The 51,214-nt window shown below is 40.5% G+C and overlaps 3 protein-coding genes across 3 annotated transcripts; all 3 read right to left on the reverse strand.

The window, feature by feature from the left end:
• Nucleotides 1–8,375: 8,375 nt before the first annotated feature.
• On the reverse strand, nucleotides 8,376–25,149 carry LOC134864078 (MICAL-like protein 2). Its single transcript, XM_063882846.1, has 16 exons — nucleotides 24,813–25,149; nucleotides 23,099–23,147; nucleotides 20,765–20,906; nucleotides 19,749–19,945; nucleotides 19,474–19,601; nucleotides 17,936–19,210; nucleotides 16,959–17,155; nucleotides 16,495–16,552; nucleotides 15,913–16,040; nucleotides 15,595–15,659; nucleotides 14,485–14,608; nucleotides 14,089–14,191; nucleotides 12,377–12,450; nucleotides 12,184–12,298; nucleotides 11,369–11,414; nucleotides 8,376–10,106 (listed from the first exon to the last, which is right to left on the reverse strand). The coding sequence occupies exons 1-15, from the start codon at nucleotides 24,953–24,955 to the stop codon at nucleotides 11,381–11,383; spliced, it is 2,832 nt and encodes a 943-aa protein (XP_063738916.1). The 5' UTR covers nucleotides 24,956–25,149; the 3' UTR covers nucleotides 8,376–10,106; nucleotides 11,369–11,380.
• A 5,237-nt stretch (nucleotides 25,150–30,386) lies between these two features.
• gaa2 (alpha glucosidase 2) lies at nucleotides 30,387–42,405 on the reverse strand. The gene is given in 22 exon segments (XM_063882842.1): nucleotides 30,387–31,920; nucleotides 32,790–32,936; nucleotides 33,233–33,397; nucleotides 33,563–33,661; nucleotides 33,770–33,911; nucleotides 34,061–34,209; nucleotides 34,312–34,388; nucleotides 34,391–34,462; nucleotides 35,186–35,319; nucleotides 35,413–35,530; nucleotides 35,617–35,701; nucleotides 35,790–35,903; nucleotides 36,197–36,307; nucleotides 36,394–36,525; nucleotides 36,618–36,736; nucleotides 36,861–36,980; nucleotides 37,498–37,594; nucleotides 38,130–38,295; nucleotides 39,860–40,005; nucleotides 40,209–40,784; nucleotides 41,499–41,622; nucleotides 42,251–42,405. Coding segments are annotated over 21 exon segments (2,928 nt in total). The 5' UTR covers nucleotides 41,592–41,622; nucleotides 42,251–42,405; the 3' UTR covers nucleotides 30,387–31,854.
• Nucleotides 42,406–43,185: 780 nt separating this feature from the next.
• On the reverse strand, nucleotides 43,186–50,712 carry LOC134864093 (zinc finger protein 271-like). Its single transcript, XM_063882865.1, has 6 exons — nucleotides 50,498–50,712; nucleotides 49,152–49,283; nucleotides 47,707–48,659; nucleotides 47,151–47,334; nucleotides 46,691–46,819; nucleotides 43,186–44,907 (listed from the first exon to the last, which is right to left on the reverse strand). The coding sequence occupies exons 2-6, from the start codon at nucleotides 49,267–49,269 to the stop codon at nucleotides 44,198–44,200; spliced, it is 2,094 nt and encodes a 697-aa protein (XP_063738935.1). The 5' UTR covers nucleotides 49,270–49,283; nucleotides 50,498–50,712; the 3' UTR covers nucleotides 43,186–44,197.
• Nucleotides 50,713–51,214: the final 502 nt, after the last annotated feature.

A 51,214-nucleotide genomic window follows, 5' to 3' on the forward strand; every position in this document is an offset into this window, starting at 1 on the left:
GAATGCTTCCATTTAAGTGGAGCTATGGAGACCCAACACACCACCGATGCAGACCTTCCGACACCCTCCCAGCACATCACACACACTTGCAGAGAAGACTTCTCCCAGGTGGATCCTTAACCAACACCGTCTCGTTTCAAGGCTAGGCCTACGTCCCCACCAGCTTCCTCAAGATGCCGTATACCTCATGTCGGAATGGCGGAATGTTTAAGACAAAAGTAAAGTGCCGCTACTCCGACAATTAGACGTCAATGTCGGAGTAGAGGTATGTCGGAATAGCAGCATGTAATCGTTGGAGGGTGAGAGTTGTAAAATATCAGGATAAATGCCAGATTAAAATATATACATTAGATGATGAAACACAAGAACAATAGATCATGTTAAAAGATAAAACGCTGAGAGTTGCAGAAAATTACTTTCCAGATGTTGTTAACATAACAGCTGAGCTAACCATTAACTAATATTTGTATTTACTGAAAAACACTTGCACACCGATTACCCAAAGATCAAAAATACAAATACCTTAACTTCAAAATACAACTAGAGGTGAGTATTCAAATAGTTTGTGTTTAACTTTAAAGAAATAGAGAAGTTTTGGAATAAAGAAGACATTACAATTAGGACTTAGACTTTTCTCATCCTAAATGATCATCTTAATAGCAAATGCATGCTATTCTCATACACTCAGACATTCGTAGGACAATAACACTTTCCTAAACCATCACACAAACGGTTGTAGGAGTATACCAGTAACTACTTGCATCAGATGCACGTAGTCAAGTAAAAAGTACAATCTTCTGCTTAGAGTAGTACCGTAGAAGAAGTAGAAAGTAGTTCTGGTACCTCAAAAAATGTCCTGTTTCACACTGTCCAAGACCTCACACACACCCACACACACTGAATTATAGAAAGGAAACAGTGACGCAAAGCACAGTCATCATAACCTAAAATAGATGGACACACACACACACACACACACACACACACACACACACACACACACACACACACACACACACACACACACACACACACACACACACACACACACACACACACACACACACACACACACACACACACACACACACACACACACAGTTGTCTAAACGTTGTTTGACAGGGAAGGAGATTCATGATTTTTAATATGCAGAGCAGCTGCAAAGTGGAAAACCAGACACACTCGCACACACCTACATCGGTTTCATAGCGTCACACACATTCACACTCACTCCATTTGAAGTATGAAGATGTTTTTCTGTTCGTATGGTGACAGACAGCAGCTCACACACACACACACACACACACACACACACACGCACACACAACAGATCACTCCCAGCAGGGAGCATTGAGTCCTCACATCATTAACACCTCCTGCTGCGTACCGCTGGGCCTCCACTGTCTGGGGACGCAAAGCCAAGAGAGGAGACGAACACTTAGGACACAGACGAAAAGGTGCTAGAGAGAGTGTGTATTTATGTCTCAGTGTGTGTGTGTTATCTATCTCCCAAGTGTCTCAGCTCATCTGCTAATTAGTCAGGAGCAATTAGGTACGCTTAAACTAACCACGCACAGAGGAAACAGGTAAACAAATAATCACAAACACAGCGAATAACAGTCAATATATTGCAAAAAGAGTCCTCGAATACAAAATAGGAATACTCGTCTGCGTAAGAGGTGGGGAAAAGACAGACAGAGGAGAAAAGGAGCAATAAGGAGAGCAGCAAAAAGGAGGAGAAATAGATAATCATAAGTCCCAATGGACAGATTGAAGCAGAGTGGATTCTGTCACATGCTATCTCTCATTTATATGCTAATTTTCACTATTAACAGACAGAAAAAGAGAGGGAAGAGAGTCTAATAAATACCTACTGATTGCTGTTCGTTCATTAGTTAGTTTCTGTTTTTAAATACACGCTTTAATGAGCAACCGGCCAGCTGTAATCAAAGGGAAACTCGTCTCGAGTGCGAGAAACAACAACGTGGAAAGTGGATGTTTGAAATGAAATGAGAAAAATATATATAAACTAAAGCCAGAAAGAAAGATGTTATCAATGTAATTCAATTTGGATTAACGCTGCAAATCATCTCCTTCCCCCCCTCCCCTCTTCACTTTTGTTCCTTTATGTTACTGATAGCCACTCGAGTGCTTCTCTCATTTTCTGCTTTAAGCTTTTTCTTCTGCTGATCCCAATTCAGCTCAATTAACTCTAAATATGAGCTCACACACACTCAGTGTCGGTGTCTTTCTGACCTTCAAACATACAAGAGGTAAGAGATCATATTAAGGGGCCACGATGAACCAACACAGAGACAGGGAAGGCAGTTATTCATGATGTATAATAGGTATAGTCATTCTAACTGTTCATGATGAAAACTAGCTACATATTTTGTTTCACTTTCGGATCTAACCTTTTGAGTTTTGGGTCTTCATTATCAAGAGTCAACTCTCATTAGCTAGCCGCACACACAAAGACATGTTATATAAGAAGAGGGCAAACCTTTCGATCGTAGGACATATACGAGAAAGAAGTCGAGTGTCAAACTAAGCTAATCAATACTACATGATACTCATTGTTTCTAGTCCAGTAAACACCATATGTCATTAAATATGCAAAACAAAAGGAACGTTTCAAGTTAATTACAGACATTATAGTATTTTTGTGTGTATATTACAATAACTAATTCTGCATCTGCTACTCTTTAATTTAATGAAATGATATACCTTATAATACTTTGTATACAGTGCATGGCCGAGCCTAAGTGTCAACTAACATTGTTTTGTTGACAACTAATGTTTACTAGGCTGTGCAATGGAGGCAGTGGCTCAGTCTGTAGGGACCTCGGCTTAGAACCTAAGGGTCGCTGGTTCACGTCCCGAGCGGAACAAAAAAATACGGAGTGTGGACTGGTACTGGAGAGGTGTCAGTTCACCTCCTGGGCCCTGCCGAGGTGCCCTCGACTAAGGCACCAACCCCCACTACTCCCTGGCGCCGGCGAGACTGGCAGCCTTCGCTCTGGCACCTCTCCAGATGCGTGTGTATAAATTGAGTGAAAACTGAATTTCCCCCTAGGTTAATAAAGGTCCATCTAAATTTAAATTTCCATACAATGTTATTTATTAGCATTATACTTGAGCCAGTTCAAGTTTATATATATAAAAACATGCACGATGGTTCAGCAACCACGTTGATGCGTTAACAAATCACAGAGAAACTCAGGTTACAACACTCATTGATACTCAGATTGTGTGTTTACAGTATTTATGACCTTTAACTCACCACAGGAATGAAGTGCTGTGTGTTTTCAGCCTCAGTTTTTACTTCCTGTTTGAATAGAGGAGCCTTAATGAGCCACACCTGCTGCCCTAATCAGGCTCTCTTAAGGTGGACTGGCTTTTAAGGTGGACCAGATAACCCTAGTACAGATTCTTCACCAGAGTTCTTGTGTTTTGTATGTGCTCTTCTTACTGGTTTGGAGGGCCATGGTTAATTTGGATATATGTGATTCTTCTTCTGTACATAAAGTCGATATCAAGCGACATTTGAATCTGAATCTAACAGCAGGGGAGGGTTTTTCTCCTTATGCTGCAAGGTCACCGTCTATACATGAGTTTTTGAGCATTAAATCCTTGATAAATAACTAGGGTGTGTTTTTCTAAACAGCTTGTTTAATGTGTAATTAGTTGTGGATATTTAGTGTTGCAAAGATTACAGAGGACCCTTTCAATGTGTTTTAACACAACATCTGTAAGAACAAAACAGACATGCATCATTATATTCAGCATGTGATACATTTGCATATGGACACACATTGCATAACACAAAGACAACATGTAAAAAAGGACATTTAATTGTACTTTTCTGTAAGGAAGTGCTTGCTTGTTCTTAAGGGTTAGGGTTAGGGTTACATTAATAACCTTTCCTTCATGTGACAGCACAGAAACTGCTTAATAAATAATTGCTTCATAAGCGAAGGGTCTTGTTTAGACTTAAGCAGTTTTGAATGGAGTTCAAACACCAGAACGTGTGTTTAGAAAAGTAATTTCAGGGCTTTTAATCACTCTTTTGGAAACATTTCTCTCCTCTGTTTCAAAGCAAATCATTGACAGTTTAAAGAAAGTTACGGCTTGAAACCGTGAGGGGAAATATTCCCACTGATGGATGGTGTTTGTGATTCATTGAGCCCATATCCTCTCTGTCTGTTGCATTACTCATTCAGACAAACAGAAGTATCCATCCATGGAGACTGAACACACACACACACACACAAACACACACACACACACACACACACACACACACACACACAAACACACACACACACACACACACACACACATACACACACACACACACACACACACACACACACACACACACACTGATGATTACCCTTCTGTCCTGTCACAGACACTTAGAGAAACACAAAGACGGAGACCTGAACCAAAATCCTGAGATGATTTTGCCGCCTGTCACCACCATGGTTTGTGTGTGTGTGTGTGTGTGTGTGTGTGTGTGTGTGTGTGTGTGTGTGTGTGTGTGTGTGTGTGTGTGTGTGTGTGTGTGTGTGTGTGTGTGTGTGTGTGTGTTTGCAGAGACCACATGCAAAGGGTTTCCACGGGCGACATCCAGAGGTTTTTGATGGCTTTTCCAGCGCTGTCATCACAAAGACACACTTATACTCAAACAGCACTTTCTTTTTCTCCGGTCGGGACTCAGTGATGGAGGTTTTGGACACACAAAATAACGTCAAACATCACTTCAATCTAAACCGTTTTGTTCCGCCTTGTGTACACATGCACGCAGCGATGCATCACAGCAACACCAGAAATCACTTGGCTATGGATTCAACTCACAGTTACCCCTCTTTCATGCAAAAATCTGTCCTTCCTCTGAAATCCATCATCACTTTTCCACCGTATTCCCGCTGTTTTTCCGAAGCAGAACATATTGCGCTGCACAGAATCTTATCCAAGCCCAAACTAAATATCTGCTCATGAGTTTTTTAATAAAGCAGCGAACAAAATAAGGTTATAGCACTTTAAACTTTGTCAAGGGGTCTATTTTATGACCTCTCACTGGTTTATTAGAGTCTCGTGATATCCATCTAAACTCCAAAGGCAAGGAAGTCACAGCCCGGCATAATTACACAAAACATTGAACATTTTAGGGCACATCCTTTCAGTCGAAATGAAATACAGAAACAGATCATTTACTCAAGTCCCACATTTCAGGTTCACATCTGTATTATAAATGTAGTCTCAGTAGTATCGTAGTGAGCCCGGTCTGGCCGGCTCTGTTGTGATTGGTCAACCACTTAGAGATATCCCGCCCCCTTAGCCTATCACCTACAATGTGTTGGAGTAGCCAATAGAAGATCAAGTGTTACATAGTGATGTCACTATGTCACGGAAGTAAACAAAGGAGTCCAATGGAGGCGTTTCAGGGGGGAGTGTGTGGGAGGGAAACTTCCTCTGGAGGGAACAAAGGGATTTTTGCCTTTGAAGACCATTTACATGCACACAAATCTATAATATCACTACAGGAAAGGGACAACCCCAGGGCGTCTTTGAGTATTTTACCCAATGACACTTAAACAAGTTGAATGCAGGGGGATGGGATCGAACCACTCACCCTCTGGTTTGTACACACCAATTTGTCCTTGTTGGTATTACAGCCTCCCCCTTAAGGATATTTCTTATGTTACAAATTTGTCAAAAAGTGTTTTGGTTTATTCCACTTTGATTGTTTCTCCATGTCTGCTGGATGTGTACAGTAATTAAACACACACATTTTACAAAGTGATAATGGGTTTTTAGCATGTTGGTTGCACTAACCCCCCAACACATGTAATGAATGCAGGTTTAATGTCATACCAGGTAGAAGAGAAGTTAGTCAGTTTGGGTCAGGGGTGTCCAAACTACGGCCTGGGGGCCAAATGCGGCCTGCAGGCCATTTAGAATCGGCCCTCTGCAAGTTCTAAAAGTATAATGCAATACGGCCCACAAATTAAACTTCTGCTTGTCTTATTGTACTTCTCAAATATATGTTCAAATATATTAATGAACCCAATTTTCAAATAAATTCAGTCATTTGAAATGTAAAACATTTTCTAACAAATCTTAGTTGATAAAAAAAAAATCAATAACTTATTTCTATAACCAGCTTGAAATTGAACCTTCATATTTACTCTTATTATCAGCAATCTGAGGCTTCTGTTTTAAGGAATGAGCTGCCAACAAAGTTAATGTAACCCTAAAGAGAGACGGGATGTAGGCTGTTCTTTTCTGAACGCGTTTTCAAGTATCACGCATTATTCTCCTACATTTAATTTGTTTTGCTAACTTATAACTTAACTTATGAGGCAGTATTCACCTCTATAAGGGGCCCAGCTCTCCGTATATTTTACTGTATGTGGCCCTCGGTGAAAAAAGTTTGGACACCCCTGGTTTAGGTAACTAATAAAAAAGGAAGAAGAAACTTTAGTTGTTTACTTGAAGATACCATAAAATCTGTGTGTGAAATGGAAGAAGACAAACAGTTTGCAGTGTGTCAAATCCAAAACACAGCTTCCTTTTAACTCTTAAATGAGTGAGGAAAGGGACTTAAAGGCGTTTAAAACAACAATACCATCAGGTTGAGTGTGTGTACGTTGAGTACTTTAACATGGATTTAACAGATAGGATTCACATTATGTCAGAACAGAGCGGAGCCTCACTTTAAACTGTTGAAAAACTCTGTGTGAATAATGTGTGAGGGCCCACTGTGTTATGTAAATGAACCACCTCAAAGGTATATTTACCTAGCACTGAAACCCCCGGTCTCACACATTATAAACGTTCCTCATTGAGTCGACATTTTTTACCCCAAAAGATAAACATGTTCAGAAGTTAAAACGGAGACGTGATTGATTCAGACACACAGCAGTGCGGGGAGGGAACATTTTATCATGGTTTAAGGAGGGAATCAACAAACACTTTCACACATAACAACAGGAACAGATGTTGCCTTTAGAGGCAGGGAAGATTACACTTGTATTTCCACGCTAAAAAATAGTCCCAAAAAAAAGCAAAAAGTCAATTTCCCTGCTCTTTTCTTGGCTTTGTAATTTTCCTTTTTTCGCTTCTGTGAACAGATCTTTCAGAGGGAAATTGCTCTTGTGTTTGCATGTGTGTGTTTGACCTCGTCACTCGGAGCCCTGTGGTTGTGTCGCAGTAGATCAACAGATGTTTCTATAGTTTTCCTCACACATTTTCTGCATCTGTACTCACTCCTGACCTGTAGCTTTCACAGATATAAGAGGATTCAAGAAGGTTGGACTGCTATGTTTTATGTAAAAAAAGTGGTTATATTAAAAAACACACTTTGAATCCTCCAAAGAACAATCGATTTAAAATGTGCTTTGGTCCAAAGTAAAGAAAATGAACTGAAATAATGGAATTTCTGAGTTGAAATCTCAAAAATAAAACAAGACAGGTTGTTTCCTCCGCCATCAAAACTGTTTACAATTCTTGTGGTGATTTTAGGGACTCGCAGCTGCAGCAGGGGGTTATTTTAAAATCCCTTTTTTAAATAGGGTCCAGAAACCCGCTACTAAATCCCTGATGAGAGAGAATAAGGTGGAGAAACAAACACACTAACAAGACAGCTATTTTTATCAGCAACCACTCTTTCTGAGGTTCAGCTGACCATATCCTTGCTATTAATGCATACTTTTTGTTGTCCATGTGCAGATTTACATGTCATTAATCTGTTATAATAAAGCCTATATGTGACAACATGTGTATTATGTTATAGTTCATTTAACTGGAGACATTTCAGAAAAGGCCTGCATGTGAGGATTGCATCACCTTTCTACAGTAGGGAAATTAGACGTAAAACCCAATGCTGAACACTTTTACTCCCTTAGAATATACATTGAAAAGATTATAATTCTACATATTATATTCTGTGTCAGGTCTGGATCTTGTATGTGTATTTTCAGGTGTACAGACCAAAGATGTAAAGGGATTCCTGCTCTGTGTGAGCTCTATGGGAAGTGTCATGCTGCCTCCTAGTGGTTTTACACCAAAACTGCATCATCAATCACGCCAAATATGAACAAATCATCACAGGACCTCAATAAATCCACCCAAATATGAGCCCTAATTCAGAATACAATACATTTAAGTGGGGAATAATAAGGGAAAATACAATACCACTGCTCCTGCGGCTGCAGTCAGGTTTATTTATTACCATTCACCATTGACGTTACGTGTTTTTTCTAGTACATATAATAGTGTTTTCATTGAGAGACCCCTAGTTGCAAACAGTTCCATATTGTGTATGTGATGAAAAATTCAAAAACATGATCAATTAATTTTCTTAAGGTTTTTAGTAAGTTTATTTCAGTAATTTGTTCAGTTAGTCAAGGCACGTTTCTCCATTTAATAATCAATCTGGCATTAGTACCAACTTTATACAATATATACAGAGATAACGGGGAATAAACGGGATGAGAACATTAAAATATTTACAATCCTAATGTTGTGTTGGAGCAGTTTGGTCACGGCACAGAAATCTGAAGTTTGATTCAGCGCGTCCCACGTTATAGTTTATGACACGAAGTCCAATGTGGACCAGTTTTAAACAGATCCAGTCAACTCATGCTTTTAGATTGAAAACCTGTGAGTCACATGACACAAACCATATTCATCATTTTTCTTGAGTCAGATCGTGAAAATACAAACTAGATATTCAAGTACAGCTAAACTGGAGTAGATAAGACAATAGAATATAAGGAGTGACGTCCAGAGACTTTGTTACAACTATGTTGAGGCATCAGATGTGCATTTACTAAAATATAGAGAATAACTTCCTCGTAATCAGAGATTTCTGTTTCATTCTTGAAGCATAATTGACGCAAAACAAAACTGTGAGTTTGTATGGCCATTAAAACACAGTTTTGCCTACTTGAAACCCTTTATTATAGCTTGCATTTATCTACAGGCTGTGACAAGTTCAACTAAAGAATGATTACTCCTCCTCTGACACTTAATTATGTATATATATAAGAAAAATTCAGAGATTAGAGGAAATTCATGTTGAAAAATGTAGTGTCTGCTTATTGCTTTTACTCCTGAACCACATGTCCTCAAGATGCTATTATATAAAGAGTATTTCATATGAAAAATATGTGTCCTTATCAAAGTGCTTGGCTTTGAGTACACTTGTTGTTGACCAAGATAGAAAAATGAAGTCCTGTTTGACAGAAGAACGACAGAGAGCGGGACCCTTAGCTCAAATGTTAAAAGTTCAACATGTAATTGACTTTAAAGAGGTCAGAAAGTGACCCTGACGTTGTCCGAGTGCTTTGTTTGTTAACTCGTATTAGCATCCGTGTTACTGTACACACTGTACAAGCAACATTTCAATAAGTGGCATGTGTGAGACGATATAAGGAAGAAATGTGTGTGTGTGTGTGTGTGTGTGTGTGTGTGTGTGTGTGTGTGTGTGTGTGTGTGTGTGTGTGTGTGTGTGTGTGTGTATCTGTGTGTGAGAGAGAGAGCATTAAGTAGACAGATTAAGACGAGAAGGGGATTAAAATTAACAACTGGAGCGTTGAACCCAATCACATCACGGCTGGTGAGTCATTAACCCCTCAACATTATGTGCAGTGTGTGTGTGTGTGTGTGTGTGTGTGTGTGTGTGTGTGTGCGTGTGTGTGTGCGTGCGTGTGTGTGTGTGTCACTGACAGGCAGGAGCAATGTCAGATCTTGAGTGATGCAGTCGACAGAGGGAAGGGCATTTTTCTAAAAGCGCTTAAGATGACAGGTCACACACACACTCAAACGAGCACACACACACACACACACACACACACACACACACACACACACACACACACACACACACAAACAAACGAGCACATACAGACACACACACTATCAGTGTTATCCTATGAATCACACGCTGAGTACGCTGACATTAAGACTACAACAAGAGCAGCAGAATAAACACAAACATCAGAGAGAGCAGCGGAGCGTCATCCCTCCTTCTTATTCCCCCAACTGAACAGTTTGGACATCGGAGACTTCTTCTTTGGTTTGTCTTTCTTGACGCCTGAGAGATAAAAGAAAGGGTTGGAGGAAGGAAACAGAGGAAGAAACAGAGGAGGAGAGGACAGAGATGAGGGGAAGGTAGTAAAAAGATGACAGAAATAAACAGAACAGGTGAGATTGGTCAAATTAAATCTGTTATTTTTTAACATGAAGACGAGTAAAGTTCAGAGAAACAAGGAGAAATCTGAGCCTGTAAATGTGAATTACACACTAAAACAGCTTAGATGTGCTTTTCAATCTCTCCTGGTAAGAGCTGTATTTATACATTATTTTATGTTTAAGAATCATAACTACATTTGAGCTTTAAGCTAGAGCTAATCCTTGTGCCTAGTTTATTTGGTAACTAAGTTAAGTTACCTGTAAGTTTATTTCAAAATGTTAATATTAATGTTTATTTATTTCAATTCAAACCCAAACATTGACCGCAATGCAAAAAAGGGGTTAAAAAAATCACAATTTCCAACATTTAGTGTTTGGCATTTATTCACAATTCACAACTTTAACAATAATAGTTCTGTAATTTATTCACTAAATAATACTTTAAGGCACTACTATGAGGTTAAAACTAGATAAAGAGTTAGAGAGAGGAAGGTTTTGGGCCTTCTAATGTTTATTAATGTTATTTGATGGTTAAAAAATGTGTATTTATCAGTGAATAGCGTTTACCTTTCAGTGATACAACATGTGTGTACACGCTCACGTGACTGAGTGGGAATGAACCATGAAACTTGTGTGTTAACTTTCAGAATAAATTAAAATGAAATGGCGATTCTTTTAGCCCACGGTCGGCGTTGTTTTACTCGCTGCACACGCAACGACCTCTCGCTGAAGTTCAATAAATCTCCTCAATTTTCCGCCCTGCTTTCACGGTCATGAATTGCAAATGAAGCCGGCGTTAACTTTCTCCTGTCAGAGGGTCAAATTAACCGGCTGCTTTATCCATTTGTGTAATAGGAAGCGCCGCTGACAGAGAGAGGGGGAGCGTTTTTGTTTGATGCTTTTTCCATTAGCATTCATTAGACCAAATGAGATGAAAACATCATCCGGTGACAGCCTTAAACACACACACACACACACACACACACACACACACACACACACACACACACACACACACACAGTCACTCACACACTTCCATAAAACACAATGAGAATTTGATCTACTTCAATTAGAAGCGATGGAAATCCTCAATTGGATAATTTATAAGCAAACTAAGCCGCGGTGACATGGAGGTTGTGATAACTAATGAACAGAGCACTCACTGAAAGTCATCATCATCTTGTTGAGCTCTCATCCTCCTCTTCCTCCCTGAGAACACACACATAACACAAACACAGATTAGCAGCAGTTCAAACCCGTTTAAATATATAGGATTCATTTGTTCATATAATGTAAATAGTAGTTAAACAAGGACATGAAAGAAGCTAACTGATTGTTTGTTACCAATCTACTTTGTTTTCTATCAAATTTAGATAATTTAGTCTTTAAAATTAAAATAAGCCCAACGATAAACTCTTTACTTTGTTCAAATAAAACCCAGAAAATGTGCTATCTAAAGCCATGTAAAAAAGCATAACAATATCAACTTCTGATATTTAAGAAGTTCTAAACGGTACATTTTTGCCTCAAAGAATTGTAATTTGTACATGATTCAATAAATAATACTTTTTGGCATTACTATGACATTAAAAGGGCTGAGTTTTACATTCACATCAGCCAAAAAGTGTATGAAATACCCACAATCTGGTACATTGAAGTCATGATTTTGTCAGAAAAAGATTCTCAGTTAGAGCTAATTGTCTACAATGAAGGACTGTATATAAAAAGGGCTACCCAAACAAAACAAAAAGGTGTAGATGTCATTTAGCGAGTAATTAGTCAATTAAAACCAAAACGATTGAGATCCTCCAACAGTCGGCAAACCTAGAACAATTATCCTTTGTACAACCCAGACCCTAAAACCCTGAATTTCATACATATAAACAACAGCAGCAAAGTATTTTCATGAGGATTTTGTAAATGTTTAGGTTACTAGGCACCACTAACACCAGTCACCTCTACTGTAGTCTCTACCCACCTGAGCCTGTCCTCGTCCAGACCCTCGATGATGGCGTTTCTGTCGTTGACGATCTCCATCAGTTTGGCCATCAGCTGCTCTTCTCTCTTCTTCTCCCAGGAAGTTTTCAGATGTTCTGCTCAAACACAAACACATTTAAATCTCTGATGTTTGATCTGTTTCATGTTTTAAATGCGTCTCCCTTAATGCTCACCTGGTTTCTCCATCAGTCTCCGCAGCTCCTGCTCCACACTGGGCTGCTCCTCCTCCAGGTCCTGGGTTTTTCCGCTACACATAAAAACAACATAAACACATCAATTAAATTGTTCATTGTATTTCTTTCTACACTGCCTGCCCAAGAAAAACTCTAACATTCGTTGGACCGCCTTTAGCTTTGATTACGGCACGCATTCGCTGTGGCATCGTTTCCACAAGCTTCTGCAACGTCACAACATTTATTTCTGCATTCATTTTTCGCCAAGATTTTTGTATTAATGACGGGAGATTCGGACCACTGCGCAACGTCTTCTCCAGCACATCCCAAAGATTCTCAATCGGGTTCAGGTCTGGACTCTGTGGGGGCCAATCCATGTGTGGAAATGATGTCTCATGCTCCCTGAACCACTCTTTCACCATTTGAGCCCGATGGATCCTGGCATTGTCATCTTGGAACATGCCCGTGCCATCAGGGAAGAAAAACTCCATTGATGGAATAACCTGGTCATTCAGTATATTCAGGTAGTCAGCTGACCTCATCCTTTGGGCACATTGCTGAACCTAGACCAGACCAACTGCAGCAACCCCAGATCATAGCCCTGCCCCCACAGGCTTGTGACCTTTTTTTTGGCTGGGCAGTGTATATTACAGTATGGAACATAACAATATGTATTTGAAGTCAGGTTTCTGGCCATGTGGCACAGGTGTTAGTCTAATATTTCCTCTCTTTTTAGCTCTATTTTGAGTCCCTAACGTCTCCTACCAAGTAAAATATTTGTCTCTTTAGCTCTTAAATGTATCATTGCATATTGGTCAACATTTCATTCCATCTATTTAGTGAAATACACCAGAACACTCAGGTGTGAGGGAGTGAGTCTGTCACCTTAATTCCCCCCTATCACATTAAAAAAGGTGGTCATTTTAACCACTCCCACAATACAAAATACTCACTAAAGAAACTTTAAATGACAATAGATCAAAAGGGCATGTACTCAGTGTCCCAATTGTTACCTATTTTAAGTTACTTTCTAAATATCCCCATGTTTTTTGGCACTCAATTAAGTTCATTTAATTAGCAACCAGTTTAAAAATAGTGTTAAGATCACAAAACATATCAAAGCTTTAGAATAGGGGCTCAAATACTAAACCATATTTACAATACATACTAATAACACGTCTAGAATTGGAAAGTGTTCAGGTATTATACAGGAACAATACAAGTTAAAAAAACACCTAACACCTAACAAAATTACCTAAAATCTGAAGTTATTTCATCCTAAATACGTAACGGTGCGAAAAGAATTGTTTCACAAATCAAAACATCGGTCTAAAATAGGTAAGAGTTAAAAAACACAAACATATTTAAAAGGCGTCGTCTGCATTTCAAAGCAAATTTTGCTTTAAAATGCCTCGGTAGAAGTAACGGTTCGGTTTTAATTTGTGAAAGTAATAACTGCAGAGTGTGTGTGGGATGCAGCATCCTGCTTCCCGACGTCCTGCTGTGGGAGGACACTGGGAATTCAAACTGTCAACCTTCTGGACACGAGTCTGCTTCACTAATCGCTCAATAGTGGCCTTTTCTGTGTGTGTGTGTGTGTGTGTGTGTGTGTGTGTGTGTGTGTGTGTGTGTGTGTGTGTGTGTGTGTGTGTGTGTGTGTGTGTGTGTGTGTGTGTGTGTGTGTGTGTGTGTGTGTGTGTGTGTGTACTCACATGTAGACCAGTTCTGACTCCCGGCGCATGGCCACCTGCTTGTTCCTGATCAAGGTGAACCACTCGATCATGAGCTCGTCACTGACGGCGTCATCTTCCCCCTCTGACAAACACACACACACACACACACACACACACACACACACACACACACACACACACACACACACACACACACACACACACACACACACACACACACACACACACACACACACACACACACACACACACACACACACAACAGTTAACCCCTTATACACTCTTTCCTCTGAAGCTGCTTTTGATCTTTATACTTGACTAAAGAGAACGTTTGTGTGCGTGTGTGTGTGTGTGTGTGTGTGTGTGTGTGTGTGTGTGTGTGTGTGTGTGTGTGTGTGTGTGTGTGTGTCTCACCTGCTTCGCTGCTGCGGAGCCTCATCTCCAGCTCCACTCCTCTCCCCTCCCACTCATTCAGATTATCCTCGATGTCCTGCAGCTCCTTTATGATGTCCTCTTTCTGAATGTAGTCGGGTTTCTTCTACAGAGGCAACACACACAAATGGAATGGAGGATGTGAACCAAACATAGATAAAAACCCCGAACGTAACCCAGCCTTTTTCAAATGATATCCTGAAGTATCAGTGCGGAGAAAGAAGGCAGTAAAAGATAATCAGATTAGCACAAAATTAAACCAATAATTAATTCAAAGGTGGAGTAAAAAGTTGACTTTCCTCCAATCAGTAGGTTATACAAATGATACTTCATTTATTTTACTCCTTTATTGACATTTTACAAGCTAGTTTATAATATGTAGGCTAACGTAAATTCAGATTCAAGCTAGCTTTTAATTAAACGTACTTGTTTTATGCCGTACTGTACTACATCTGTTGCTAACTCCTCAGCTTTAAATGATCTTTAGCAAGTTAACTTTATTAGCATTAGCTTGCCGGTATAAATGCTATAGCCACTGTTAGCAAAGTTTATACAATAAGCTAGAACAGTGCTATGCAATACAGTATGGACAGTTAACAGTCACTGGCTTCAGTTAAAACTGGGGATTGTATTCAAAAGCACATGCTATAAGCTAATTTATAGAGTACCACTCTACACCTTATAAAGGATTTGCGAATAGTTTGTAATTCATTCATTAATAAGGTTTTGAACACTTTATAAATCATTCATAAGCTTTTATAAGAGAAGAGATAAACAAAACATCAAGATGGATGGAGAGAGAATCAACTCAGTCAACAACAGATACCAAGGATGTTGGCTGATGAAGAAGATGAAGGAAGCTATGTAGCCAATATAACGCTTAGTCATCTTGCCAAATAGTGAGCCTGTGTCGATGTATGAAAACTATGTTAGAACTGATTATAAATGGTTATTAATGATTAATAAAGGGTTATATAATAACTTAATTATAAACCCTTTAAGAATCCTTTATAAGGGTAGTCTTATTGTAAAGTGGTACCACTTATAGCTAAAAAGCTAACTTAAACTTGCTTTTCATCTAAGGTTCAGTACCTTGGTAATTGTTGACTCTGGCTTGGTGCCATTAGCAGTCGGGCCTTTCTGTCCATTCAGGAATCCTATAAATAAAGAGACGAAATGCAAAAACAAGTTAAAAACAAAGACCGAAAGCGGAAGGAAACTTTTAGAGGTCTGATTAATTTTTCTGGTCTTTTAGGAAGACGATTTGTGGAAGATACATATCATGTCCACGTAGTCCAATTAAAGAATGGGGGAAAAATATCAATGTGTGCAGGCCAGGGTTTTTCTTTATCGTTCTTTACAAAATCCAAAATCATATTAAACACAGTAAAGTACAGGTGACCATGTTACCCTTTGCTGCAGGTGGAGTGACAGAAATGCTCGGGCTGGACAGATGAGAGGAGGGAGGCGGATCTGAACTCTGAGGTTTTCCGGATCCATTAGCCCAGGTTTTAGAGGACTGTGAAGGAGCAGCAGGTCTGTGTGTGGAAGAAAAACTGAATTTAATGAATTTATTTGCAACAAGTCATCCCCTTTCTGTGTTGCTGCAGTTTGGATTCATAGGAGTGGGAGGAAAGTTCATCCGGGGGAAAGAAGCTGAGCACTGAGCATATGTCGCACCACAGAGGACTCTAGTCACAAGCATGTGGCGGAAGAGGAGAGGCCGAAAGCTTTGACTACAAAAGATGGCCGAGACATTTGGAGGAGCAGCAGGTACAGGCTTCCTGCAGGAGGGGAAGGTCGGGGAGGATGGATGAGAGACAGGATCAAAGGATGGATGGATGGACAGGACATCGGGGGAGGAAAGAGATGTTGATGTGTTGTGAGCCCACACACGTACAGAGCAGGAACTGAGCCAGCGAGGGGAAGGATTACCAAGGAGCATACAATATGGTGGCAGCACAGAACAAACGTTAGTCGAATAAATCTTACTTTGAGACGGGTTTGAGCTTCGACCTCCAGTCTGCAGGCGACCCAGTGTTTTCTGATGCTAATGAAAAAAAAGAAATAACAATCTTTAGTTTTTTTAATTTCCTGGTTCATTTCCTTCAGAGTCACATTATGCAATGTCCGTTCCAATAGTTTATTGTTTGTTATGGATGGATTTTCCACCAAAAGCACTTCGAATCCAGGGTAAAGGCAAAGTAAAAGGTCCACATTAACTTAAAGCAAATTGTGAGTAGTCTTAAAATAGTGTTTCAAAGACAACAAGGCGCTCCTTTACACACATATGCAAACATGCAAGCAGTGGACAGTAATCAGAGTGAGTGAGTGAGTGAGTGAGTGAGTGAGTGAGTGAGTGAGTGAGTGAGTGAGTGAGTGAGTGAGTGAGTGAGTGAGTGAGTGAGTGAGTGAGTGAGTGAGTGAGTGAGTGAGTGAGTGTGTGTGTGTGTTACCAGCAGTGTTGGGTGAAGCACTGCGGGGGTTTGCAGCTGGTCTCTCAGGGGTTCTGGTTCTGACTGCACTGCTGGCGGCCGGGCTCGGGGGGACTAAGGGAATCTGCATGTCAGCGAGGATCGACGGGTCGGCCTTTAGCCTCCGTCTCCCTCTGGCAGGCTCCGGGTCCTTCTTAGGGGTCTCTACCTGAGGAGACCTGAGGAGAGGGGAAGAGGAATTGTAGGAAATGATTTCTGTCACCAGTAGAGGTCAGGCTAAAGCAAGATAATATAAAGGTTTAGGGCTGCTGGATTTTTACAAATTAATCTAATAACATTTATTTTGGCAATATATTGAGATGACAATTATTCATCACAATTACTCACAGACTTTGGAAACATCATCAGTTATTGAACTTAAACATTTCTAACAATACATTTTAGATTTTTAAATACAATTCAAATGAAAACATATTTCTATTTATTTATTTTTAAAACCAACAATATAATAATAATAATAATAATAATAATAATAATAATAATAATAATAATAACATAAATGTAAGATATACTGTGGATTTTCTTAAAGGTGAAATATAATTTAACTGAAAAACGAATTAAAAACTAATAATAAAAAATATATATTTATACATTAATATATACATAAACATTTTTAAAAGTATGAGTAGAATAAATAGATATAGAAAAAACATCCTGCTGATACTTCTAAACATAAATACAATATCCAGTATATTAAATAATTATATATAAAGTAACACATCAAATATGTCAGGGACAAAAATAGGGCAAGTCAATGCTAAATTAAGTGTGGTACAATAATCTTGCATCTTGATTATCTTGTACTGCATTATCCTTGGAAGCCATGTCATAATTGAAAATAAGTGTGTGTGTGTGTGTGTGTGTGTGTGTGTGTGTGTGTGTGTGTGTGTGTGTGTGTGTGTGTGTGTGTGTGTGTGTGTGTGTGTTGACATTCTTACTTGTCAGTTTTCTTCAGCGATACACTGGTCCACGCTGGCTTGCTGTTGTTGTTGTTGTTCTCCTCAGCCAGTTTTTTGGAGATGATGGCAGCTGCTGATGCTTTCGTCTTAGCATCTCCTTCTCCACCTGCTGCTTTAGATTTCTCCTCTCCTGTGCCCCAGCTCACATTCGCCTGCTTTTTATCCAAATCTCCAACGTTCACAACCACGGTGACGGCCTGCTCTGCTGGGTTCTTCTTCACCGTATCGCTCGGATCCGGCCCTTTATTGATGACGATGCTGGTGGTTATCGTCTTTTTCTCTTCCTCTTTAGCGGGGTTATCTGATTTGAAGAAGTTGAGCTTGGACTGCAATGTCTTTGCCGCCGTGGTGGATTTCCGAGGAGCAGCGACGGGCCTGGTGTCATTTGACGTGGTCGTTGTGGTAGTAGACTTTGTAGTTGTGTTGATAGACGGTGTGGTTGTGATGACAGTTGGTGTCGTTGTGATGATGGAGGGGGTCGTTTTGTTGCTAGACGGTGTCGTTGTGAATATAGACGATGTCGTTTTGTTGCTAGACGGTGTCGTTGTGAATATAGACGATGTCGTTTTGTTGCTAGACGGTGTCGTTGTGAATATAGACGATGTCGTTTTGTTGCTAGACGGTGTTGTTGTTGTCATTTTGTTGCTAAGCGGTGTTGTTGTGCTAGTAGATGTTGATGTTTTATTGCTAGACGGTGTCGTTGTGAATATAGCTGATGTCGTTTTGTTGCTAGATGGTGTCTTTGTGTCTTGATTCGTGGGCGTTGTGGTGAAGATGGACACATTTGTTGTCCGTGTAGCCGTGGGCTTGGAGACAACAGCGGTCGGAGTCTGTTTAGCAGCAGAGGAGAGACTGGAAGCAGGCCGGGATGGAGACGAAGAAGAGAAAGTGGTGGAGAAGCTGGGAGAGGGGCTGGGTTTCTCTGCCAGCCATGATGGTCCCAGTCTGGAGGCTGCATTAGTCAGAGGAGTTGGTTTAGTTGTATGAGTTCTGTAAGTTGGAGGAGTTGGAGGAGTTGGAGGAGTTGAAGGCGTTGGATGTGCTCTGTATGATGGAGGAGTTGAAGGCGTTGTGTGTGCTCTGTATGATGGAGGAGTTGAAGGCGTTGTGTGTGCTCTGTATGATGGAGGAGTTGAAGGAGTTTGAGAAGCTGGTTTAGTTTGGGTGGGTTCTAGTAAAGACGAGAATCTGGAAACAGGAGTGGTTGTGGGTAATCCTCTGAAAGGTGCCGTGGGGTTTGTAGGCGACATGGCCCTGTAACACAGGAAAACATGGCATGTCATTTCTGGTCAATCAGAGTCATTGTTGGTACCATTTGGGGCTGAGTGGTTTACTCAATTTGTATGCCTTTTTTTACATGATGAATTACTTGTTTTCAAGAAACATAAACATCTCTGTCAAAAATAAGATTCAAGTGATGCTTTTGCATGATTATTTGTTGAGAAGCTCAGTTTTACAGATTGACTGAACCATATATAGTAAGTCTTACACATTATTTAATTTCCACCGGTCCTTACTTTGCACAGTGCCTGTGATAGAGCTTCCCCTCCACCAGATGTCGCTGCACCAGGTGAACATGCTTGTCGCAGGAAGCACACTTGTTACTTAAGGTGCCCATCTGATGAGGTTTCTCAACCACAACATCCTGGAAGAAGGAGAGAGAGGTTTCATGAGGAGGTGTTGTAACTTATCTGAGGCCATGTGTCGGTTTGAGGGTCATCTTACAATTTCTTACACTTTCTGGACTCTCTTAAATAATGTTTTAGTGAAGTATTCATGCAGCAGATGTTACCTTTGTGGTATTTCTGGTTTGTCTCGGGGAGGAAGAGGGCCTTGTGATGTTTGCAGAGGGTGGAGGACTGTTCTCTCTGGCCGGTTTGGACGATCCAAACACCTTCGCCACCACCGGCTGGTTCTTCTTCCCAGACGGTGCGTCTGAGGGGGCGTCAGCTGAGCGCTTTGTACCTCCTATACCTCCCATACCTCCGACTGCAGAGAAACACAGATTAACAGATTGAGTTTTTAACTGGAATTTCCTTGAAAGCCCAAATAGATAGTCATTTTGAAATTGTTGGAATGCTCAGAGCTTCTTGTTATTTATATTATCTTGTTTGTAGATTTGTTTTTGTTCACTCTTCTTGTCACTTTTTTATTGTTCTTCTTGGGTCAAGTGAAAGTGAAATGTTATCTCATACATGAATCACTCTCATTTGTGTTACCATCTACTTTTACATGTGGTATATATGTAAAAACATGTAAAAAATATTGTTTAAAAACAACAACAAAAACAGACACAAGGTTTATCCAAAAATCTTAATTGGCCTCCTCGTTTACCCCACTTACGTCTCTTCCTTATATCTCAGTTTCGCCCTCGTAGGAGTCATCTGCTTTAAAGTTGGATATCGTCAAATGTCAGTTTTACATTATGATATTAACTTAGGGGCACAGCCTTAATACCTGACCCTGGTTTAGACTAAAGGTAATTCCTTTAGGCCCTGTACAAATTAGTTTTCATATCTTTAATGAAATTTAATAAATGATCTCCTTTTTATGGATGTAGAAATAACATTTCTGCCCTCATGTTTCCTCGCTGCCCTATCATCTGGAAGCCTCCCCTCTCCTTCATTCCTCTGCAAGCATTTAAAGAATTTGGACAACCCTTTATCATAGTGTATCATGATGCATTTTCAAGTTAAGTGAAGGAGTAAAGAGGACAGAGGCGTCGAGAAGGAACATAGGGATGAGCCTCTAGAGACAGATATGAGACAGTAAGACAGGAACAAAGCAGAGAGGGACACTGATACTCACTCGGGGAGCGTCCATGGAAGTAGTTGTAGTACTGTGACACATATGTGAGGATACTGAGCCGGTCAGGAACTTTGAGGGCCACCATGTCCTCTGCATCCAACAGCGCTGGAATTCCCAACTCCTCCTCCGCGACCTTGAACGCCTGCAAATATCATCGACTTTATCCAACAAGACAGAGGAAGCTCAGGGTGGATTTTAAGCATCTAGAGCGAGCGGCCAAAATGGAAATGGACTAATAAATCACATAAGGAGCAGATATCCCCATGAGAGCTCCTGTATTGTAACACACTTAGATCAGATATTCAAAGCATGATTGTATCGAGAGTGCATATTTGGGAGAGTCTAAACTTCTCATTTCCTCTTTTTCTTTTATTTTTCAGCTTTATTTGATCAGTCTTCTTTAAGAATCAGGATATCTTATTACTGGAAAAATGTTTACAAAAATCAGTGTGTTTCTACCTATCTTAGTGCCTGTTTTTAGATTTTAGATATGCACCCTATGGATTTGATTAAGGAAAGATAAAACTTATATCTTAGTATGAATCCTGAAGTCAATTCTTGTTTCCAACGATTGCTCAAAATAGCAACTACATAAGAATTAAAAATGTGTTTTAGGTTTTATTTCTTTTAGATTACATCTAGTGTTAACTGAGAAAGTGAGTCAGGAATTCCCAAACTAGACCCACACTCACTGATTCCATGGAGGCAGAAATAAACAACAAACAGAGGCATGCCGACGTGCAGCAGAGGTACGACTTCATCAGTAATCAGACAATTTTCAAAGCCTGTTTCCTTCGCTAAGGTCTAAGGGCTCATTGTTGATTTTATCTAATCAGTTATATCAGCTTGTTTGAGCTTGTTTCAATCCTGATTCCTGACAACTCATTATGGCTTTATTCCATATCACTTTGAATAGCAGCCGCAGAGTTCAGGGTCCAGTAATAAATCATATGGAGGGAGAAACTGAAAGTAAAGAATGCAATGAAGCCGCCAACGTCAGAGAGGAAAGACTGAAACACTCTGTATTTGGCCACGGCTTCTCCTCTCAGCTATGTCTGAACGCTGGCCTTTCTGAAAATTCCCTGTTACCTCACATTAAATGGTGGTGATGCAATATCAGCGTTTACAAGCACGTAGAAGCAAATGTTGCAAGTAACAACTAGAGAGCACATTGCAACGGGATCACACCAGCCAAATCAAGCCAGGGGTGTAAAGTGTGTCTGGGGGGGCAATGGCTCCTTCCCTACTTCCAACTTTTGGGACTCGACATACATTTTTTCTGAATGCATCTTGCAGGATTGTGATGCTACTGGGATGTCACAATATGTCTGCATACGTACAGACAGACTCACAAGCTCAAAGCAATACCAGCTGGTAATTCTTTTTGTAAGAAATAGATTTTATAACAGCCTTTAAAAGTGATTTATTCCATCGTTGAGTCTATAAACCTGTATAAGATTCATTCAGCAATTGTGTGCATGCATTTTTTTCCCCCACATAAAACATTTTCAATGCCGGAGTATTAAAAATCCGGCACCGTTACGAGTTTGCAGTATCTTCATTGCTTTTGTGGGAACATTGCAGTATATCTATGCATGTTACATCCGCATGATGATGTGAAATTGTTGGAAGGACTGTGTATCGTGGCGCTTAAGATAAACACCACAAGGAACTACTCGTAAACAAACAGTTTCATATCGCCACAAGTGGATGAAAACTCAACGGGGAACCTTAAAGTCAGAATGAAAACATCTATTATACATTTCTGGCTGTTTATTTGACATATTTTGTCTATCTGTATCTGCAAAATTCTCCTTAATACATTAAACAGTTTGTTTTAGAATCGGAGGATGAAACCCTCTTTATTAGTCACATGCATGCACACAGCAGAGCACACACAGTGAAATTGGTCCTGTGCATTTAACCCATCCTAGTACTAGGAGCAGTGGGCAGCTATCGTGCAGCGCCCGGGGAGCAATGACGAGGGGGGGATTGGAGGTGTCCGGTGCCTTGCTCAAGGGCACCACAGCAGGGTCTAGGAGGTGAACTGGGACCTCTCCAAGTAGCAGTCCACTTTCCATATTTTTTAAAGTCTGTTCAGGAACTTGAACCGGCGACCCTACGATTCCCAGTCCAAGCCCCTACTGACTGAGCCACTGCTGGCTTTATAGAGCCTGATGCATATTTAAGCATAATTTTAAAGAAAACAGTTAATAAAAAAGAATGTAATAGGGCCCCTTTAAAATTCAAACACGTGTACCCTTTCCACCTGCTGTGCTTCCCCTTACAGGACATTGAAAGGTTACAATTCTGAACATAAACATTAGAACTTACCAGTTTGTTGTTCTCATAAACATCCTCCTTCTTCAGTGAATCAAAGTTTCTGCAACAGAGGAACACAAACATGTTAGAAAACACACATGATTCCCTTCCTCATTTATTTGTTTACCATGAGTCTAGACCTAAACCTGTGTAATTTAGTCATGCACACCCCTCACATCAACATGTATAAAACACTGACAGTGTGACTGATGACTTCATTACACGGCTGCTGGTGACACATGATCTCGTGTCAGTTTGTCCATGCAGCTGATCTAAATTCAGTAAACCAAAGCAAAGCCTTTAACCAATGTTACAGTTTTAGTCCATGTAAACATGAAGTGTATTTTGCTCGTCTGGCTGGGAGGAAAACGTGGAGTGGAACAACTGTGTGTCTTCTTAAAATGAAATGACTCTGTGACTGTCCTAATGGCTTCTCTGGAACAAAACCAGGCCATTATTTACTAGAGTTAATGGGTCAAATCTTTGGAATACTAACATGGACATCTCTGGAAACATCTTTACAGCTGTCAAGTATAAATATTAACCAAAATATTCCCCCTGGGTGAAAAATACCTTTGAGGTATCAGAAAGTCCAGGGGAAACCCAGGGGAAAATGTCCTTTCAAACACTGAATGCATAAGCCTCAAAATGAAAGCACATTTAGTATAACACACAGATAGAGACACTAGCCAACTTATAATTTCAGTTTTGAGGGCACAAACAAAACTGAAACTATCAGTAGAAGGAAAATTAAACTCAATTTCATAAACATTTAAAACATGTGTGAAGCCAAATATGCCCAACATACACCACTTCCTGCTTCTATTGTATAATGAATATCGTTGGATTTCACAGTTGACTTGAAGACATGAAGTGCTCTGGAAACATTTGACCCTTTATTCTCACATTTTTTAACACAGAATAACAAAATAATAAAGTTCTTAAAGAGTCAACAGAGTATTAATTATGATTTAAACGATCAACCCTGAACTCGATGACACATTATGAACAGCAGAGGTGTGTGCTACTTTGATTTACACAGCAAGAACAAACACATACAACAGGTCTGAAGCAATATTCCCGTCAACTATTAAAAGTGTTTCAGGCCTAATAGTTAAGTATTCAAGATATGTTATTAAAGCCAATAAGTATTTATGCTATTTGTGCTTGATTGATTGCCTAGCATTGTCAAACTAGTAATTTAATATCTTGAATTTCAGTGTGACGACACAGATCAGACCACAACAATTAAGATCTTTCACAATAAGATATTCCAGTGGATAAATGTCAGCGTTCAGTATTCAGAAGAGACAGCCTGTACAGATTCAACTCTTTTGTCCTTGTTGTTATTTGAGTCTGATTGCATTCTTTATTATGAATACTGAGGAACAGGATGGACTAGGGTGAATTAGATGTCGATCGCATTACTCTGAGGGTAAAATGAAATGTAGTCCTGATTCTAAAACATGCAGACTTCACTCCCACTATGGTTAGTGTCCCTCCTGATCTCCACAGTCCTCCTCTGTCCTGCTCCTGTGTTTCCTGCAGACTCATAAAGTTGGTTCCCTTTCATTAAAGAACTGCACAAACCTACAATAAAGCTGGAAAGTAAAACTAATGTCTCTCTTCTTCTCTAAACAGTTTAAGTTGTCAGGATTCAAACAGCTCCAACCTGCTTGTTAAGGTCTGTTTTACAAAACTTCACTCAGTACTCTTTGTTACTCACATGAGATCGGGTCTGTGTTTGTGTATGAGCGCACAGAAAGCCATGCCGTCCCTGAAGGAGGTGGTCATGTTGGTGATGGTCACATCCCGGTATCCGTCGCACCGGACCCGGCACCACTGCTGCAGCGCCTTCACAGCCGACATCCCGGGGTTCAGAGGCGGACTGATCCGTGTTTGAGTGCAGCAGAGCGGCTGTAGATCTTCCGGAGCTGCCCCCTCCTTCCTCCCTCCTTCAACAACACACTACTGAAAGTTTCCACGCCAGCTTGGACACGCTGGATCCAGGAAATGACAGACAGAGAGCCAGGACTCTGTGTGTGTGTGTGTGTGTGTGTGTGTGTGTGTGTGTGTGTGTGTGTGTGTGTGTGTGTGTGTGTGTGTGTGTGTGTGTGTGTGTGTGTGTGTGTGTGTGTGTGTGTGTGTGTGTGTGTGTGTGTGTGTGTGTGTGTGTGTGTGGGAATCACCCTTTTTCGTCTGAGGAGAAACTGGATGTGACACCTGCGAAAGGTCGACAGTGACGCGGCATATGGGTGGAGTTCAGTCCGCTTTGTGTGGGTTCTTTTAACCCTCTATTCGCGCGCGCGCGTGCGTGTGTGTGTGTGTGTGTGTGTGTGTGTGTTCAAACTAATCCTAGAGCCGTAGATAAGACTGTAAATGTTTTTAAATGTTACAAAATATTACTTTTTTGTTCATTTCATCTTTACACACAATGTTATAAATGCAGATTCTTTTGGAAACTTTGGATACCACAGCCTTTAAAAGAAAGAAAGAATTAAAACCCACCACCCACATGTAATTTGAGTGCAATTAAGTCATGTAAGCTCCTCCTAACCCAGCCAGAAGCAACCCTCAGGTGTATGTCCTCATGCTAATGCTAAATAATCTCCAAGACAATAGGTTACCATAACATACTGACACTGGAACATGCCATGTATTTAATGATTATAACAAGGAGCTATTTTGGTAAACGTAAGATGAATGTAGGTGAAACCAGTCAACCAGGTGTGGTTGTTTCTTGAGTAAGTCGGCCTGTCCTGTCCTGTCTGCAGGCGTGTTACTGTCACCTGACACCTGCACACGCTTTGTTCAGAAACAGCAGATGATAGCAGCGTTTTGTTTTTGCTGAGTCAGTTTCAGGTATACTTTCTCTGCATTGCTTCAAAACTTTGTTTGTTTGTTTAATTCTCTGATTGTTAGAAGAATGATCTGCAGATTTGATATCAATAAGGGAAGGTTTAAAGGTCATGGGTAAGGAAAAAGTCAGCTACAGGTGATGGTAGCACCATCATGTGTCATCACAACACAAACACACCTGTGGTATACAGTTTCTCTACATTTGAAGCAAATGTGATCCATATTTCAACATCTATTTCTTAGGTTTAGTGATATCATGCATCATTTGACTTTATGTGACTGCCAAATGGCCAATTTTGCAGTTCCCCTCAAAGCGGCCATATTATGCTCATTTTCAGTTTCATATTTATATTTAACGCCTCTCCTGTGACATGTCTCCATGCTTTAATGTTCAGAAAGCTCTTTATGTTTCTCATACTGGCTGTACTGCAGCACCTCTTCTCACCCTCTGTCTGAAACCAGAGCCCAGTCTGCTCTGTTTGGTTAGCTGGCCGGCTCTGTTGGGATTCTTCAACCGCTTAGAGATGTCTCGCACCTTAGCCCTATCACTTACAATGTGTTGGAGTGCTAGCCAAAAGAAGCACAAGTGTTACATAGTGATGTCACTGAAGTAAACAAAGGAGTCCAATGGAAGCGTTTCAGGCAGTGGGGGGGAGTGTGTGAGAGAGAATCTCCCCCTTGAGGGAACTGTGGGATTTTAGCCTTTGCAGACCATTTAAACGCACACAAACCTATATAACAAACTAGAAGAATAAGAAGACGAACATTTACAGGAAAGGGAAAACACCAAACACATAATATAGCCTCTTCAAAACACATAGGGCTGTGTTTTTGCGTCTTTGAGCGTTTTTGGTTCCCTCTCTGTTCTTGTATACCCTGCCTGCTGAAGAAGTGATCAGTCTCAAATGAATAAGCAAACTTAACAGTGAGTATCACATCTTAGTCCACGTAATAATGAATCATCATCTTCATCTCTATGTCAGGGGTTAAAGATTTTGATTCTATATTCTAAATCAAACCAAATGATCACCTTGCACACACTCAGCGATGAGTTAAAGCTTCTGTCGGTTGAGCGGAGATTACTGCACTTTCAGACCAATGAGCAAACATTGATAAGAGTTTCAGTTTGCAAATCAGACACACACACACACACACACACACACACACACACACACACACACACACACACACACACTGCTTCAGTTGAACAAAAGAGAAGAGATCGAAAATAGAAATTAACAGAGTCAATACTTGACCGGTTGTTGAACTTGTGCTTTCATGGAGCAGCAGTCCTCACCACGCCTTTAAAGAAGGTGGAGGTGTGGTGGCCAAAGATCTTGACACTGACTGAACACATTTGAAAAATACTTATTGACTGTTGTCCTATGTGCATTATTTGGACTACAGTAATGTGTCCATGTCCATACAGAATGTATCCGATCAATGCCTAAAATCTAACTGTAATCACAAACCTAACAAATGTATATACCTGTAAATAAATAGGTTGTTTTGAAGAATATAAGCAGCACACACCCTTTAAAGAGGCCCTTTTGGGGTTTCCCCTCTCCTGTAGTGTGTTGTATAGGTTTTGGTGCATGTAAATGGTCTGCAAAGGCTAACCAATCAGAGCAGACTGGGCTCTGGTGTCAGACAGAGGGTGAAAACAGAATGAGCAGTATGAGAAAAATAAAGAGCTTTCTGAACATTAAAGCATGGAGACATGTCCCAGTAGAGAGACAAAATACATTTTATGGACCTGGAATGACAATCTGTCCTCTTTGAAGAGCTGTAGTTTGTGTTGTTGGACTGTTTTTGAGACTAACCCCAGTTTAAAAAAAGCCCCAAGACAAAAAAGAAAGTAACACTCAGACAATGGAGCTGCTTTTTTATGACCCCTAAGACTCTGTTGCACAACCAGCATCTGTTAAAAATAAGTACAATCAGATTTCATGCCAGAACAATATGTAACAGAAATGTATTACACAGCATTTTGTGACGCTTTTAACAGGAAATGAGTTGCATAAATACAGGAGAACATTAGCAATCCCGGAAACTGAATGTGCCAACAATGTGAGTTTCTTAAAAAATGTCTAACCTGGACTCTTAATAACTATTTCCTTTTAAATGTGTTCCATTCCTCCCACACAGGCATTAGGAGCATGTTCAGTGTAATGCACAGAATCCCCTCAAAGTCCCATGAAGTCCTGTCCCTCTTTCCCTCTCTGCATGCCGACCATACAAACACCCCCCACACACAAATACTTAATCCTCCCAAATCCAGACAGGAAATGCCCCCGTCAGTAGAGCAGAATGCTTTTGACAGACCCCCGCTGCTCTTTCTCTCCCTGCTCTCTCTCCTCCCTCCCCCTCCGCTGGATGATATAGTGCCCTCCATCTGGAAACAGTTAGTCTGTGAACGTTTGCACAGAGCCAAAAAAAACATCACGTCTATCGCAGGTCTATCAGTGAGGGGATAAGGACAAGCGTCCAATTTCTGGAGCCGGTGTGTGCGTGTGTGTGTGTCTCTCTGTGTGTGTGGGGACAATCAAATGCTTGTTTGGTGTCATGACTCATGAGAAATTGCTCTTTCTCTCAGAGTTCACAGCTTGTTTTCTGGTTAGTTTCTATGGAGAGCAGAGCATACGAGACACTTGGGTTGCGAACATGTATTGGTCACAAAAAGCTTCACACAGTCAGCTACACAGAAGCTATGTGGACTAAATGTTTCATTGCTTTCCCAAAGAAATGCATTTAGTTATCATATGTTCAACAATCTCATCCTCACCCATACTCTTCCTCCTGCAAAACACTTTATGTTTACAGCGTCTTTTTATAAAACGCTAAATAATTTGTTTCAAACTGTTGAAAGAACTGCTGTTTTTTGCCATCACCCTATTGAAATATATTTCCAAAATAAAATAAACACCAGTACTGTTCACACAGCCAACCAAAGACGTGGATTAAATTGTGCATATTATTTATTGCTTTTAAACAAAAAATAAATGACAGTATTTTCCCAAAATACATGACCTCTTTCCCCTGTTCAAACACAAATAAATCACAACGATGGCACAAAATAATAATAATCATTTCGAACTCTGGTTGCATGTGGCCACATCTTATTCCATATCTCCTTGTTTAACTTATTTGAGTATATGCAATGATTAAAGTCAGTGTGCTATGAGTGACAAGGAATGCTTTTCTTGGTAAAATGTGTTTCCATTTGTTCGCTGCAGGGAAAAATGTGGGACACATACTTTTAAGCCAAACTGAAGTGTTTTTTAATGATTGTTTAAGTGATTTTGGAGGTCAGATAAGCTGTTTGGTTAAGATGGTAATGTGGGTGTATGAAAGGTTTTACCCAATCAGTTTTAGAAATTTAGAAAAAAATGCAAGACAGTATTTTGCTTTTAAGAGACAAGCTAATTTAGCTCAGATGACGTGTGTCTTAATGAGTGACATCCTGAGACTCCTCTCTAAAGTAAATAACTGCAGGGTTTAACATGCAGACTGAAAACACACAGAGGCTGCAGGGACATGGAGGGAGGATTCAAGACAGAAACAGTGATTTAAAAAACAACCAGAGGAAAAAACAGATACACTTCAAACAAGCAATAAAATACCCTTACCTTACTTGCACGTTTTATTTCTTATACATATCCTGCTTTGTTTTGTCTTTCAGAACACTTTTTAAGATGCTTAGCATTAAAATTATAATTATAAAGACACTTTAATGTTGGATATGTGCCGAGTGAACCCAGACAAGGCTTTCAACCTTTTAAGTAACTGTTGTAAATTAGATCAGGTAAATATTAACCTGCAGCTCTTTGTGCAAAGGTTGTAATTCCCTCTAATTATGGGTATTGGGTATGGGTATGGGTATGGGCGGTGGTGGCGAAGTCCATAGGGGCTTGGCCTGGGAACTGGAAGGTCACCAGTTCAAGTCCCCGAAAGACCAAGTGCCACCGTGGTGTCCCTGAGCAAGACACTGGTTACCTACACTGCTCCCCGGGCGCCGTACATAATGGCAGCCCACTGCTCCTAACACTAGGATGGGTCAAATGCAGAGACCGCATTTCGTTGTCCTAGTACTTGTACTCTGTGCAATGACAATAAAGTTGAATCTTTTTTTAAATTTTTTTTAAATGTTATTAAAAGATACGTCGGTCGAGTGATATATAATTGAACATTACAGTAAAGCAGTTTGTAGTTTAACCTCTTACTCCAGGTAACTTAGAACTTTGGACGTGTTGTTTATTAAGTACGCTGCTTTGTTACGGGAGGGATTTTGTTCTTCAAAGGTTTTTTAAAGAAGATTTAATAAGCACTTAAAACTGATTCAAATTGACTGTAAAATTCCCTCTTTGTGAGAAAGTGTGTCCTCTAGTGGCTACAGCACCTCAGGATACATTTTGTATTTAAAAACCAGACTACAAATGAGTTAGCTTTGCCTTTACTCTTTATTATGACAGCATAATGGGGCCAAGATCATTACATTTCTCTTTATTCACACCTGTTGTTGACAAAAAAACATGTCGTAAAATAGAAAACAAAGATCCATCAGAGCTCTCGTAGTTTTTATTTTGTTCAAAAATCAAGCAGCTACATAAAAGCCAACACAACAATTAATGAAAGATACTGCTTTTTTTTTTAGGCACAATTACAGTTACCTTTACACAACGGAGTGAAATAAACTTTGCATCGTATTTTACATGCTTACAAATATTTCTTTTGTTTTTTAAAAGCACACATGCATTGACGATCTGCTCTGAAAAGGTGCAAGCTCTTCACAGCTATGTTCTGTGACTATAAATTCAAATCAGATTTTCACAGCTTTACGGTCAAAATCAAGCTAAAAACATTGTAAAAACTGAAGTGTATCAGAGAAAGCTCACAGTAACATGACTGCAGCACATGATTGGCTGCTGTAGAATACTGAAGCTATGCATCAAAGTACTCCTCGTGCACGGCAGTAGTACTATCAGTCGTCAGCGTTTTCAAACAGGCCGGAAAAAACCCCAGAGACGCTCACAAACAGGAATCATAAGGCACCTATCTCTACCTTTACAACACTGCACAATCAATCCAGTGCAACACGAAGCTGTAAAGACGCACTCAAGCAATCATGAACTATTTGCAGACTCACATTAGTAGAAAGGTACATCCTCCTTTCTTTCACTTATTGCACATAATCCTTCTGCGGATGAGAATTAAAAGAGGAAATAAATAAACAAGCTTTCTGTTTGAATGAGACGATGGTTCAGCGATGATGCAATACATTACATATTTAAAGCATTGAGTGCACGTCAATGGCTGCAAGTTTCAAAAGCATTTGTGTGTTGTTGTTTTTTTAAACGTAGCACTATCAATATGCCACCAGCTTGACCTGACTCACTCCAGAGTACCTATTCATCTTCTTTCACACACAGGCAGCTTGTTTCGTCTCTGTACTCCTGCACATAAGTTATGACACGGAACAATGCCTATGAGGTTAAAGTGCTGACTCTCAGCTGTAATTTCAGGGTGTTCTCAACTAATTCGGGTTAATTTTATTGAATCGTGGCCCATTGTCTGTGCACGAGTCCTCTGCGTTTACCAAAAAATACATGTGAAAATTAAGACTTTACTTGTTATTGTTCCCTTCTTGTACTGCACCTTTATTATCGTATTTTAAACAAGTTTTATTTGACTTCTTTTTCTCGTTGATCTCTTTTGGTGTTTTTAAATTAACTTAATAATCTGTTTCTTTTGCACTAGCTGAAATGTGCTATTCAAAATATCCCTTCCGTGCCTTTAACCTCCAATGTCCAGGAGTACAGAGCTAAACATCACTTCCACAACACATAAAGACTGCACAGTGTACCAGCTGGAGACTTTTAACAGTAACCAAAACCATAAAAACATCTGACTCAATACATCCAGCTGATGGTGAAGTTCTGACTGAGGTTGAGACCCAGATCTGCAACTGTTAACACCTGCAAGAGAAAACACAACACGTCAGCATGAAGAGCTTCTCCTTTCTGATACAACAAAGCCTTCTGCATGAAAACAGATGACCCCACTGCTACACAACGCATTGCTGATGTGCAATCGGCACTTTGTATTAAAACTTCGGTTGAAAATAAGAGTTTTTAATTGATAAAAACAGTATTTTTACCAAGCAAAACACAGGAGTTTCTGGTCCAACGCTGCCATGATCGCTCAGTTTTATGTTCTTGTGTTTGGATTCGCCAAAGTCACACAATACCCCAAACAAACTAACCAGTCAATGCAGCGTTTGACTGGAAACCCCCTTTTCCGTTAGCTAGAATTATAGTTTTTTGTCAAAAGGAGTCTGGTGACTTTGAAGAGAACATGGATAGATATAACGGCTTCCGTAAAGGAAGTTTGACGGCAGGGTAAAGCGATGAAAATATAACCTCGACTCAAGATGTTTTTAAGCCTCATTCCACCAAGTATTAAAACTCCTTACATTAAAACCATCACTTAAAGTAAAGTAGGACTTCAAATGGTTTGGCTTATTTAAAGCTAATGTATTTTTGCTGTTCTGAATTTGTGTCCCCGTGGTTCATTGCACTTATTGAATGTTGATAGAAGTCTTTTAGCTAATACGCTTGACAATAAGCACCTCATAAAACAGAAAAATCAGAACTGTCCGAATAAGCTCATCAGACTAAAGCTCAATAAGCTCATCAGACTAAAGCTCAATAAGCTCAACAGACTAAAGCTCACAGACTAAAGCACAACAGACTAAAGCTCAACAGACTAAGCACAACAGACTAAAGCACAACAGACTAAAGCACAACAGACTAAGCATCGATGGTTCAGACTCTGCGTTCCTCACCTGGTTGTCTCTGTAGGTGAACGTTGCCTCTTGGGAGTTCACCATCACTCGGCTCGGTTTCTGCTTCACGCCGTAGAAGGAGGCCGTCTCCACGGTGATGTATGTGGCCTCCACGTTGCTATGCAGAACCTGTGACGTCATCACGTTCTACAAGATAAGCAAATGACTGGATTTTAGTTTAGTCACAAACCATACCAGTCCACATTCAGACACACTTTATATTTTAATCATATATGAACATTCCCTGCTGTGATGAACATGTTCTGTAAGGTGGTTTTCCCACATGAACATACACTCCATTGTGGAAAAGTTCAGTGTAGTGAAGGTCAGGCTTTTAAATTGTATTTGATTTCATATCAACCCACTAAGAATTGTTTTTACTGAGCTCAATGAAGCATGCTAGCGTCCTTATTATTTATTTCTCTCCAGTCGAGTGTGAGCACCTGAGCGACGCTGAAGAGGATGTAGGAGTACAGGTTGTTCTCGTAGGTGTCGATGCTCTCTCCGTCGTCCCAGAACAGATCCCCGCTGGCTGCTCCGTCCTCAGAGAGCGCCGACACCAGGTGGAGAGGCTGACCGCTGCTCACCCACAGCGTCAGGTTGGGCGCCTGATCACACATGATGAAAGATAAAGGAATAAGAAATGACTGACCTCCAAAAGGGTTTATGGACCATGTGCCAACTTTTACAGTGTAAAGGGACCTTTAAGTGAGGAAATGTATTATCATTCAGAAAAGGAACTCTGTGTAATTTGAAGCACAAATCTTCTTCACCTGCGTTGGTATGATTGAGCCCTCACGCAGATGCAGGTTGATCTTATCTAGAGGTGCGTGGAGTCGAAGGTCTTCCCCCTTACTGTGCAGAGAGTCGCCCTAAGGAGGATCACACGTGGACAGATGATGTTTACAATCGTGTTGTTCCTGACTCATGCTACACTGTGTCTCTGTGTGTGTGTGTGTGTGTGTGTGTGTGTGTCTTACCGTGTAGTAGTCATACCACAGACCCTCTGGGAAGTATCCGTCCACATAGTCCACTTCAGGATCCAGCACCGGTGTCACCAGCAAACTCTTCCCCCACAGGAACTGTTTGTCGATCCCGTAGGTTTTCACATCTTTTGGGAACCTTTGGAGTGCACACAGGAAACACACAGTAAGAACCTCCCAATCCAGCCAGAATAACAAATTAAATACTTTAAAACGTTCATTTGAAGACCACGATGTTGAGAAGAAAAAGATCATCTTTCTTTCTAAAAGGCAATTTCTGAAACGTACTCAAACATTAGCGGCCGTGCGACAGTGTGTCCGTGCACATGCGCGTGATGGAAGAGTGTGTAGAGGACGGGGAAGAGCGAGTATCGCAGCAGCAGAGCCTGCTTCATCGCTGTCCGAGCCAGAGGGCTGAACACGGTCGGGTCCTGAGGCTGAAGATAAACAAAGAAACCTGTTAAAGGAGATTGAAGGACTGAAGGACAGAGTAGCTCTTGAGCGGTTTTACCCATTGTGCTTTGTGGTGAAGCTCTTACCTGCATGTCGATGGCGTTGTGGTTGCGTGTGAAGGGATAGAAAGCTCCCAGCTGCGTCCAGCGCACACACAGCTCTCCTGCGGCTCCTCGCTGAAGCCACAGATATCTGCTCCCACCAACGGGATGCCCAGGAGGTTAAAGGTCAACATACCTGAAGGAGAAAAACACAGAGAGGTGGAAACTTCAAACGGGCACTATCATGACAGAGAAACATTTAGGCATGATTAAATGGACAATTTTGAACACAGTCCTAGGAAATCTTAAAGTAATACACAGGTTAGGTGTTACTCTTCCCCCTCATGGTCCTGTAGCTCACAGAATAAGAGTAGAGTAGCAATTAAATGTGTAATAAAATCCTATTAAAAGGAATATATTTATGGCTCACTAATTTGCATTTGATGCACAACATAGCAACGATTAGGCTATCACTGTAAACTGCTGTTCGTTATTTTTGGTAACTTTTGCTAATTGTTTGATCACACACCCGCTGAGCAACATTTTCGTTAATTTGGAAGCATGTTTTTGTCCTCTAAATCAGTTTAAATCCTCCCAAATTCTGAAAAAAGTCAGAAAATATGTTTACCGTCACAACAAACAGCCTTTTTCAGATAAGAAATAGGGATTCAAGTTCTTGTTTCTGAGGATAAAGCAGCCCTTTTGGTTATTTCAATGAAACAAACCTAATATTTCCTAGATGAAGGTTGGACAAACAAAATGTTAATGCAGAATATACAATTACTTTGCTCATCAGCTCTTGCCTGCAGATTGAAAATACAATATATATCTTTTCGACACCAAACTCCTACTATTTGTAGAGGTGTTCATATAAACTTGATTTATTTAGCTGTAGAAATGTGCGACTCATGTGTCTAACCTGCTATAGAAGTGTACAGGTCTTTCCACTGGCTCCTGTTGTCTCCCAGCCAGTGACCGGAGTACATCCCCTGAGAGGGGTAGGTGGAGCGAGAGATCACAAACGGTCGCTTCGCCACGATCCGCTTCATAGCGCTGGAGAAGAGGATAGAAAACATGAAAGAATATGTAAGGAAAGTACATCAAATATGTTCAGCTTGTTTTAGTTCTGTGTGTTTGGGTCTTTACCTTGCAGACGCCTTAGCTTCCATGAGTCCGTAGAGGCTGTGCATATTGTAGTGAATGGACTGCTTCTGCTGTGCAGTGGCACACACAGTTTTGGCTCTGAGCAAACCTCCTAGTATACCTAAAAAGAAGAACATTTTGACCATTATATGTGCTATGTATTTTTGTTCATGTTGGGTTTGTTTTGATTGGTGCTTGAGATCCCACCAGGTGTGTAAGGAGGGTTTTCCAGACTGTTTGACGGACAGCCATTAGTAGATCCATCCAGGAAATTAGACGGCTCATTCATGTCCTAAAAACCGTTGAGACAGGTCAGAGGGAAGCTATAATGAAGTTTAGAGAGTCATTTTTTAAATAGTGGCTCACATTTCTATACTTACAATCCATAACCCATCAAATGGCACCTTCTCATGGAACCTCTGGAGGTTTTCGTACCACCATTCATGAGTCACTTCATTCGAGAAATCAGGATAAGCTGTCAGACCAGGCCACACCTGGAGCAAGAGAGGGAACGTCTTATTTCTCATACACCCAAACTGTCTTAAACGTCAAGTTCACAGACTTTTCAAAGACTTTGAGAACAACATTTCTTCAAATTCAAGGGCCCAACGTGACACATTGTGAAACAAATAAACAGTGACACTAAAAACAGACAGCTTCTTGTTAGTAACAATTCACATTTAGCCTAAGAAGCCTTATTTCTTCCCCTCAGATTTGCTAACTTTCAAGGAATTTAAGAACCCATGGGACCCGAGAGTAGTAATTGTGTCATGGGATCTTATGTTACCTTCCCGATGAGTGTTTTTCCTTCAGCATCTTTAATAAACACGTCTCTCTTCAGCCCTTCGTCGTACGGCCAGTATGATCCCTCAGGCTGGGAGCTGCTGATCCCGGGGTCCTGCAGGGGGAGACACAGCTGTTAAACAAGTACGCCACAACAGACAAAGTACACAGATCGAAAAGCAAATACAAACTCCTGTGTACCAGAATCATGACGTAGCGCTGGTCGTGAACATGCAAATCTTTCACCATGTCGGGCAGCGTGCCGAACTTTTTGGAGTCAAAGGTGAAGTCCATGAACTGATCCATGTAGTCGATGTCGTTCCACTGGACGTCCTGGGAATAAATCCACACCAAGATTAATTACTTTCACAAAGAAAAGGAAAACTACTGACATAAACACAAACTGTGTTCTGGGTAATCTTTACCTGGGGTATTTTATAATTCCTCAGGCTCTTGACCACCTCCCAGGTGGAGTCGCTTGTGTTGTAACCCCAGCGGCAGAGATGGTAGCCTAAAGCCCAGTAGATGGGCATCGCCGGGTAACCTGAGGAAACATGGAGGGTGAAGAAAGAGAGTAGTGAGGACATCAAGAGTCAAACTACAAAAATACACTGTATCGTGCAGCTTTGGTACACAAAATTCCCACATCCAAGAAGACTCTTACTGACCGATGACTTCCACATACTGTCCAATCACTGAAGCAGGATCAGGCCCGAGGAAAACGTAAAAGTCAAGGATTCCTCCGATGGTGCGCCAGGTGAGGGCCGGGGCCGGCTGCAGGACCACATCTGCAGGCACAGAAAAGCTACTGATGAAAAGCTATAATTAGTGACCAGTGAGAAACGCACATCCATGAAACAAAAAGCTAAAGAAATAAAATAAATTACACGGGAAATAATGAGTAAATACACATAAAATGTTAATTCTGTTTAGATGTGTTATTATAAGTTTTATAGAAATTATGGAAATTGATAAAAAACGAATATCTGCATCAAAGCATTAAAAGCTAATCTTCAACACTCCTTATTTTTTTCTCAAAATAAAACCGATGTAGTTTAACTTTCACTAAGTTTACAAAACAAGTCAAGCTTTCTGTTGGCTAAGAAATAAAGAAATAACCCCTGACGTCTAAGTGACTTCTTTTACAGCACACTGGAGAGTTTATATTTACTGAAACTGAAGTCACGCTTCTGTGACACTCAGAGACTTCTGTTTTTTTTGCTTAATCTTGTCATATGAGTTGTTGCAATACTGGAAGAATCAGATGCTGATGTGTGCGAGTGCACGTAGTGAAACCTGACTGACCCATGGCGTTGCTGTTCAGCAGGAAGAAGCCGTGTGCCTCCCCCCCCTCCTCCATGGCCAGGTAAAATGGATGAGCTCCATACAGGTTTGTCTGTTCCTATATCAAAGACAGGGACACAATTAATTAACATTATATAACTACAGATTCAATTGAACTCAAAATGTTACATGTCACAGTGTTTCCTCTTTTGTGGTTTCTTTCAAACATTTTTATTTAATATACATTCAATTTGAAGTATTTATTTAAGTTAACTTTATTTTAAAATGTAGAGGTTTTGGTTCATTCATACTTTTATATCAGGTCTATTTCTATAGTGTTACAATTCTATATTATTCAAATGGATATCTGGATATGGAAGTATGCATAGATAAGTTTATTTATTTTATAAAATGTTGAAACCCCAACAAAAGTCCTATCAATTGAATGTTAATATCTGTTTAAAATTAGAAGCAGGGATGGCCATGTAGCTCAGCGTTAGAGCTGGCGGGTCATGGGTTCCGCTCCGGCCTGCAGAAGTCTTCGGCCATTGCATCCCCTTAGTCTCCCCCTCTCAGCACTGCATCTGAAATAAAGGCCCCCTCTTGCCCCAAAAATATGTAAGTAGAAGAATGACAAAAACAGCATTTCCTACCATAGGAGGCACGTCTCTGGCCCACATGGTGAGTGTGTTCCAGTGCACGTCGTGCAGGAAGGAGGAGCGGTGCTCCCCCAGCCCGTAGATGAACTGACTCTGCAGAGAGGAGGAGAGCTGCAGGAACTGATCCGCGAAGAAGAGAGGAGCCACTGTGGTGTTCAGACTGCAGGACACCAGGGGAGGAGTGATATAATGTCAATTATTATTATCTTTTTGAGGGCAAGGCAATATATCGATATTATATGGATATCAGCACATGACTATATATTCACTGAGATACACAATATTGTTTAAAATATCCTAATGCAGCCTTTCTCAAAGTGGGTGCCGCGGCACACTGGGGTGCCCCCTGACTGTGTCAGGGGTGCCACCAAAAAAATTACGTATTCTGACATAAAAAATAAAAAAAATCCCCCCCCAAAAAAATATTTAAATTTGAATACATAAATACATTATTTTACCTACTAATGGATTACTAACATTGTAAATTAATGTTGATAATGTATATCATTTTTATTTAAAAAAAATTAAAATTTACGAATGTGACTCGCGGACCCGCCCACCGGGGTCAGATGGCAGTGCATTGTTTGATTTAACTGCGAAAATACATTTAATTTCAAAAAGAGCAAGGAACAAGCAACAACAGCATGGATCGTTTTTTAAAAAGAAAAGCCCCACAAGAACCGGACATGATTGACTGTAACATGGAGCCTCAGCCTGCATGCGAGCCTTCGTCCACCAGCCCTGAGTCTGCATCATGGCTTGTTTGTGTAAGTGTGAGAGCGTGCCTGCGCTCTGCCTGCACGTCGACCTCTCTCTCTCTTCCTCTCTCATTGTGGATTATTGTGTGTGTGTGTGTGTGTGTGTGTGTGTGTGTGTGTGTGTAGGTGCGCGGATGGCACAGATGGAAACACGGATGGAAACAAGGACTATGATGACATTTTTTAAGCGTTAGCATTTTTTTCTTATCTTATTCATTGTATCTCATTTTATTTATTTGTTGTCATGTCTACCCCCTTTATTTTATTTTAACTGCATCCTGCACTTCATTTGAGTTCTCCTGGTCTCAATTTGTTGTTGAGTTCTTGCTTACTACTTGTGGTTTTATGACATTTGTGACTGGTTTATTGTTTTGTGAAGCACTTCTGTGTTTTTAAAGGTGCTGCTAGATAAAGTTCCTATAAAGTTGTTATTATCATTATTATTATTCACAGTTCGTGTTGCACTTTACTGTCCCGTCTAAATAAACAGGACATTTGCATTTATGTTTAGGCTATGCAGTTATGCAGTGTCGTTTTTAATCATATTTTACATTGGGGTGCCTTGGGATTTTATGCACTTTTGAAAGGTGCCCTGACTGAAAAAAGTTTGAGAAAGGCTGTCCTAATGTATGTCTTTTCTTGCTTTTACAGACAGTATAACTGTGTTCTGTTATTTACCTTTACCCACTTAGTCAATAACTCCACATTACTGATAATAACAACCCTATTCTCATTGTGTAAATATTTTGTGAAAGCATCAATGTTAAACCCCACAAAATCATCACCATATCAATATTGATAGGAAGATTGCGATATAGGATTTTCTTTTCATCATTCTCCCATAATCATGTTCAATTATTCTTACAATTAAATGTGTTTTATGTAGTATTCATTATACTTATATCAGATTAGGAATATCACCCTTACTTAAATTATCCTAAAGTTTCATATTTGAGTGAGCCTTACAGCACTGCCCCTGTAGACCTCCTCTTCACGATGAGACCGAACGGCTGCTTTGAAATCTCAACGATGTATTCTGGATGTTCTGCTTTCTTTGTGGCAGCGGGAACGGAGATGGGGACCTCGAACCGAGAATCAGCCGGGTCTGTAATCTATATTGGGAAACATGAGAAAAATAAAGATGCTTATTAAGTTACAGGCCAGATATGTTGCAGCGGTGTGTAATGAAAATGATATCAACTGACCTATTACAGTTCATGTGTTGTATAGGTTTTTGTGCATGTAAATGGTCTGCAAAGGCTAACGTTCCCTACAGAGGGAGTTTCTCTCCTTGCTCACTTCCTCACCGACTCACCCTGACTCGCAGTCTTGAGTCTGTCTCATGTCGTATCTCCACCTCTAGAGTGAGGATATCTGCAGGGTAGTAGGTCTTCACCTCCCGTACGAGCGTCCCTTTTTGTCCCAGCGACGTGTCGTTTATCGACACGACCGAGTATGAAGGGAAGTCCTCAGGATAAAAACACCACGGGATACCATTCTTCCCTGACGGGCGGGTGGCAGAGGATAAGGGAGAGGATGCTGGGATGAAGCAACAGTTCCTCGCCTCACACAACTCTCGCGTCACAACCACCCCTCTCTCTGGGTAGCAGTCGAACCTCCACGCCTCGGGGATTAAACTGCAGGCCTCGCGGCGGAAAGCGGCAGCCGTGTCGTTAACTCCTGTTTCAATCTGAGAGTCTGGTGTGTGTCCAGAGGCCGGGGACGGGGGTCTGTGCGGCTGTACGTTGGACGGACGGTGCAGCCAGAACATGGTGCCCAGCAGCCAGCCTCCACAGAGCAGCAGCAGCAGGCAGCCGATCACCAGCAGGCCTGTGGTGCCAGAGCATGACGGACGCCGAGGAAGCAGCGAGGCTTCTTCTGGCTCCGGCACCTTAAAATACAACAAGGAAAGAAGAGACACACTCAGAAAGAAACCAAGAGGAACAAAATGAATAACATCTGATTATTTTCTGGTATGGGTTCCTATGAAACACATATTTTAATTAAAAAATATATTTTTAATCCAAAACAGGCGCACAATAACTGTATGTTACAGACCGAAAGAAAGACCAACACAAAAAAAAAACATTAAAAAGGTAAATCCCAGTAAAACTTGTATCCTCTCTGCACTGACTGTTAAACAACATCAGTTACATACTAGGGCTGTGACTTATGGATGTTTTCATAAATCATTAATTATTTTCTTGAGTAATTCATCAGTTATTTGGCCTTTAAATTGCAAGACAATTGTGAAAAATGACATTCACAACTTCCTTAAAGTCAAGTCTGTTGTCTTTAAATGTCCTGTTTTTCGAGCTAACAGTCCAAAACCAACAAACATTAATTTCCTATCACATAGGGCAACAAAAGTAGCAATTTCTCAGACTTTCAGAGTTTAAGAATTTAAAACTTGTACTATCCAACAATAACTAATGAGAGCATTGCATCTAGATTTTAAAATATGCCTCGAAACATTAGCAGCCGGAAGAAAAAGCATGAAGTTTTGCAGCAATGATTTAAAATCACAGAAAGAAACCAACACTTTGCACTTTTGAAACGGTGTGCAGTAGGTTGGAGGCAAATGAAGAAGTAGAAATAGACTCACTGGAATTTCCTCACGGACTGGACACAGCTCTTCGGACAGAACCGCACTGGAAAACTGCACATCTTCGGGGTTCAGCCGCTTGTAGGACACCATCCTGATAGTGTGTGTTGGTCAAAGTGTGCGACTGAACACATGAGAGGCAGACAGAGAGAGCAAGAGCAGAACAAAGGTCAGTCAGATGGCAAAAATCATTTCCTGTTGTTTGGATTTCAGGAGAGAAGAATGCATATGAAACAGTGAAGTGAAAATGATTCTTGGTTGGATTTGACAGCTGATTTTGAGTCAGCTTGAGTATATGTTGATGCTAATACTTTTGTACTTTTACTTGAGTCACCTTTTGAATGCAGGGCTTTTACTTCTTACAAGAGTACTCCTACACTCTGGTAATTCTACTTTTATTCAAGTACAAGATCTGAGTACTTCTCCCACCTCTGGTTGTTGTTGATATGTAACATTAAGGTACCAAGAGGCCCACACTGATATGGCTTATTGGACATTCAGTTCAATATGATGTGGCTAACTATAGCTGCACAGGAACAACATGTGAATGTCAAAGTTCACCAGGGAGACAATTGAAGGATAGATCAAATGCTTTTACTGCTGACAAAATATCATAGTTACAGTAACCGTTAATGACAGTTAGTCGCCCTAGACGTTGTTGTAGCAACGGTTATTAGCATTAGCTAACTTTAACAGCTGTGTAACTTCAGCTAACGTGAGCTGACAAGGACATTAACATCAGATTTGCTTACCTGGATATATTTTTAGTCTTGGAAAATAAAAAATATACAGCATACGCAGCAAATTTCCCCTTTAAATACATGTATCGTTAGCTAAATAATCCGTAGCGCTGATAACCTTCTGCTGCTGCATGATGTGCGTCTGTTTATCTTCATGTCACCTTCACGACACCTCGTAATTTCTGGTACTTCCGTTTGAAGAACCCTTTGCTACCTCCATATCAGAGTATCCAAAAGTACATTTGACTCCAAATGTCATGTACTATTCTTAAGTCAGCATTGTTATAGTATAGGTAATTACCAACGTATGATTTTTCATGTTTAATTTTCTTGTTGTTTTTAAATCAGGTGTCTTGTTCCCGCAAGGATGCCTTCAGGGGCAGCTCAAATTGTGTGAAAGCCTGCAAAGCAAGTCAAATACAAGAGCTTTAGAACATTGAGTAGTGAAATGTATCATAGCTTCAAACAGATATTGCTAAAACTATTTGTTTAAAGTGTTTCATATAGCCTGGCAACATGTAATGTAGACTACATATTTCTTTTATAAAACCGTCTTTGCTCTTATCTTTGTGTTATATGTTCTTGTTTATATTTGCACTGTGGGACTGCCAGAAACGGTATTTCAATGTTCTGTATGTGTAACACATGTGGAAACTTTGACAATAAAGTGGAATTTGACTTTGACTAATGGGAACTGACTAGTTTTGTTGTATATATGTTGTAACTACCTCTCACAAAAATATGTCTCGTTTTCATTTCCACAGATGATGGAGAGGGTTCAGGCAAATATACTGCAATGGGGATCACAAATCAATGACCTGATTTCACAGATTACCTTATCTCTGGGAGACCCTGAGTAAAAAAGAACTAGCTTGTCGTAAATATTTGCCATGCATGACCAGGTATGATTGGATGAAACAATATATTACTTTAGATAGAAAACTACCTAAAACACACTGTTAGGCTCAGTACTAATGATAGCACTAACTTTCCAGAACACCTTTTATTGGAAAACAAGAGATTGTATAATGTACATACGGTATATATCAAATATGAACGATTCTTGTAGACATATTTCTACTTCTAGTTAGTTCATTTAATCCTTCAATCACAACTCTGCAAGCAGAACAGCCTTTAGTTCTTTTACTTTTATTCTTCAGTATAACATGTCCCATACAGTTAGACAGAGGCAGCACTGGGCAACATTTACCATCAACATGGTTTCAGGTTTAGCCTTTTGTATCACAGTCTTTTAGGATGACTCTTTTTTTCACAATAGTTACTTGGCCTTTAAGAATTTCCCAAACCAGGTGAACCTGACTCATAACGTGGTTGTTGAGCAGCATAAACAAAGACACAGATAAATCAACAATAAGGCAAAAATGGTTTTGGCAAACAATCAGATGAACATTATAATCTCACTGCTTCATTTTTTATATTTCGGTAGCTCATAACCAAAGAATGAATTCCAGTTTCACCTGATTCGTTAGACTGCTCATTTGCCTTGGTTACGTCTAATACAAAAACAAAATTACTCTTCAATCCGATTACCACACACACAATTATTTTGAATGGCAAGAACTGAATGGAAAGATTTGAAATCACAGACCTTAAATTAGATTGTTTAACTACAATAAATACTCTAAAAGGAGAGTGATATTTTGACGCAGCTAACATAGGTGAGTGTAAAAGCGAGTAAATAGGTCCTCTAAAACGTATCATCCGAACAGTTTCCAAGGTTTTTATGAAAGGGTTTGTAGTAAATATTTGTTTGGTCGGTTGGTCTGTAGTTACTTGCTGAACACCACCGGACGAGTTTTTTTACGATATTTTAGCTTTTTATGTGAACGATTAATTTCGACCTTGCTGTCCCCTCTCCGCTCATGTTTGACTGCCTGAAACCGTTGTATAATCATCCTACTCCTGGTACACATCTCTATGGTTTATATAAATACATCATCAGTCATTCTTGTCTGCTAAACACATGTTAATCGGGGAGTTATCGTCACTCTGTGATAGGTCGTCGTTCTTCCCACTGAACGGAGAGTCCTCCTCGGTGTGTATCTGCTGGTGTTTGCGTTTGTGGAGGCGGAGGCTTTGCGACCGGCTGAATCCTCTCCCGCAGACGTCGCAGCCGTACGGCCTCTCCCCCGTGTGAAGCCTGAAATGGTTCTTGAGGCTTGAAGCTCGCGTGAAACTCTTTTCACACTCGGGACAGTCAAACTTCTCCCCAAAGTGGATCTTCTCGTGCTCCCTCAGGCGTCCGGACTGGTTGAAGCTGCGGTCGCAGACGGAGCAGTGGTACGGCCGCTCTCCGGTGTGTGTGAGCCTGTGCCGGTTCATCGCTCCCGAGTGGGCGAAGCTCTTCCCACAGTCGGGGCAGGAGAACGGTTTCTCTCCCGTGTGGACCTTCAGGTGACCTTTGAGTTGACCTTTCTGGGTGAACTGCTTCCCACACAGAGAGCATTGGTAAGGTTTCTCTCCCGAGTGAATGCGCATATGAATCTGCAGAGCGGACATCTTGTGACAGTCTCTGCCGCAGAGCCCGCAGCAGTACGAGCTCTTCGTCTGATCGCTGTTGTTGTCACACTGTTCCTGCCCCGGGGAGCCAGGAGGACTTTCTCCACTGCTGTCTGAGACATCAGGACAGTCAGGATCCTCTCCTGACACTGTGGAAACACAAAGGACAAGCTCAAACATCGACTTGTTTGAACCTTTTGGCTCACTGCGGAGTCCAAAATGATACAAGACTGAAAAGAGATTAAATGAGACAAACAAAAAGTGATGATCCAAGGTTCAGCCTTCAGCCTATTTGAGTGTTGTACGAGCATGACAGTTTGGAGGAAGGAGTGAAGAGCACTCTTACCCAACTATCGAAAGCCATCCAAGGGAAGTCATCGCCCTGGGCTGCACAGTTTTCACTTTTTGGGATTTCTCATAGAGCAAAATATATATCGATAAATCTATAAAATAATCAGATGTTCAATAATGAAAATAACATTTGCATTTGCAGCACTAAGTTAAATGACTGCTATCTTTAAGGGGAATATGTTAAGGGTCTACTTTGAAGACTAGGTCTGATACTGCACAAAGGTGAAAAAGGTTAAATGCTGGGTTTTTATCTTGAGAGTTTTCCAATGAATTCAAATAGATACATAAAGGTTTATGACAGAAGATGCAAGGTTTCACAGTTTAGTTATCAATCCCAAAAGCAGTCCTGTGTTATAATTGTTGAATTAATCATAAGATATTTTATAGACCTATGAATAAATTACAAATGAACGAGCCTTAAGTAGAAACATAGATTCAACACTAACCACAAGTGCAGGGTTCTGATTTCAAACCAGAGACAGCAAAGAGTCAGTCAGAGTGAAGTGGAAGAAGACACAGTCCACTTTCTACCATCTCACAGAGCAAAGTAATAAGGGAGTGGCTCTTTTTCTAAGAAACCACCTTTTAGTTGCTAGACAAAGACTTTTAAAAAGCGCATTTTACAGACACAAGCTGTGAAGGACCCTAAACAATATGGTTCATGTATTTGCTAATACTTTTTTTGTTGTTTTTCATGAGCAAGGATGTGCTTTTAGTCTGAAGAGACAATAGGCGCATATGTAACGGAAGTTGGCAGAAAGACGTAACCAGAAAAGTACGCTAACACGGAGATAAACGGTGCGGTAACACGGCATATAAATGGGCAAATAATGACAAAACGGAGAGTATAACGGAGTTTGGCTCCAGTCGAGAGGGCAACAAGATAATTGTCAAATAATTTGGAGTTTATTTGTGTATTTGTTAACTTTTCAGTGCTAACAGAGTTTAGTTTAATCTGTGTGTAATGTATGATTTTGTCTTCCGTTTAATTTCTACGTAGCTCTTACGTTGGTCAATGAATTTATATTGGAAAAAGAAACAAACTACATTAAACCATCAGTCCAGGCTTAATTCGACTGGGATGCTACACAAGCAAAGGATGTATTTTAACTCAGAATTAAGGTCCAGGTAATGATCCTGGTTAATAAAAGGTCGGCTAAACATGAGAAGCCTGCTCCTTTCATCTGTAAATGGACTATGTCTACAATTAGCTCAATCTAAAACAATAGATATTTTTCCCATCCTTTCCAAAATAAACCAGCATTTAAATTCCTTTTGAACCAACCAGCTCTGTGATGACAGGTTTGTGTGGACAGAAATCTTTAAAGAAAACAAAAACTACTTGGACATTGGACACTGCACTTCATACACACATTGTTTCCAGCACAGCCAAGATTAGTGTGGATGCAGTCAGAAAAGAAAAAGGTGAAAAGCCTAAAAAGGGTGGGCTGAATTCAGTCAGGAAGAACCCACTTTAATCTAATTCCTCGACTGGAAAAAACCCAGTAAATGAGTTAAAGTTAAGACAATGCCTTAGCTTTGATGAATGACATCAACACTCCTGTAAATTGGTTTCCTTACTGTTAGCAAGTTCCTCTTCTTCCTCCTTTACTGTTATCCTCATTTCTGTGTTGGTTTCCTGATGCTGCTCCTCAGTTTCCTCCTGCATGGTGCAATCCTCACTGCTAGAGATCGGCTCAGGAGTTTCTTCTGAAAACAAAAGAGAAACCACACCTAAATGTTAAAAGCTTCCACGTTTTAATAATGAAAGTGTTTTGACTATGACATCAGAATAGATATTTGGAGAGAAAAGTGGAAACGTTGCATCGCTATTCTGTGTGCAAACTGTCAAGATATGGTGCATTCAGGTAACCTAATAAAGACATGTCAAGCTTAGCTGGGAATGTAAGAGAGTGGCACTGGATTTTTATCCTGACTGATAAACTTAAGTTCAGATGTTCAGAGTCAACGTCTTGTTTGCTTTAAAACTCAGCACTCAATGTAAAAGCAAAAAGAAATCTGTAATGTCATGTTTATGTACCACACAAAGGTTCCTCCTCTTCCTCCTCCTTCACTATTACATTCATATTGGGACTGGAGGCGGTGTCCTCGGGTCGGTCTTCTGCTGCTCGCTGGTTGTTTTCACGATGAGCTGCTGCGTCACAGGTTAGATCCTCTGCGCATCGGGGCTCAACTTCACTGGGCAAACTCTTACTGTCAGACACCTACATAAACAATTGAATAAGAACAAACAGAAGCAGCATAATGTGAGGAGTACGGCTGCATAAGAAAGAGGTCATTTTAATCGAAATCGCATAATGGCCTAGTGTAATATTCTAATTGCAGAGAGAATAGTATTTGTTAAAGGCTAAATATGTGTTTAAATACCCTTTTGAATTTACAGAGATATTCTACAGACTAACTAAACATGTTTTTTAAAACCATGATCTCTTTTTTCAATGATAATGAGGATTATGATGCTAAATGTACCATCCCTGCAATATCATTCATCATATCGCAGTTGCAATCAGTCAAAATAATAGGTAATATTTTCCAAATCAAAACTCTACTTTGTAATTCCTGTGTTTCTTTTCTACCTCAGGGCTGATGTTGTTGTGCAGGACCCTCTGTGATGCTTCACCACCTGCATCTTCCACTGGTTCCGAGACGTCCCCTGTCACTGACACATCCTTGTTCTGTGTGCACGATCGCTTGTGGTTTCTGAGCGTTCCTGCCAGGGAGAAGTGCCTCCCGCAGTCCTTGCAGGTGTACGGCTTTTCCCCCGTGTGGATCCTGGTGTGCCTCCGAAGCTCTCCCGGAGCCACGAAGGACTTATCGCACTGTGTGCAGCTGTAGGGTTTTTCCCCCGTGTGAGTCCGCATGTGCGTTGTCAGAGTCCACTGCTGAGCGAACGTCTTACCGCAGTCGGAGCAGTGGTAGGGCGTGATGCCAGTGTGCAGACGCTCGTGTCTCACAAGTGTTCCCGACAAAGCAAACCGTTTGTCGCAGAAAGAGCACTGGTAGGGCCTCTCTCCGGTGTGAGTCCTCTGATGATCTCTCAGCTCGGCGGCTGAGTTACAGCTCTTATCGCAGTCCGAACACGGGAACTTCTTCCTCGTGAAGCCCGCTACAACCTCCGAGTGCATCGCCTCTAAGTGCGTTTTCAGATGCCAGTGTCGGGAGAAGCTCTTCAGGCAGATGGAGCAGTGATACGGCCGCTCGCCCGTGTGTGTCCGCCGGTGCAGCCGGAGCTCACCCTGACTGGCAAATCTCTTCTCGCAGAAAGTGCATGGGAAAGGCTTTTCCCCGGTATGGACCCTTTCATGGATCATGAGCAGCCCCTTCTCTGGAAACCTCTTCTCACACATGGAGCAGGGGAAAGGCCGCTCACCCGAGTGAGTGCGTAGGTGTCGCTGAAGTTTAGAGGCGTACGGGAAGTCTTTTCCACAAACAGAGCAGGTGTGAAGGGACGGCAGTTTTTCATTCTCGTTTTGATCGAATGTCTTGGAGGGAGATTCTGCAGGTACATTGCCGGGGAGGGCATTCTCTCCTGTGAGAACAGAAGCATTTTACTTAGGGGAATTGATGAAGGAATATTGCAACCGTTCCTCTCTGGGCACAACAAACAGAGAAGCTCATGTTGTTCAGACATAGTCCTGTATACTGTAGGTCAGAAGATAATGATTTTCCTTAATCAAATATCGGATCAAGTTGTTTTTTTTATATAACATCATCATTCAAATTCAAGTTTAACTTAGAAATACTAAAATAAATATAAAATAATTTGTAACTATTTTAAAAAGTCCATTTTTATCCACAGCTATCAATGTATGAACGTGTATCGTGTAGTAATTTATATTAAATCATTTTAAAATATTGTAAATGTCATTTAAATACAGGGCTCAGCCGCTAACTACAAATGCTCAGTTTCAAATGAATTATTATTCATTACACTTTATCTTGAATATCATTTTAATGTTTAGAGAGCTCTATTGTTTCGGTCACTCGGTGTTTATGTTGTTGTTACAAAATACTTCCTCACTGAGATCTGAGAAATCCACTTCTTCTCCATCTGAGTTGATCAGGCCTCCAATTTCTTGCTGATCTTCCTCAGCGAGGGTCACAGCTGGTCCAAAGTCATCTGAGTTTTCAGAGCCCATCTCAAATATACAACCTATAAGAGGTGAAAAACGAACGAGTCAGTAAACAGATATTAAAATAAAAATGTATAAGAGGTGATTCAATATAAAACATATTTTGATCACTCAAATGTTGGAATGAGTTTAGGCTACAGTTCATCGCAGTCCTGTTACAGATAAAATACACAATACATATTATTTCTGAATAAGCGTGAACCAAACTTGCCTTGACAGACAAATCCGACTGTGAACAATATTCACATTGACTTTTCTTTATTCCCTTTTATATTTCAACATATCACATTAGGTTTTCCAATTTTGGTTAAATCTTTGTGACATATGGTGGTTTTGACTAGTGACTTGTTGCTTTAGATATCTTTACAATTCACACATTACATGATGAAGCAGTATTGAGTTGTGTCAGGTATAAAATAAATCCCCAAATATTAATTCAGTGACTGTTTTTTGTTTCCTTTTAGCTTTAGATTTCCAGCCTAATGCACCTGATCTCTTTGGGGGAAGTGTGTGTCTCTTGTCTGCCTAACAGTGCCTCCACCCTGGGAGACATCATTCGTCCTGCTCAAGGACACTTCAGCAGGGCGGATGCTTTGTTATGATGGGTGGGTGCGATCATGGCTGGATCTGATGAGAGTCTACCTTTAGTTATCCTTAAACATGTGTTGTATAACGAATTTGCGTTTCAGCTGCAACACTATTAGTACTGGAACTGTCATGGTGCACACTATCAAAAATAACTGTAAGTGAATGTCCCCACAGAGTAGCCCCTGTTAGCTCAGAAGCTAGCTTGATGGCACTCACTTTTTCTACATCCCTTTAAATCTCACATTCATAAGAATTAAAGTTAAGCAGCAACCTAATTATCAATTCGGTCATTGTGTCATGATTAAACCCATTGCAATCAGGACCCCCCTGCAGCACAGGCACCAGTATTTGACCTCTGACGGAGATGACCAGCGCGTTGGTCAGCGACCACCTTCTGAGGAAACTGTTATTAGCCTGCTAGCCATTGACGTTCACTAGCATCGCTGATATTAGCAATTAGCTAACGGTTGCCTCCCCTTAAGCTACAGCCGCTTATCAACAATAACAAATAACAGTTCTGACAGACTCACTATCATTTTCAACCTGAAAATAATACAGTAAATATGTGCAAACATTACCATTGCATGTTTAACACTCGCTTTCTCAGCTAGCTAACGTTTAACAGACAATAGACGTTTTGACCAACCTCAGCATTGATTTCCCCCCAGGTAAAAAAAAAAGTAGTCCCTCGACAGAAGTTAATATGAACGACTGGGATATTTTTCTATTTGTCTCTCATTTTCATGCTCAATGTGTCATAGCAATGTGTCAAATGAATGCCCCCTAACCCATGAGTTAAGTTAAAAAAAGCGTTTCCCTCTGATGGTAACCTTTCTAGCTTTAGCTGCTAGCCACTTGCAGTAGTGTCGGCACTTCCGGTTGACTTCTCAAACCAAAATAAAAGCCCAACTTTTGGTTCGACTTTTGGGTTTTTTAACTATATATGTTTAATAAATACATTGATTGTATTAAAATCAGGTATATTAAGTCTGTCAATAAAATTAAGGTTTATGATATCGTATTAAATCACTCAATGATTAGGCGACTTTTTCTCGTCTTTTTGAGTAAATTATTATTTAAATGTGATCATTTGTTGTGTTTGGTTTACAATGATTATTTCCTTATTCTGTCGTTTTCAGTAAGTTATTACTCAAATGTTATACCATGTTTTGTGTGTGTTTTGTACATCAACATATTCCATTGTGGTCCGACTAAAGGCAGCCATCGGGTAAAGGTTTAGTGAAAACTTCAACCTTGGGTCAAAAATAGGAAAAAACAAGCAGGAAATGTAGTGAGTCTGACAGTGTTCCTTCAGCTGTTGCTTCTGAATGAAGCCCATTTATTTTAGGTAAGTGTTATCCTG

This window comes from Eleginops maclovinus, chromosome 5, assembly GCF_036324505.1.
Source record: "Eleginops maclovinus isolate JMC-PN-2008 ecotype Puerto Natales chromosome 5, JC_Emac_rtc_rv5, whole genome shotgun sequence".
NCBI classification, from domain to species: domain Eukaryota; kingdom Metazoa; phylum Chordata; class Actinopteri; order Perciformes; family Eleginopidae; genus Eleginops; species Eleginops maclovinus.

Coding starts and splice junctions, on each gene's coding strand:
- LOC134864078 (XM_063882846.1), bottom strand. CDS start 24,955: ATGTCGGCTGTGAAGGCGCTGCAGCAGTGGTGCCGGGTCCGGTGCGAC. Junction 20,907..23,098: donor TTTATGAGAACAACAAACTG/GTAAGTTCTAAT, acceptor TGATATTTGCAG/GCGTTCAAGGTCGCGGAGGA. Junction 14,609..15,594: donor CAGAGTCAACAATTACCAAG/GTACTGAACCTT, acceptor TTGCCTCTGTAG/AAGAAACCCGACTACATTCA.
- LOC134864093 (XM_063882865.1), bottom strand. CDS start 49,269: ATGGGCTCTGAAAACTCAGATGACTTTGGACCAGCTGTGACCCTCGCT. Junction 47,335..47,706: donor ACAACAACATCAGCCCTGAG/GTAGAAAAGAAA, acceptor TTGTTTATGTAG/GTGTCTGACAGTAAGAGTTT. Junction 46,820..47,150: donor AGAGGAGGAACCTTTGTGTG/GTACATAAACAT, acceptor TTTTGTTTTCAG/AAGAAACTCCTGAGCCGATC.